This window comes from Cryptomeria japonica, chromosome 7, assembly GCF_030272615.1.
Source record: "Cryptomeria japonica chromosome 7, Sugi_1.0, whole genome shotgun sequence".
Classification (NCBI taxonomy): domain Eukaryota; kingdom Viridiplantae; phylum Streptophyta; class Pinopsida; order Cupressales; family Cupressaceae; genus Cryptomeria; species Cryptomeria japonica.
In genome coordinates, this window is record NC_081411.1 from 513185887 (window position 1) to 513257975 (window position 72089).

The following is a 72089-nucleotide window of genomic DNA, read 5'->3' on the forward strand; positions in this document are numbered from 1 at the left end:
TCCTGCACCATTAAGCAAATAGGATTTGGGCCACTAAAACAAGGTGTCTAGTAAGTTTATGAGGGATCCCAGTCCAACGACGGATCCTTGAAGCAAGCCACTTAAGACTTTAATTGAGCTTATTGGTGCAGAGAAGGCCTCCACATATGACAAATTCACTCAAAACTCCATCCTCATGACCAACAAATTTATATAGCAGCTCGAAAAACACTTCTTGAGATCCCACCGAGAGAGATGATATCCCCGACGTATCTCAATTTTGAAACACTCCCTTGGGATGATGAGACCCCCAAGAGGTGTTTCTCTACTCAAAATATTTTAAAAAATGGGTGTTGTTAATCACCTTTCTCTTACACCCAAGGTCCATGAAGGGGAAGGGAGAGGATAATCGATGTAATGGTGGGTCCACCCTACACAGCATGCAAGTGCACAAGACACGGAAAACACATGTTCATTTTAACCCCAAAATATGTGTTTTCTAATCTAATACATGAAAGAAATCTAATTTAGTGGAATAACCAAAAGTCTTTGACAATTGTCTTACAAAAAAGGGATTAGTAGTCTTGGTTCTATGTCTTGGACACACGAAAGATTGCAAAAACAAGGCAAAGTTAGCACTTACAACATAGACACTGAAGTGCAAGCATAGACGTCGACGTATGCATAGACGTCAACGTATGTGCAAACACCAATTTAAGACCTGCACAAGAAAGGATGAGTCTATAAATTCAAATTTTCATATTTAAAGGAAGTAGGAATTATACTTGAGCAAAGACGTTGAAATAGTCCCGTGGAGACGCTGATCCAATTTTCACAAACAAACAATTAGGTCTAAAAATTTAAAATTCAAACATAGGTAAAGGGAGGGAAAATAGACAGGTAGAGGTGCCAATCTATAGGCGCAGATGCCAACATTTGTGTAGGTGCCAAAGTGCTGCTCGTGAACAAGATTAGCTAAAAATCACACTAAAATACTAAGTTTGTAATAAAATCTAAAAAGACAACTACAAATTGATATTTTTAAACAACACAAATTGTTATTTTTATATTTTTTTAAAGCCTATATTTGATTTTTTTTTTGTATTTAAAAGGTTTTAAGCTAAAAACAACTAAAATATAGACTAAACAGCTTGTAGAGGAGACGTTGATCTAGTCCTACAGAGACATCAAAACAGAGTCGCAGGCACTATTCTACAGTCGGAGACGCCGATTCTCAGCTTCCTACACAAAATGTTAGGTGGGAAAAATATGTTTGAACAGAGACGCTGGTTGGGGAAATCAAAGATGCCGATCCAGAGGTGGAAACGCTGATGCGAAGGTAGAGGCACCGATCTGCAACCTGTGATAAATTTTCTACAAAAACACAAAAAACTTGAAGTAAAAGGGACTTGGGGTCCCACTAGACGTGCCAAAATGAAGATGAGAAAATGGTTAAAGGAAATGCATAAACAAAACATAGAATATCAACAAAGCAATCAAAATGACAAATAACCTTTATACCTTCCTCCTCCTCCGATTGAGCTCGAAGTGGAATGCGCCTTTGATGTCCACTTGATTTGCTCCTTGACATGGGATAGGTGTGGATTGCTCTCCACTCCACAACAAGAGATTGGATATGTTTCAAAGGCTAAGTGTGGATATGATGGATTGCATGAGATAATAATTGAGCATTATGATGATACGAGTGATGGATTCAAAGCTCAAACTAGTAGCATAAGATTATTCAAAGGATGGATGATTTGTGAGGAGAGGAGACTCCAATATAAATTGGAGAAGGCCAAAATGGAGGGCCAAGATTGATTCGAAATGGAGGGATAGGACTGAAAGAAGGTGGAAAAAGATTGAGAGGACAAGGTGTGAGATCCAAGAGATATGCCATAAAAGCATTTCTTGTCTCCACACCCCACAAGAACATGAGAATGAGTTACCCAAGTACATTGGGAAGAGAAACAAGAATATCAAAATCCTTGGGGGAATGGAGGAGGAATTACAAATTCCAAAATAAAAGGTTGTGTGGGAAGAATAAAGGGATAAAGAAATTAAAAATTCCTTGGAAAGAGAAGGCATAAGAATGTGCAAAGATTTGACATTCTTTGGAAGAGACAAAGCTGGTTCATTTAAGGTTTGGAAGGTGAGAGAAGACAATCATTTATGGCAAGGAGTTGACTCATCCCTAATCAAGGCGATTAGGAAAGTGCAAGTGATTAGGAGGAGTGACTAGGTGGCTTGAAGAGTGATTAGAATGCAAGTGTGAAAGTTATGAGGATGTGACATGATGAGAGATAATGAGTGAAGAAATATAAATTGAAGAAAATGACAAGTGTGGTTAGAGGGTGATTAATTAGGCTAGATGATAGGATTAGAAAAGGTGATTTGTAGGAATCATATGATTAGCTTAATAGAGGTTTAGAAGAAATAATGAAGGGATGAAATGACTTTAGAAGAATGAGGAATAATTAATTTTGATAAATTAATTATAAGGCTATAGTGATAAGATTAATTAAATTTGATTTAATTAATCCTAAGAGGACGATGATCAACCTAATTAAATTAATTAATTACGTGGAAAGACTTAAATTAATTAAATATTAATTTAATTAATTTTAAACATCTACAACACACACACACACACACATAGACACACACACACACACACAGACACACACAGACACATACACATACACAAAGGATTTACAAATAAGACTGTTAGGTCCACTCGATTAAGAGATTTCCTATTACTTACAGAATAAACAACAGTAATAATATATATCTGCAACTTCACATCTAAAATGCTAAAGCTGATTCTTATTTGCTCAAAACAATCTTGTCATAGGAATTATCTTGTTCCTCTGCTGGGCTCCTTACTCTGTTATTCAAAACATGTCTACAAGATTTTGTGCTCGATAATCACTATGTAGCATCCCTGTGCTTACACTTGCCCGCATGCATTGTTCATCAACAATTCCTTATTTATAAACAATTCTAACCGCTTAATCTCCTTGATCACATTTCCCATGATCAATTTTAGCCATCAAATCTTCAAACTTGACTAAGTTCAATGTATCCTTCGATCTGAAAATGTTTTACCTTGCCTAGGGACTTGCATTCCTTTCTTGGAACTTGCACAAGGTTATTGTGGTTCAATCTGCGCTGTAGATCTTCCTCCTGATTTTCCATTGCCGTAGATCCTTAACAAACTTCATGCATGACATACCAATCATTTATTCATCTCCAGCTCATCAACATCCTTCATTAAGTAATGCTTGTATTCATCCAATACGATTTGTCATAACTCGGTTGCAACTCGGTAAATACTGAACTTCACTCGGTAGACATTCTGCCTTCATTAACCGATATCGATAACCTTAGGGTTTACCGACTAAGTTCTTTGCTTGGTGACATAGTATAGTATTAACCTTTCAATCAACAACATATGTAGGATATCAAAACAATCTAAACATCATGATCTCATCATTGTCTAACTCGGTAATAGTTGTCCATTGAATAACTTATTTCCCCCCTTATTCATCACATTCTTTCTGTGTCTTTTACCGACATCTTAATTCTCTTCAAATCAATCTTCTCACATACACATATGTATATTTATGTATCTACATGTTTTGTATGCACATATGTATGTATGTATGTGTGTATGTATATAGGTATGTATATACACATACACACATATGCATATGTATTTGTATATACATGCATATACATACATACATACATACATACATACATAATATATATATACATACATGCATAATACACACACACACATATACATATATATATATATATATATATATACATACATATACATACATGTACACACACACACACATACATATATACTTATACATGTATATACATATATTTGTATATACATATACATATACATATACATACATGTATATGCATATATGTGTATATATGCATATACATGTATATACATACATATACATATATACACATAATACACACACATATGCATATATGCATATATACACATGCATATATACATGCATATACACACATGTACATAATTATACATATACACACGCATATATATACATCTATACATGTATATGTAAATGTGCATATACGTATATATACATGTACATGTATATGGATACACATATATACATGTATATGTATGTATATACATTTATATGTAAATGTACATATACATATATATACATGTATATTTGTGTGTGTATATATGTATATGCATATATACATGTATATGTACGTACATATACATGTATATACATACATATACATAAATACACATATACATATATACATATATACATGTATATATGTATATGTATGTATATAAAAATATATGTATGTATATGTATATGTACACATACACATACACATACACATACACATACACATACACATACACATAGAGACCCACACACATTGCGATATAATAACATGAATGCAGACAAACTTTATAAAATTGGACAACTGCCTTTAAACGTCATGAAAAACCCATTTGACAATATTACTTAAAACTGCAGAGTATTACTTATTTCCCATGGTTTTGGTGTGTTCATGAACACATTTTTTTATTAGTGTTCATAAATGCCATGGACACAAGCACGAGAATTAGCAAACGAAGGAGACTAGAGTTGAAGAGCCTTCGAGAAAAGGTTAGTGACTACAAAAGGAAAATAGAAAACCAAAAAAAAATATAGAGGCAAGCTTCAAAAGAGAGCCTTAATGAGGAGTAGTTCCTCACCTGGGTTAAATGGCACCAAAATCTCCAAGCAACCCCTCCTAGTGGCCACAAAACCCTGCAAGCAACCCCTCCCATTCGCTGCCAAAACCTGCAAGCAACTGTCAAACGAAAGTACCTCGCGTCAAAGATGAAATGTTTTTTTGGAGAAATGGCAAAGAAAACAACATACCAATGGTTACCTTTGTTGGCAAGAGACACCGCATGTGTGATTCAGATGTTGTCATTGATGGAAACTCATATTCGATATGGCATCAACACTTCATAATTCATTCATTCCGGAAGATTGATTGTGTATTGGTGAGGTTCGGTGAGATGAATAGGACATCTGACAGTGTGTTTAGTATTTTGGTTGGCAAATTATTTTGGTTATGTATTTTGCTTTGTGGATTTTAGAGAAGGTTTGTAAATGTGTAATATGCCTTATTCCAGGATTGTGGCCTCCGGTGATGAGTTTTGTGCAAGATGGAAGATCCGGTAGATTGGTTTTTGGTAGGACAGTGCATATAAGCGGTAACGTGTGAAAATTCAATGTGCAGATCTTGCAGAGCGATTTTGGTGGTTGTTTGTATGTTCAAGGTCGATGAGCCGACATGTGGGAAGCGTGTGGACATTTTGTTTTGGTCCGCATATGCATTGGAGTTGGCTTTACGTCGACATATTTGCACGTTTCATCTTTTGTGTTATGTATTGAAGCCGACATGATGATGATCTATATTTGTGATGCATATATTTAAGAAAGGTTTATTTGAACATTTTAGAGATCGATGGTGGTGTGTGAAGTGTGTATGTCCGATTGTCCGCAGTTTCATGTGCATAAGCAATAGATTTGTGCTTTAGATTATAGCAGAATATCAAAACAGAGCAAAGTTGTAGAGTAGTGTAAGGATATGTAATTTGTGCTTAACCAGAACTATTTTTGGCATTTGTAGATGCTGTTTTCCAGTTCAGACATTCAGATTATCTATTGTAATCCTTTTGTAAGGCAGTGAGCCTTCCAGAGTTGTAGCCCTTATTTGTAATTGAGAAGCAAGCTCTAGGCAGTGTGCCTGAATGCATGTGCATTCCTCTTATGTAATATTTTTATACTTTTAGCAGAGTATATTAATATTGTGGGTTTGAATCCCACTATGGATTTTCCCTTAACCAGATTTCCATGTAAAATCCCGGTGTTATGGTGTTAATGTTGTTTGTTTTGTATGTTTGCATCGTTCTTTCATTCAATTGATTTAAGTGGATAAAGAATCAGATTAAGAATATCAAAAATTGTAAAACACTGATTCACCCCCCCTTAGGGTTCCTTGATTCCAACAACCTTAAGTGACAACTAGAAGATGATGACACTAACAACATTGGCATGGTGAGTAGGTGTCACTAATATCGTGGTCTCCATGTGCGTGAGCATCTTGGTGCGTAGGAAACAATGGTTTCCAGTCCTCAGGGAACCCACTTCTGGTTGCTAAAGCGAAGAATAGTCTAGAACAAGTGTGAAAGAAAGGAGGGAAAGTTGGCGTGTTCAGCAATGAAATGAACCATTAAGTGGTTCTTGCTTTGGATATTGGGCAGTAAATAGGTCGGTGAAATGCGAGGGGACACATAGTAAATGCCCCTTTTAATGGTTCTTGCTTTGGATATTGGGCAGTAAATAGGTCGGTGAAATGCGAGGGGACACATAGTAAATGCCCCTTGCTGGATGGCATTCAGAAGACGATGTAGTATTAATGTAGCTCATCCTTTATAGGGGGTGACAAATTGCTTGCACGCCACGTAGACAATACAACCTGGAGACTTTCCTTAACACATCACTTCTCTCAATTGACGTGCACTATAACTCGTTGACTAAAAAAGCCCCTTTTTTGATACCTTGGGCCGATCAAACCATTACACATGGGAGAGTAGTTGAATGCCAACATGTGCATACGTGGCCGTCTACGTGATGACCCAAACATAAGATACCCATCTAATATTTTATAATTTAATCTTTTTAAGTTACTTGAAAGTGAATTTTATGACTCATCATCAACTTACTCGATTGATTGGACACACGGTCCCATATAAAAATTGTAGTCTTCTTCTTCATGATATAAAGCACCTCTCTGCGTAATAAAGGGAGTCACAGCCATAGATATTTCTCCATGGCGCAAATTATTGACGGGAAGGCCATTGCCCAATCCATTCACAGCGAGATCGCAAAAGATGTCTCAGACCTCATCACCAACCATGCCCAGGTACTTACTTTTGGTCTAATCGTATTGTTCTGTTCAAGCTTCGCCTTTATGAAATGACGGATCTTTAGAACACTCAACAATGGCGTTTATATGCACCGTGCATCCCTACCATTAAATATACAATCAATAGGAATTTTCATTATCATCGACTTTCTTTAAAAACCATACACACATGAAAAAGGGCCAATCTGGTGTCAACCCAATTCTTTGAGGATATTTATAACTCAGAGAGAAAAAAACAGCAAATATTTACATTTTGCTCCCTCCTCACCATTGAACACAAAATAGAAGTTGTACCCATCCTTTCCAGTCTTGAAGCGAATTTTAGCAGTGCAGACGGTGTGCTTTTCGCGCTGTTCGTGAACATAAGATCAATTGCACAAGAATTAAACTTTGTAACTGCGAAGATGTAGCTTGTTGTTCGAACTTTAAGTAATGCAATACCATCCAGGGAGAGTAGCATTTGGGTTTTGGCTCTGACCACCGTCCATCTAACGGCGACATCACAAACTTATGCTTTGCCTTCATTTTTCCTTCATGATAAGCTGGAAAGTTAATCCATTTTTATTTAGATATCTAAGCTATAGCCCAATTTTCCACAACACATTTAGTTAGGGAATTTGAATAACATGGGCAGGAGGGTTCAGAACTTTAGAGAGCTTTCTGCTATCCTTCCCAGAAGATCGATCAACAAATCAATTACCACATACATTGAAAAGTAAAAATGAAAAAACTTAATTGCATACAAAAGTTTAGGTGGGTGACATATGGTCAACCTCAACCAAGGCATGGTCGGTGTGGATGTGTCTAACTAAATGGCGGCCATTGATTACCAACATACAATTGTTAGATCATAATTCATAACCATTAATCATAGAGTTCAGAATAATAAATATGCTAAATATATAATGTATGTGAAAGAGAAGTAACAGGCCATATAATGTTATTGAACACAGGCCGCATGCCAATCTTAACACTCAACACTCGCCACACATATCGAAATAATTAAACTGCTTTTCGTATTTGGAACTTCATCTTCTGATGTTTTAGTCTAGTCTTTTGGTGAAATGCTCAAATTTATGCAAGTCACCACGCTACCAGATACAAAGATTTTCAAATCTGCTGTCCCAACTTTTTGAGGATTACTTATGCAGAATAGACTTGTATTAGCATCACACAGGTTTCCATGTAACTAAGAACAAGGAATTGGTTTTCTTTAATCCAAATATCTGGATTTTGGATGTTATTAAGGCTATTTTTTTTTATCTATATGCTTTTAGGTTCTCAAACTTTGAATTGTTGAGCTATCCAATGTTGATCATGGTGTTATTTATGCAGATGTCGTGCCCTTTGGAACTACTTTTGGATATTGTTTATGAATATGTTGAATTCTTGCACTAAAATTGATGGCCTTATGTTGTACATCAAGTTTCACTGGCTGTTTTTCAGTAGATTCTGAAGAAGACAATCAAAAGGGGTATGCGGTAGAAAACTCAAACAAAACTCAAAGGAGATTGAACTATAGTTCTTTGTATAACACAATTATGGCAATGCTGAATGTATGGAGGAATTTTGTCCACAGCCTTAAGATGTTTCGATTATAGTCTTTTAGTAGATGAACTAGGCCTTGGTTTACTATCACTCTGTCCATCTGCTTGGGTGTGTTACAATGCACTCTTCATCAGCTAGATGTCCATCATAATCCATATTGCTGTCCAGAAGTCTAGTATCTTTGTTAAATTAATAGAAATAGGCAATCTCAATTATACTAACACATGTCCAAAAAGTAATTTAATAGAGTGTTGGCCAGATGTGCTCTTCGTACAAGGTATTAGAACAACCATCTTGCTGAATCTCTACTACAACAAATAAATGCAAAAGGTACCTCTTACAATGCCCCCTTGGGGGTAATCTACAAAAAAATAATTATAAGAGAGGTTCAGAGAAGCTCAAAAGTATCAAAAAACCCAAAAGAATGTAACTACGAACACCTTAGCTTCTCTAATTTCAGAAGATGTGCTATTTTGTCCTATGTGGGGTTGCAAATGGAACTGTGTTGAGAACTTCTACTGTTTTCTAACATATTTGTCTCCTGTCAAACTAGTTGATTTTTTCAGCTAGAGTCAGATATGCCAAGGATGCTTATTTCCATTGTCACATCAGTCTCCCAGCTGTCCAAATCACTCAGATGAATTACCTCAGTTCTGCCCTTTTCAATTTCCTCTGCAACTTTCTTTATAATGCCTTTCCTTATGAAAACGAGTTGTGTCTTGGATTTAGATGGTTTTCAAGATTGTTGGTGATAGTTGATATCACTAACTTGTTTAGTCCTTTGTGAATCATACCTTCCCAACTGGGTGGCTTTTGGTCCCCAAAAGCTTAGGAACTCAATAGATGAAGATCTAGAAACATTTTCCTCATCTTTAGGATTGCTTGGCCTTGCTTAGCTTTTGCCCTTTAAAACCAATCTACCATGTTTTCTGTTTCTTTCTTATTTTCGCTTTTTCTTTCATTTACAAAACATTATCTTTATTCAATTCTACTTGAGAACGGGGTACACAGTCTTTAATGGAAATAAAAAAAAAAGGTCTTCTTTTTCATCTTGCATTGAAGGCTTTGAGAAACATAAATTTTCAGCATTTACATGGAAGGTGGTTCATCTAATTTGGAAACATTCTTACTTAAGTGTTTTAGTAGAGTGCTTTATGCTTCTTGCCTTTTCCTTTGAGTCTTTCTTTACTTAAGTATAATAAAACTTTGTCCCAACTTGAAACTTTTGCTCAACATGATGTTTATGATATCTGGCTTTGTACTTTGCTTGAGACTCCCTTAACCTCTCCTGCACTTGGAGTTGTATTTATCAATTCTTTTCTATGAATGTTTTGGTTTTGTGAGCTTCAAAATCAACACTTTTTTTGTTTCCCATGTTTCTATCCAATCACAACTTAAAAAAACTAGGTATTAAGTAGCCAAAACACATTTCATGAGGAGTTTTATATTAATGAGATTGAATAGATCTGTTATAAGAATGTTGGAATAAGTCAACTTCTCATCTCAAGTCTGTCTCCTACTATACCTCCTCAAGAGCTGTACTAGTGTTCTATTCACCGCCTCTGTTTTCCTGTTCATTTGTGGATGGAAAGCTGCTAATGCCTTCAATTAGTGTATATCCTTTCCCATACTGTAGTCCAAAAATTCCCAAGAATGAGGAATCCCTATCTGAAACAATGGAACGTGGCAAACTAAAGTGAATCTACATTTTAGTGAAAAATAACTCAGCTGCATGTAATGTCCCCTTTTGTAAAATGCCCTAGTTTACCCTAGATTACAATTCTTAGCTATTAAGGGTGGGTTAGAGAGGGAATACCTTTATCTCTTTAGTAGAAAAATACTGCAAACAAGTTAGGAAATTAGTCTACCAATTATAACATATAAGTGCCTAATAGTTACGAACATACTCCCTATGATGATGCATAAAGTAAAGAATGACTGATTATGATGAAAGATAAGGCAATTTACAATTACAAACAACTGTAAATGTAGAGATCAGAATCATAGGTTATAACTAAAGGAATCCCAATCATAGCAAACTAGGATGGGTCCACCTTCTCCTACTCACATGATCCCATCTATCACCATGGTGGAGAGGACAAGGATTTCCTCAATAGGGTGTCCTAAGTCTAACCCTCCCAAGCCCTAAGGCAGAGCACCTTCGCCCCCCTTTGGCCTCACCCTATTGCAATCCTTCATCTCCCATCCATGTCTGATTACAATAATCAGACAGAATACATAAACACACACACACACATATATATATAAAGCATCATATTATATCACATATCCCATATTAAATAGCCTTAAGCAATCAAAGAGTATGAATCGGAACTGAGCAGATTGGAGATAACATTTTAGCATACTATATTAAATAATCATAATAGTGATCTGCTATCAATAGTAGTATGCAAAAAGTATTATCAGATATATGCACAGAAACCTCATACCAGAGTATCGCCTTGTCTTAATGATAATTGCAGATCGATCTTTCTTGTTACACTCTCTTCTTCCAGGACTGTTTGATGTCTATTAATGCAATGATGGAAAGTTCTTACATTTTGCTTACCCTTTTAAGTGTTTTGGTTTTGCTGGAGTATTCTTCCCTTCTTTGATTCTTAACCCTTCAGGCCTGAGTGCAGATTCCTTCTCCGTGTTCTTTCTTCAAATGATTGGGGATATTTATTCACCTCCCTCCATGGTGGAAGGCCACCAATCAGTGGTCATGACTTTTTTAGTGGCAGTGACCCCTTTGAAAGGTCGCTGCCTTTCCTTTTATCAATGTTGCTTAGCCGTGTCAATCATCATTGATATTTTGTTTTGAGCATCCTATAATTAACTTAACTAATCTCTCTTCGGTCTGATTGTCCTCCCTTAAGGCAGCGATATCCTTAATTTGCAGTCATTATTGGCTGCTCATAATTAAATGTGAATATCAATAATTAATTCAAGACTCCTCCTATTAGTCTTTCATTAAGTATGGCACCAAGAACAAGGATGTTACTGCTCGTAACTTAATAACAGTTCTGATCTGATCTGATCTGATCGATGGTGATGTCACCTAGATGCTTTTGTTCCTTTCCTTTATATCTCTCCATGTGAGGGAGAGATCACACCTCCTCATCATGTATGCCCTTTGGCAAGAGACACACCCTTTCACCATTAGCACCCTTTGGAAGAGTGCAACCCTTCACTCTTTCTGCCTTTTAAAATGGACAGACTCCTTTCGCAATCAGATCTGCACTTCTGATTCCCAAATTATCCCCCCCTTAAAATGAGTTCTCATCTCCCTTTTATACCTCATATTTGGGAGAGTCGCAACTTATCATTTCATGCCTTTTGACCTTTCATTAACTTAATTAAATTTTAATTATACTTTAATATTTTAATTTTAATTTTATTTTTTATTCTTGTGATTTTTAATTTTATTATTATTATTATTATTTGCCATTAAATTCTATTTCAAAGTGGGGACATTAAATTTTATTAGTGAAAAATAACTCAGCTACACCATTGCCTGTTAAAGTTTTCTTGCAAGGTATGAGAATACGCAATTTACTAAACTGGTTTACAACAACAAACAAACAGTCATGCCCTCTCTTTGACATGGATGATCCTCCTACAAAATTCATGGATATACTCTCCCATGTTCTATAAGGAATAGGTAGTGGCATATATATTCAACTTCCTAGTTCTTGGCTTAATTGTACTACATAATGTACATTCCCTTATGAATTTTGAAACATCATTTGGCATATTTAGCCAATGAACATACATGTGCAAGTTTGCTGTTGTTTCTATGACCCCAAAGGATACCTTTGAAATATGAGCCTTTCTTATCTACTGAATTCTCTCCTCTTTAAGCATGCATAACTTGTAGAGCATCCCATCTTGAAGATTATAATCTTCTCTAACCTTAAAAACTGTAACTTTTGGCTTCATAGTTTACTAAAATGTATCTCCAAAATCTGCATCACTCTTACATGCCTGCACACATGCATCTTGCACAAACAGCTCAAGTTGAGTTAGAATATCTAAGTCTGATATTAATGGAGGCCTAGACAACATATCACTCAACTTGTTAGTCACATTTCTTTTAAACTTTATAATCAAATGAAAAGATTGCAAGAAATCCATCCATTTGATGGGCTGCCAGTGAATCTGACTAGGTTTGCAAATATTAGAAAGAAAAAAAGAAAGAAACAAATAAATTTTATTAATGTCAATGAATGACCAAAAAAGATCAAAGCCACTGAAATATACAGTAGGCACAATATCAAAGGACGGGGGTAAAAAGGGGCCCTAGACAGAAATCAAAAATAAAAAAAGTGAGAAAGCTAGAGAAAATATACACACAAGGGTTAATTTAAAAACATTAATCCTAAACAAGTACAATCATAATAGATAAGATGGGGGGGGGAGTATGTTACGTCCCCTTCATAGGTGTAATTGTTTGGTGAGGACCCTTAGCCTATTTTTGATTCTTGTAGGCTAAGTGGGCTTATGATAAGGGAATAATTAATTATTTTTGTAAAGTTGAGCATTTTATGTTAAAGTGACTTATTTAGGGCCAAAAACAAAATTAAAATTATAAAGTTGCTATATGGGAGAAATGAAGTATAATATCTTGAATGTTCGAAAGGCAGTATAAAAGGGAACTGCAAGGAGAAATTCATATCTTTGGCAATTTCAACTTCCATTGTGGAGTTTGGATATTTTGCTCAAGTCGAAACCTTAGGACAAAAACCCTAAGGAAAAATTAATTTCAGAGAAGAATTTCTTCCTAGCGAATACTGAGTGGATTCATTCAGAGTTCACTATTGTGCAAAAAGATTGGAGATTTAAAAATCGTAATTGAAGTGTTCAATTTTTGGGAGTTCATTGGTATTTCAGATTGAAGATTTCAATTTTGGGAAGTTTGGGTGATTTGGGTGATTTGTTTGCTTTGCCATAATTGAGCTGCCATATTTCTGGAATAACCAGGCCATGTGGGAAAATGATAGTTATTTTTAATAAAAACAAGGGTTGCGTAGGGGATTAAGGGGCATGAAATGATTGAAGGCCACTGTTTAGACAACTACCACCCATTTTTTAAAGAAAATGAAGGCCACAGCATGTGTGATGGTGGAGTTTTGAAGATGGGTCAATAGAAACATGTAAAAGGTATTGAATATCCAATTGCAACTATCGGAAGATGACGTATGGCAAATGAGGAGATTGTGTGCCGAGTCATGGTCTCCAAGTGTCGTTGTTGTAATCTGGGTTTCACACAGTGTCTTGCTGCAGTGCATATATATGTTGATTCTGATATTCAACAGGTCATGGGAGTGAACAACAACTATAAGGAGGTCGCCATCGTTGGAATAGAGGTCTGTAGCCTGTGTTAGTGTTGAGCAGGTATGTATTAGTTCATTGGTAGGAAAATCAGTTTGAGGTAGACAAACTATTTTAGTTGATAACAGTTGCCTGAATGGGATCAATATATGAATTGATCAATTGAGGTCAAAGCTCTGTTTGTTTACTAGCAAATGTAATTTATTATGCTATACGTGCAGAATTATGTTTGCTAAAAATTTACTAAATTCTATATTTGTTATTACTTCAGGTGTACACTATTTACATTTTGTTAAACACTTGAACCTTCATCAAGAAGAATTTTTTTTCAAGTGTGACATTCCGTCAAACATTTATCATAATTAAAAAAAATATTAATCCAGCCTAATATAGGGCAATACCCCCCAAAGCAATAAAAATATATAAAGACCACCCAAGCGGCAAATTGAAATATCCGCTGTCAATGTTTAAGGATGTGTTGGAGGGGCCAATGATATTTTCATTAATCATTGTAGGAGTGCCATCATAGAGTCTAAGTGTTCGTTGAGGAAAGTTCATGGTTAGGGGGGTTGCATTGGACAATTGTAGGAGGCACTCAATTCTCCATAGACCTCTTTTGATATTCAAAGATGAAGAATTATTGGTAGTAGGCAAAAACTGGTAGCATGAGCTTGCCCATGAGATCTGTGCTGTGGAAGAGGGGTGTGGGAGGGTTCTTGATGTTGAGAAGAGATAGAGCCACGACCATCAGAGTGAGAGTTAGGGCATTCAGAAGCCTTGGCCCTTAACTATCGTAGATCACAAAGATGAGTAATGCCCAACTAATCTGTCCCCAACCTTATGTGAGTTGATAGTATCTAAAGGACATTTAATGCCTCCATTATCTATGATTGGTTGACAAAAACAAGTAATTAGTTTGGTACGATTACCATAGAGAGATCTATGCTTGAACTTGGTGACCTCATGAAGAAAAAGGAGGAAACATCTTTGATGAGGGTAGGGAAGAAAGTGGATAGAGAACCATCGAAATCTTTGTGTAAAAAATAGTATCTCTCATGAATTACATAGTAGATTGGACATTGGAAATTAATATGCTCCTTAGACTCTACCTCCTAAAGAGAATAACGGTGGTACAATCTTTCACACTATAAAATATGGTGGATTGTCTCAACATGAAACTTATGCCAGTACATCTACAATTTGTGATGCCCCCACTTTTCGGTTGTCTTGTAGCATTACTAGAGTTGACTTTATGGGTTTGCGTCAGCTTGAATAGAGGAGGAAGTCAATGTTGTGAGTGTTCTCAGGTGGTTTATTGGAGATGTTTGACACTTTTTGGAGGGTTTTCAGATAATTTGTCCGTACTTAGTATTTTTAGTGTCAACTTGCGGTTGGTAGAGTTACTATTTTTGGTTAGTCGGTGATTTTTCAATTTAATATTTTTTTTAGAGACATAAGGAATGAGATTTATTTTTATATAATGTTAAAATATAAAGTTGAATTTAATATTTAACTAACATTATATATTTTAATAAAGTTACTTTATTGGCAACTTAGGGAGAAGGCGGCGGCTATTCTGGCTCCAAAAACGCACTAACGTACCATAGAAAGTTGAATAACATGCAGTTATGGGTGCATTATAGACCGTTGATTGTGAAAGCGACGGCTGTGATTTTTTGAAGGTGTCAATAACACCAACGTTTTTGGAGCCAGAATAGTTGCGCCCTTAGGGAGAATAAGGCGAATTAAAAAATTAAATTAAAAAGTTGCACAACCCTAATTAGGGCATTGAGCTTGAAGTTATAGAAAGGCATTTGGGGAGCTCATTTGTTATGTTGAAGATTATGATATTTTCTTTGAAACCTTGGGGTTTGAGGTTTGTTGTTTCATCCTTAGCCTAGTGGACATTAAAATTGTCTTCTTCATTTGGAGGATGGAAACCCTTTCCAAGAATATTGGCTTTGGCGGTGGAAGATGTACCCAAATCAATGCAGTGAGATCTACTCAAAATCTCAGCTTTGAGCTTACTGGTTTGGTTTGATCGAAGATTTCAGGTAAAGATTCTTATGAAGTTTTGATGTTGAATTTCAGTGATCATTTGGGTTAAAAATCAGAGTTGGGAGTTTGGGTTTTGAGATACCTGTATGTATGCTGGAGATTGTCTCTATCAAAAGGTTAATAAATATTATTTGCAAGATTAAAAAGGGCTTTTGAATTCAGGAGAGTGACATGGAGGTTCCCTTTTTTTGATCGGTACGTGGAGGTTCCCTTTTGGACTTTAGTGTTATTTGGAATTAATCGCAGGTTAAACCAGACTTGGAGGAGGCGCTGCAGGCCAAAAAAGGCGAATAAGACAAATTGTTGAGCTTCGAAATTAAATCGGGGCCATAAATGACTCGTGATGAATGGGGAGTTAAACGATTTTTTGCAGATTTTTTCATCTATGGCTAGAGGATTCCCCTTGGCCAATCGTTTAACTCCCCATTCATCACGAGTCATTTATGGCCCCGATTTAATTTGCAAAAAAACTCTTGGGTGATTTTTTTGAAAAAATCGGGGTGATTTATTGGAAAATCACAAAAAATGTGGATAAAAACTCAAATAAATCTGCGGTAATGATTTGTCAAGTATTCTTTTACTGAATACTATCATGCAATTGATTACATAACCTTGCACCTCGCCATTTGCGAATAAATTAGTGTAATTGTGCACCTATCTACAACAAGTTAAAAATAGGTGCCTTCAAAGGACGTGGCATCTCCGTGGGAAGAATTTTGAATCCTTTGGGTGAATGTGTGAGGAAAAATTCAGTATGGTGTTTTTGAATGATATGGTAGTTTCATGTGGAAGTCTCATGCTTCTTGAACCATATTCTTGAAGGTATGCTGTGAAGGCTGACAAAGTTCATCAATTTGTATGAGATGAGCTGGAAATTTGAAAGACTTTGTGTGCACATGTCAATGCTAGCTATTGAACAAAATATTTATTTTATGGAAGAGGTGAAGTAGAGGAGCACTTTAATTCTACAGAAAAGAGATTCAAGGAATGCAAATCCTCTATAATATGTATTAAACTCAAATTCAATTAGAGGTTGCACTTATCTTTTTTGTTTATGATATGTATTTAACTCAAACTTTAATTTATATATGATGGAAATCAGTAATATGCTCTACAAATTCAGTGTATATGTGTGTTTTTCAAGAATATTTTAAGAACTATATATATTCAAATGTTCGATAAATTTGCTTAGTTTTTGCCAATTTTTTCTTGATTTTTGGTTGAGTCCCAAGTTTTCAAAAAAGTTTGGGCCAAAAGAGTTATTGTTGAGTAAGAGTTTTTCATCTTTGCCTCTAACCACGAGATCAATGATGTTGAAGATAGGTGGGTCAACCAATGGTCCCATTATTAACCCATAAGAAATGCTCAACATAGAAAGCTAGTATGAGGTTAAGAGTGTTCATAGGGTGGTTCCAAGCATCATTGGTAGACTTTGCTTGGCAAAAACTTGACAAACCTAAAATTTGTGACTCAGCAAAAACTTGGCGAAAAGCTCGACAACTTAAAAAATTGCATAAGTTTCTTTTAAAATACATTTTTTTTGCAAAATTAAATGACAATGTATTTTCTATTAAATTTTATTAATTTGAATTCAAATTGAGTACGGAATTGCATCAACATGATACATAGATAGCTTACAACTAAAAGTGTACTTACTTTTTCGAATTCAAGTGTAACATGTTGGAAAGTGGAAGCATCTAGGTTAGTTTGCCTTGGCTCCATATGCCACAACATCATGGGGGTCAAGGGGTAGCACCACTTGCAAGGGTTTTGGGGTAGCGCTCCTAGCAAGGTCAAAGGGTAGTGCCCCCATCAGGGTCGAAGGGTAGTGCTCCTTGTGGGGTCTATAGGTAGTGCTCCTTGTGGGCTCTATAGGTAGTGCTCCTCATGTTCTATAGGTAGTGCTCCTCATGCATTCCCTATCACAATATAGGCTGGGGTCAAGAGGTAGAGCCCCTACACCAAGGACAAATGAAGACCTTCAAAACTAAATAGGCCTTCATGGTGTACACCATTTTCATAATTTTTTAAAGTGCAATGCCAAAGGTGGGAAAAATAAAAAAAATGCAAAAATAAGGCAAAAAAAAAGGATGGATTTGCATCCAATGAGTTTTCCTCATGGACTTGGCAAAGTTTTTTTTGCTCACCACAAAATTGACAAGTACTTGCCAAAAAGTCGGCAAGTTGCTACCAAAAAGAATGGTGAGTGCTTGGTGACTTGGTGAGTATTCACCCAGTATGCCATTAGTGGGTCCAAGTAACCTAGATGTATCAATTATAAATGCCCTCTTTGTTGAATTGATTGAGCATCGCTTTCCTTGCGAGAAAGGTGTTGAGGAGCACATAGAGTACCTAAAGGGAGGGACTTGATCCAAAGAAATGCCCAAAGGCTAGAGCATATGGACTTTGGAGAACCAACAATGTCGACATCCATGGGTATCAAAGAGGCAATCTCTTTTGAGGATCGAAGTGCCAAAAAATGATATTTCCCATAATGAGATTTAGAACCACCCGTGGATCTCAACTTGAGTATAAGTTAAGTCCATTTGAAGATACCATTGAGACAAAGAGGTTGGGTAGCAAATTTAGCTTAGACAACAACCCAAGGAACCATTCGTTTGTACCAAATCATACTTTGAAGCATACCTGTTTGAAAACTTTCAACTCAAGCCTAGTCACAATGACCCAAGTGAGGATCCCAAACCTCAAAACCATGTATTGTTTTAGGCCATTCACTTCATTGATCTGTTCATAGTGTGCTGACCTTTATTTCTGATTATGGTTGTTTGTATGTTTGGCGAGACTCACGTTTTCTGTATAAGGCCAAGGTTTATGTCTTGGAGATCTTGACATTGCGGTCAGATTATTTTGACAGAGAGAGATTTTTGTAGCAGGGTAAACAATGTCAAGAAGCTTCATAATAGTTGCCCCATCATTAGAAATGGTGATGGAGTCCCAATCATTGTGAATAAGTATGTCCATGTCGTGAGGCCCTCACACAACCAAGGCTTTGAAAGAGGTTATGTACAACACCAAATAAAGGCACGAGCGGAGACCTCAAGGTTACGATTTAATAGTTAATATTAATTTAGTGTTTTTAAAAATATATTGTTAGGAGATATTGACTATCATAGTCAAGTTATATTATTTTGTTTAATGTAGGGTCTATCATTTAAAAAAAGTTGTAATCAGAGTGCATGATCGGTGGTACCTGACACTCCTTGTAAAAAGTGCACATTAAGGGGGGGGGAGAATATGTTCTTTCCTCACAAGTAACAAAATGAGCCTCAAAAGAAAAATCTGCTAAGTAAGTAGCCAACACAGGAGGTTGGAGGTTGGAGGAAAATTAGCGTCCTCTCATCAGTCAACAATGATGGGGCCGCATGCTTGATATGGTGACAAATAAATATATAATGAGTTTTGTTCAGCTTTTTAGTGTGGTGTTTGAATGCTGGAAAAATGATCGTATTGGAGAGTGGATCCCTGTAAAGGTCCTTTGACTGCGGTGGTCCTTTGATTGCCGTACTTTGTTGGAAGATGATCATTCAATGGATACGTTCATTGGCAATGGTGATCATGTGCAACAAGATCTAGATAGCAAGATCCAAACAGTAGTATGCAACCTTATATGATTCACTTTTCAGTGTTTCTAGTTGTGTGAATAAGTGGAAATTTCACGTTGTGGGGGGGAATAATAACCAATGTTCCATTCCCATTTCGTGCCAAAATGGCTAAAGTCAAGGGCAGCTTCCAGTGGCAATGGTGGTTGTCTATGCTGTTTGAGATCGAGTGGCAGCGATTGGTAACGGTGACTACAATTAAGAACATTGTGTTCTTATGGAATCTAATGTGAAACCGTTTCTAGCATGGATTTTTCAGATTTGTGATATGTATGTTGATTTCTATACAACTTCCCTGATGTACAAGCATAGTAGCGAACAAAAGCACATAGTAGGTCAGTTCATGGATCTTGAAAGGGTTTGTGGGAGGATCCAAAAACCACACGAGGTGGACCATTGGTGGGTTCCTGTTCATGTCCAGGTTTGTCGTATGCCTGTGTGAAAACCATGTAAGGTTGATGGGAGGTGCCTTTCGTTTTGAATCAAGATTATGAATTTTGGACTTACTGTAGATAAAGGCTTTGAGTTCTTACCATGTTCGCACTAAGGGCGGGAATGTTGGAAATCTATTGTTAGTGCTCAAGACTGTTTTGGTTACGAGTTGTTTTAACAACTCTCTAATCTTGGAAGTAGTTAAAACTGCATAAGGATTTTGAATTCCTTTTTATATGTAAGTTTTATTGATTGAAAAGATGAAGGAGCACGATATCATTTGTGTTTAATTTTTTGCAGCTCCCATTTATATCTCTCTGTCCATATTTCTAATATAGTCTTGAAATCTCTCCTAATATTAGCCTAGCCCTTGGCCTTCAAATTCCTTTCATCCAACACCTTGGACATCAAGATGTCCAAGAGTATGATAGAGAGTTTCATAAAAAGTATGCCTAATCATGATTGTTCCTGTAATTATATTGATTAGAGAAATCCTTCAATTTGTGAATGGGGTGGATAATATGTTATGACCAAACAAAATGTAACCCACAAAGAACAACCTCATTAAACCACTACAAAACAAAATAAGTAAGTGATTACATACCATAGATGAGGAACTTAGCCAAAAGTCCCCCACAATTAGCCACTTTATTACTGCATATCTTCAAAATAGCTCTTCGAACACAACTTAAAGAAGAAAAGTGATATGAGAGGAGAAGAGTGGAGAAGACTCTAGTGGTAGGTTGATAAGGAATATCTTAAAGAGAATTAGTGTAAGAGACCCAAGTAGGTAGGGTGATATGAATAATGGGGGAGTTTCTTGGCGGAGTGTATGCTAGAAGATCTTAGGGGAGTGGTGGAAGGTAGGAAGGTGCTTGTTTTGCTTCGATGCAAGAACTTGTATTTCTTATGTTGAGATGAGGATGATAGTCTCCATGGATATTAAAAATAGAGGGGGGGGGGTCATTGGCAAGGATAAAGTGAAGTGATTGATGCATGGCTTTACATCTATGTTCCACGGGGACGCATACCCTGCATTTTTTGCCTCGTACCCATACCGGGGATGGGAAATTGCCGTTTCCTATGGGTCCCGTTTTTTCGGCAAATTCACTGGGGACGTTCTAGGGATTGCTGTTGGGAAGCAAGGGACAACAAGGGACGGCCAGATGTCCTTGGGACAGCTAGGGGACGCCTAGACGTCCCCTGACTGTCCCTGGGACAGCTGGCCGTCCCCTATGGCCCAGATTTTTTAAAGTAAAAAATAAAATAAAAAAACATATTTTTAATTTTTCAAAGAGGTTCGGCTGGCCCCACCAAGACCCCAAATAAACATTAAAATATAAAAAACCCTAATCTAATGCATAAAACAAGCAAAAGGAAAAAAAAGACACTCATTTTGACATTTGCAAAATAGGAAAAGAGCAGCAAGAAGAGAAGAAGCAGCTGGTTAAGGAGTGAACAGCAGGTGAAAGAGGAGCTTAGGCCATCAAATCTACTTCACTAGAGGTATGTTTTTCATTTTGCATTTGTTTTTGTAGTTTGTTTTAAATTTTTTCAAGTTTTTTTTTCCAAGTGTTTTTCAATTTTTTTTAACAAAAAGGGAGGGCATTGTGGGTTTATTTTGTTTATTTTTTAACTTGCAGCTCTATTTGACATTCTCATTCAAACAAAATCATGAGCAGCTATGAGAGTGGTAGTGACGAGTGATAGTGAAAATGAAGAAGTTGAAATTGAAGAAATTCGAAGAAATAGACATAGAACTAGAAGAGGGGCAGCCATTGGGGAGACTTCACGAACTATGAATGTAGCAGGGGCAGCAAGTTCAACCACACCCCAAAACCCATTTGAATGTCCTTCCCAAATTCTCAAAGAGTTTGCAAAATGCCCATTCAACCCCAAAAAAACTCTATTACAATATGCTACAAGAGTTGACAAAGATAAGAAAAAAAATTCAGGGGGCAGTAGAGTATGGGAGTGTCATTTGTGCCACAAACAATATAAGGGCAGCTATACTAGGGTCTATTCCCATCTTTTGTGGTTAGGTGGGCAAAGGGTGAGAGGTTGCAAAAAAATAACTCAAGCTCAAAAAATTGAGGCAACTAGATTGCATATGGAGGGGGAAGCATTAAGTAAAGGAACTTCAATAGAGAGTATCAGTTTGCAGCCTAGTGTGTCAAATGCAATGGATGATGCTTGTCATGGGGGAGAGGGTGCCATTTCTAGTAGAGGTAAGGCAAAGAAGACTAAGAGAAACTAATGTTGCTGATTTGTTTAACATACAAGCACGAGAGAAGGTTGAAGCCTCTATTGCCAAGTTTCCTTTTGCTCATGGTATACCATTCCATGTCTCACGTTCATCATATTATAAACAAATGCTCAAAGATGCCTTATGTGCTGGCCCCTCATTTGTTCCACCTAGAGAAACTAAGCTACACACCACCCTTCTTGATAAAGAGTACTCTAAGGTGACTATTTTGATGGATGATATGAGACAAACATGGATGAGGGATGGATGCTCCATAATTATGGATGGGTGTTCTGATATCAAACATCGATCGCTCATCAATCTTATTGTCACTAGCACTACAGGCTCTTATTTTCTTAGAGCTATAGATTGTTCAGGTAAAAGGAAGGATGCAACCTTCCAATTTCAGATTTTGAGAGAGGCCATAGAAGAGATTGGAGCCTCTAATGTTGTGCAGGTAGTGACTGATTCAGCCCGTGTGTGTAAGCTAGCCATATTGATGGTGGAGAGTGCTTATAAGCACATTTTTTGGACCTCGTGTTGTGTGCATGCATTGAACAATACCTTGAAGGACATTGGGAAAATTGATTGGGTGAAGGCAATGGTGCTAGAGGCTAGAGATGTGCAAATGTTCATTGCAACCATCACACTTCACTTGCATTGTTTAGGACATTTTCGAGGAAGGAATTCCTCAAGCACATGGAGACTAGATATGCCAGCTACTTTATTTTGTTAGAGAGGATGCTTGAGGTCCAGGAGGCTCTACAATCCATGGTGGTCAATGCAGAGTGGGTTAGTTGGCATGAGGCAAGCACACCGGAGGGCAGAAGTGTGAAACAAAAAATCCTTGATGATAATTGGTGGTCCACAATGAGGTAAGAAAATTGACATTGCTGATTTTATTATTTTAATTTAATTTTTAAAATGTTCATTTTTATTAATAATTTAATGATTCATTGATTATGGATTAATATAATTTTCTAACTTGTAACTTGTTTGCACTTTCAGATACATTTGCTCCTTCATTTAGCCTATTGTTCATGTGATTAGATATGCTGATACTGATTCTCCTAACCTTGGAGAGAATTATGAGACCTTTGATAGCATGCTTGGGCAGATCAAGCAAGCTATTTATAGCAAGGACCCCACTTTGGGATTTTATGAGGAGCATCTTAGGCCCATTGTGACACAGCGGTGGAACATTATGAAGAACCCACTTCACATGGCAGCCTATGCTCTCAATCCCAAATGGTATGCATCGAGACCTGGGAGAGTGCCTCCATCTAGTGATGAAGAGATGAAAGATGGCATTTTTAAGGCAATTTCAAAAATGTATAATGAAGATGAATCTACCAAACTCCGCACACAGTGGCTTAATTTTGTCAATCTTCGTGGTCCAACGTTTGGCAGACTTGAGGCGAGGTCGGATAGAGCTACATTAGCTCAAACCGACCCTATTGGATGGTGGACATGACATGGTAGAGATGCACTAGATCTGAGAGTACTTGCCGTTCGTCTTCTTTCACAGGTTGCCAGTTCCTCTGCTGCAGAGAGGAATTGGTCCACATATAGCTTCATCCAATCAGTCAAGAGGAACCACCTTACCTCTAGACAATCGGAGAAGTTAGTGGCTGTTCACAGTGCATTGCGGCTACAGGATCACCAGACTCCTGAGTATTGTCAGACTCTAGCCTTATGTTGGGATGTCAATCCCGAAGATGCTATGCTGGTTGAGGAGGACGAGACACCTCCAGGATTGCTTGGGGTTCCATTGGTTGAGGAGGCAGCCCCTCATATTGATAATGACTTAGACAGAGGCTCTAGCTCTGATCTTGATTTAGACTCTTAGACTTAGACCTACCATGTGCTGATTATGGACAGCCATATATTTTCTTAGTTTATCTTGACATTATGATAGACAGCTGATTATGGACTTCTATGTTTTAACTTTTCTATTTATAGTTTATGTCATCTTATAGTTATGGATGTTTAATATTTAATATTTATCATTTTATGTCTATTATGGATGTTTATGACATATGTTTGTTGGCAATGATTGATAAAAGCATTTGAATTTCGGTAAAATGTTTGTCAATTCTCTTGTGAAATCTCAATTCAAGTCTAATGCAATGTATTAATGTCTATGATGAATGCTTTACCATTGTTATGATATGCATATTTGAAATTTCTCTATGTTTGTAAACCCTCCCCCCCAACTATTTTTTTAATAGTTGTCCCCTACCGCCCCCCCGGAAATGACCCAAAAGTACCCCTGTACCGGAAACACGTCCTAGCATCCCCGAAACTACGTGGAACATAGCTTTACATTCATCATCAAACCAACAATTCACATGGAAATAACCATGAAGGTAGGGTGGAGAAGAATGATGGATTGTGTGGGGAAAAAGGTCAAGGGCAATGTCCTAATGAACATTAGAGAGAAACACATACAAGACGACAATGATAGTGGGTAGAAGGGAGTAGAAGTTGGACATAATGGTTCTTTAACAATTAGATAATGGAGTAAAAGTATTAGAGGTTGATGATTTGTGTGCATAATATTAGACTTCAGTTCGCTTCGTGGAGGTGTAATGTCCCTGAAATTTGTAAGAAATTAGTCAACATCTCATGTAGGATCCTGAAGGAAACGAAAATATTAAATGTTTTGCCTAATAAGACAAATCACTCAGCCACACTAGGAGACAAAAGACACTAGCAGACAAAAAACACTAGAAGACAAAATATGCTAGAAAACAAAATATATTAGAAGACAAAGAAATAAAGGAAACGTATTGTGTGTCATGCCCCCAGCAGTCAGTAATAGGCAATAAAGAAAAGATTAAAGACTGTGATTTCTTAGACTAAGAAATAATTAAAATATAATTAGATTTTAAGCCAGCAATTAAGAGGAAGAGTTGTGACTCTTTCAAAAGGTAGGAATATTGAAGAGGCATGACTTCTGCCTTATATTGGAGGGTATAAAAGGAAGAAGAATTCAAATGAAGGGGGAAAAATCATATTCAGAAATTCAGGGAGTCATATCTAATAAATAGAAATCAGAATAAATATAAATATAAGGAAATATTTTGAGCAAGTCTGATTCTGAGTATATTACCAAGGAAATGCAGCCATCTATTGTCTTTGCAATCAATTGGGAATATAGGACAATTCTGACCGAATGGGAAGAAGCCGATGGATAAATGAAGGAGATCTGATCTGAGTAAGAATTATTTCAGGCCATACAGCCGATTAGGCAATCTACAAGTAATTTGGTATGAGATATAGTATATTGTGCATTGATTATTATATGGATGTCTTTTGACATTAATCATAATAAGATTAATATGGCATTATATTCCTTTGTATATATTTATCCCACAATCAATTAGATGTAAAGTTGGAGGAAATAAGCTAGGGAGATGCAGTTTACCGGTTCCCTCGAACTAAGTAGACCACCCCAAGGGATGGAACTTGTCATAGTGGAATGTTCCTGCTGCTTGTGGGCTGAGGGGCGAGTTGTCATTGTTGGATGCTACGTGCTGTGGGGCTTAGTTGGGCTGAGCAGTTTACTGGCGCCCTTTTTAGTTTTCCTACCGAACTAGATTATGATTGGTTACATGGTAGTTTCATGTGGAAGTCTAGTTTTGCTGCAATCTCTCCAACTGTTGGTGCTTAGGTCAAAGGGGAGGTTAATATGTCCACAAGTTGACCAAGGTAAGTATCTCTTTGCCTTGTGTCTTTTATTTATGCAGGCCTAGTTCTCATTGCATACTTTGTTATTGTATTACTTGTCTTGCATGTTGTCTTTACTTTATTGCCATCCATATTGCCCTACTTTTAGCCCTTATATACACCCACAAGCTGATCAAGCTAATTATCTCTTTGCCTTACCTTCTTTATTTATGCAGGTTTACTATTCATTCCATGCTTTTTAATTTTATATATACATGGCTGTAGAGACAACATTCAAGATAACAAGTAATATAAAATAACAAAGCATGCAATGAGAGTTAGACCTATATACATAAAGGTGATAAGGCAAATAGATATCTACCTTGATCAACTTCTAGGTGTATTAACCTCCCCCTTGACCTAAGCACTTTTGCAGATATGGTTGTAGGTGAAGTCAAGATGGATAAGAGAAACCTTAGGGGACAATTGGATACTCTTAGGCTTAGTGTATATTGCTAGTGTTATATATATATACAACTGGATACTCTTAGGCTTAGCGTTTATTGCTAGTGTTATATATATATATATATATATATATACATATAGACACACACACACACATACGGTTTCTTCTATCCATCTTGACTTTATCTACAACCACCTCTCCACAAGTGTTTAGGTCAAGCAGAGGTTAGTATGCCTATTAGTTAATTAAGGTAAGTATCATTTTTCCTTACCATGTTTATTTATGCAGGTCTAATTTTCATTGCATGCTTTGTTATTTTATATTGTGCTATCTTGCCATCCATATTCCCTACTTATAGACCTTGGATCAAGTGACCATCCTTGGTAGTTCTACTTATATATTCCTTTAAGCTTGTCCACTAAGAGAGGCTATATATGGTTTCTTCTATCCATCTTGACTTTACCTACAACCACCTCTTCACAAGTGTTTAGGTCAAGCAGAGGTTAGTTTGCATACTAGTTAATTAAGGTAAGTATCGTTTTGCCTTACCATGTTTATTTATGCAGGTCTAATTTTCATTGCATGCTTTGTTATTTTATATTGTGCTATCTTGCCATCCATATTCCCTACTTATTGACCTTGGATCAAGTGACCATCCTTTGTAGTCCTACTTATATATTCCTTTTAGCTTGTCCACTAAGAGAGGCTTTCTCCCTTTTCCCTATTTAAATATAGATATATTAGAGGTGTTGTCATAATGTATACAATTCCTGCTTTACCCCACCTGCCATGAAAATAAATGAGTCAATTTATAGCTAGCCACATCGGAGCGAAGCCATAGGAGTCAGTCAGTCTTTTAGTGGTCTTGAATTTATTGAGGAATTTGAGGAAACTACCATGATGAAACCAATGTCCTTTCACTTTGATAGGAGGCATCATTAAGATTGTGAGCAGTATTCATCCCTTGGCAACAGAAAATGGTACTCATGAAATTCAAACCCCACTGTTGGGAGATTGAATTGTGCAAGTTCATGGCCACATCAAAAATCAGGAGCATGCGTTCAACAACTGATGAAAAATGACAATTTGCAACATTGCAATTCAATCAATTGAAAAGTTCTTGATCTATGATCCAATGATGTGATAACCCCTACCAAAATATTTACTTCCAAAACTTGAAATTTCGCAATTTAAAAAAATAGGCTTTTCGTCATACAGTTTGCATGCAATGTTGTTTTGGCTTAATTTTGTAAACATTCACCACAGATTTATTTTTACTATCTCCAGATGCTACTAAAAAAATTTCTTTTATTAATTTTTGAATATGCATCAGAATTCATTTGAGGAATATACGTTAAACAGTAGGTACAATTTAAATATAATTTAATTGCTGACCTCTGTTAATGAGCTGCTGATAGAACAATCAGCAACTAAACCACCAAATTACATTTCCTCATGACTTGTATGGCACCCTTGGACTTATTGCACATCCCTTGAAATGGTAGGACAGACCCCTTGAGTTGTACGACGGCCTCCAAAATGCTGCAATTCCTTTTGTGGAAGGTTTGGAAATCTTTAACAAATCCTTAAGGCTGCGTTGGATGTGTAAAGGATAATAAATCCTTCCAAAATATTCATCACTCCTCCTTACATACTGTGGGAGATGTATGGCCCCTTGGTTGTTAAGGAAATGGTACAGCTGGGTATAGCACAGGAATATATAATACGAATTTTTGTTGTTTTCTCATCTGCTCACATTTCACTGCAATTTTTGATATGCTTCCATTTGCACACAAATCACTAAAATTTCTAATCTGTCTCCCACTTGCACACAAAATACTTACACACAAATTTGCAATTTTGCTTGCAAATCTTCTGCGAATTCATTACCTTCAAATCTCTGTATATTTTGTATAGATAAATCAATTTGCTCCAATCTCTTACTCTGCAAATATTCAGGCCAAATGTGAACTCTGTCTGAATCCACCTCCACAATTGGCTTGGGAAGATCTTCCACTTCCAAAACCAATCTTCGTTGTAGGGAATCTGGCCTATGGCTATAGAACTCTGCTCAACTCCACAACTGGGGTTTCAATGAAATACCAATTGCTAAGAATGAATCAAATGAGTCTTCTCGACCTCCTTTTATAACCCCTTGCGGAACTTTCTGAAAATTCTATTATAAAATCACTTTTTAAAAATTAATCCTTTTTGGCTCATTAAAGTGACTCTATACTCCAATTAAATAATTGACATAAGTTGTCTTTTAATTTTTGTTTTTTTCGTCAACTTAACATTTAATAATTTAATTATTAAATTATTTTCTTCACATTTAACCAAAGTCATGAAAAATATTAGAATGGACAGAAAATGAATTCTAACCATGCCAAAATGTTCTTAAGTACTCAAGAAATCCAACCTTGTGAAAATTGGTGCTTTACAAAAATACCAAACCTGTCCAAGAAGTGTGGAATGCTCCTATAGTGTCCAGATGCATTTGAAAAGCACTATGAAACTTGCTTTGACCTCCAAAACTCACTGCTATTGTCGGAATTCTCACTGGTGTCTCCAAGAAAGTTGGATTCCCCGAAGGTACTAGAAAGGCCATAAAAAGGGGACAATACTTGTAGCCTTTGGTGCAGGTACTAATTCTGGGGCATGTTGAGCAAAACAGATCCCACATTACCATACCAACCATGCTGACAGCTGAAGCTCCACACAAGGACAAGCTATGGGCTGGAATGCTCCCATTTACTGTCCCACCCATAAAACTCAAAGTGTTCAAATGGATGTAGATAGAGCTGTTACAGGCCTTAAGTAGTAACCAGTAGCTATTTTGTAGGTGTTGCAGGAATCATATAAAACAATTTGACCCCAAGATTTTGAATATGTTAGTCAGGACTTCACATAATATATTGGTTTTTCTTCTGCATGTAGAATTGGTTTTTACATTTATGCATGGTGTTGCTTCTTTGGTTTTATTGCATTGACTTATATACCCAGTTGATTCTTAATTGATCTTCCTTTCTTGGCTTGGCTGCTGTGGCTTCAAGGTTCCTTTTAATGTACACTGGCTTGGAATCTCATATTTTTGTTGTTTATGAGCTGTCCTGTTGGTTGTAATTTGTTTTCCTATGTAGCATACAAAGCTCTTGACAATTTTTTTTAAGAAAGGAATTTTTGTGTGAAAATGGAATCAAACAAGATCATTGTCATGCCCCTGCCATAAGGAAGACATCGATGCCCTAGAAAACCGTCTTAACCCAAAGACTTCATGATTCTCTATACTAAGAATGAGCGACCAGACAGCAAGGACGGCAATAAGTAGAAGTGATCAGTAAAAGGGCAGCGATTTATATTAATGTCATCATAAGACTGCGATTAGAGATGTTAAACACCTATAACAAAGGCAATATTTATAAATCACAAAATGCAGTGCTGAAGTCAAAGAAATAAAGCCAACTTCATTAGTGAGTTGTGTTTCAAAGAATTAGATATAATGATATTATGAAGGCCAACTGAGTATAAGGGGTAGCACTATAATGTGTGTTATTTGAAGTATAAATTGCCGACTCCTTGTGATAAGTCACCTTCGTTGGGGGTGAAAAGGCATGAGAGAGATATATAAGAAGAATAGAATGAGAGTTTGGGAAGGACATAGGGAAACATCGGCAGCAGAAAATAAAAGGAAATATTATTTTAAGGGAGCAGACAAGAGACTTGAAATCAGAAAAGTAATAAGAGGAGGACTTATACATAGGACCTGCATTTATGAAGAATATTGACCAGGGTCAGAAATCAGTATATATCATCTGCAATCATCAAGAAGAGGTCAGTTTGATATAGGCATCATACAGATTGGAAAATATATCGAACAATCTATTGAAGGAAGCATCAATCCAGATCAGAATTGGCTATATTTAGCAGCAAGTACGAACTGAAATCAGGCACATAACATATCAGATCCAGAATTATTATACAGAGCAGATAATAGCATTGTTAACTATCTTCGTGGCTCTAAATCAAGATTTAAAATTGGCAATTTGCATTCCCTAAATATACTTCATACCTTATTTGGGAATTCTAGGGCAAAAATAGAGAAAGATCCCAATAGGGGACATTATAATTGGTATCAGAGCACTGTTCCTGCCAGCCTGAGGGACAGAGAATAGTTGATTTAACTTAGCCAAAGGGCTCAAAGGGCCTTGGAAAGAGAAAGAAAAAAAACTTGCACCTTCATGGAACAAATGGGTGACGAATTGAGGACCTTCATGGAACAAAATGAGAGAATGACCCAACTTCTCCTCCAAGCCATCTAAAATATGAATATCCATAATTCTAGATCCAACCAGACCCATGGGAGAGATACCAACTCTAACCATTTCGAAAATAACATCTCAACAAGGGTATCAACCTCTAGGCCAACAAAGCCTTCCTTCTTGCCTAGGGAAGAACGCATAGTAGAGGAAGAAGCAAATAACCCAACCATTGATAATGTGGATGAAATTGTGGAAGCATACTCAAGATTAGATCCCGAAGTCAGGAGGAATATCTCCTTTAGGGATTATTGTGATTGCTAAAACAACTTGACAAAGATTTAAAAGAAAGGATAAGTAAGATAACACTTCCCAACTTTGATGGATCTAGAAAATTTACGGCTCATGGGAGTAGAAAGGTGGGGTTAGGCCCTCTTTTTGTCTCTAAGCGGCTTATGAGCAGCAAGGTAGGGTTAGGCCCCCTTTGTGGCTCATGGGAGTAGAAAGGTGGGGTTAAGCCCTTTTTTTGGCTCTAAGTGGCTTATGAGTAGCAAGGTTGGGTTAGGCTCTCTTTTTTGCTCTAAGTGGCTTATGAGTAGCAAGGTGGGGTTATGCCCCCTTCTCGGCTTGTGGGAGTAGTAAGGCAGGGTTAGGCCCTTTACTAGCCCCTAACAAACCCTTCGATGCACTTGTCTTTTGCAGATCCAAATACTTCTTTCTTTCTTCTTTGATCCTGCCAGCCTGAACGGTAAAAAAAAAATCAATGGATGCATTCTAGTCAATGAGAAGGAATCTAACAATACGTGTATGCTTCGTGTTTGGTTCATGCTTGATGTGTTTCCAACATGTCTACTCCATGAGTTTCTATGATTACTGTAAACATATTCCTATCATAATGAGATTTCTATTTTTGTTTGGTCTTGAATTCGAGAATAACTACATTGAACCAAAAAGGATATAAACTTGTTTAGAACATTGCATTTAAGGTCATAGACGTGTGTCATGCTTCTAATCCTCATCTTAACATAAACTCTTATTCACATTGTTGAGAATTATTGGGACACCCCACTTGGGAGTAAAGACAAAAACATATCTTGGTTGTGTAGTAGAAGCTAATTATGTTCCTTGGAGGATCTAAGGATGACAAATCTCCAAGGGTTAGTTTAGGGACCCTCACATTGAAAGGATTTGGATAAAATTGATCCTGCCAGCCTGCAGGGTGAAAAAATAAAAATAAATCAATGGATGCATTCTAGTCAAAGATAAGGGATCTAACAATACATGTATTTGCGTGTATGCTCCGTGTTTGCATATATTCATGTGTATGCTCTGTGTTTGGTTCATGCTTGATATGTTTCCAGCATGTCTACTCCATGAATATCTATGATTACTGCTTTTGGTTGATCTAGAATATGGGAATAACAAGAGTGAACCAAAAAGATATGAATTCATTTAGGAAAGAACATTGCATTAAGGTCATAGATGCGTGTCATGCTTTTAATCCTTTTCTCAATATACGGGAAGTATGCCTTTGCTTTGTCACGAAGAGATATCCATAGGACCAGCCAAAACAGTTCTTAAGATTACAATTGATGAGAGAAAACTTGTCTTAACATTACAAACCTTGCAAATTTACAATCGTTTGTCGAGATAACTCACATTTGCATTAAAGACAGAGATATATGCCTTGGGATAATATGATATATCAGAGTTGTGCCGTGGAAGCTAAATTTATCACAAGGAGGATTTAAGGATTAATTTAGGGATCATCACATTGAAAAGACTTGGTTAAAACTATCATTGCTTGTTGGCAAGCAACCTTGGGAATGGCGGACTGTCATGCCCCCACTAGAAGGAAGATATTGATGCTCTAGAAAATCAGCTTAACCCTAAGATTTCACGATTTTCTATACTAAGAATGAGCGACAAGACAGCAAGGACAGCAATAAGCAGAAGTGATCACTAAAAGGACAGCGATCTATATTAATGTCAGCATAAGACTGCGATTAGAGATATTAAACAGCTATGACAAAGGTGGTATTTATAAATCACAAATGTAGTGCTGAAGTCCAAGAAATAAAGCCGACTTCATTAGTGAGTTGTGTTTCAAAGAATTAAATATAATGATATTATAAAGGCCGACTCAGTATAAGGGTTAGCGCTATAATGTGTGTTTAATTATAGTATAAATTGCCGACTCCTTGTGATAAGTCACCTTCTTTGGGGGTGAAAGGCATGATAGAGATATATAAGAAGAATAGAATGAGAGTTTGGGAAGGATAGAGGGAAACATTCACAGCAGAAAATGAAAGGAAATATTATTTTAAGGGAGCAGACAGAGACCCGAAATCAGAAAAGTAACAAGAGAAGGAGGACTTACACATAGTACCTGCATTATGAAGGATATCGACCAGGATCAGAAATTAGTATATATCATCTGCAATCACCAAAAAGAGGTCAGTTTGATATAGGCATCATACAGATTGCAAAATATATCTAGCAATATTTAGAAGGAAGCATCAATCCAGATCAGAAAAGACTATTGAGCAGCAAGTATCAACTGAAATCAGGCACACAACAGATCAGATCCAGATTTATTATAAAGAGCAGATAATAGCATTGTTAAGTATCTTTGTGGCTCTAAATCAAGATTTATGGCAATTTGCATTCCCTAAATATGCTTCATACCTTACTTGGGAATTCTTGGGCTAAAATAGAGAAAGATCCCAATAGGGAACATTACAATCATAGTTTGAATGGCTTTTTTACTCTCTTACCAAGGCTTGAAAGTTTTATTCCTCTCTATTTGATTTTGATCTCAAGCTGGACTAGATTATTCCTCCATCTGATTTTGATCTTACGTTGGATAAGTTTATATGCTAGAACCTTGCAATAAATTCTGAATTTTCTACATGTATATCGAATTACTCAAAATGTCTCCCAAGTTGTGGCCTTGTGATAATTGTTTATGCTTACAAATAAGATGGCCCAGTTTTGATTTTGATGGGTTAGTTCATCCTATTATAATTTGATTTACTTGTAAGTTTATCCATTTAAAAAAATCATGCAATACATGAATAAAATTTTACTTTTGTTAGTTTGTCAGCGAATCTTTAAGAGACTCAATTTTCATTTTTTTTGTGTTGCCATGAAGTATTTTTGTTCTTTGTAAAATAAATTATTTAGTTCAATGCATGCTTGTGAAATTGATAAAAAATAGGTGAGAAACTAACTATAGTATTTGTCCCTTGTTAGCTTCAATCACCGTTGTAGTTTGGTCTATATTTGTTGAATTTTTCCCTTGTATACCTATTGTGTTCGATAACTTGTAGATAAGCTAAATATAACAGCTCAGGATTGAGTTTCTGTCTATCTTGCACAGATTAACTTCAAATTGATTGGGTATATATTTTATATAGACTTTAATTGAGTTGGAAGATGGCATTGAAATGTATGGTAGACTTATGTACGGAGATTGCTGTTCATACATCTTTTAGAGCATGCAATTAACATTTGGTATATGTCTCAAATTCTGAAGGTTCCTGGATTAGCAGTTGTCATTGTGGGTGAAAGGAAAGATTCCCAGGTTTATGTGCGCATGAAGAGAAAGGCATGTGCAGAGGTTGGTATAAAATCCATTGATATTGACTTACCAGGAGATGCATCAGAAAAGATGGTGCTCGAGACAGTTCTTAATCTAAACGCTAATCCTCAAGTACATGGTATCATAAAAATTCCCCTTTTAGAGGCAGATTTGAAATTTTCTTTTGCATTCAAGAATATATGAGAGTTTTTCAATCTTGACAAGTAGAAAAGTAAATAGAGAAAAGATGAAAATACTGGGAGTATGAAATTCTATTTGTATGGTCGCATTGCTTTTATTTTTTGAGCATGTAATTGTCTTAATTTGAGCAGTGAGAAGATGTGACAAATTGACTGAATTGTCTGAAGGCCTATAATGAGTTCTTTGCATTCTAAAGCATCCTATAGTCACAGGATACTCCCAAAGTTTCAAAAACTTGGTAGATTTTTATATGAGACTATGATTGTTGTTATTTTTGATCAAACTCCCAACTGTGATGGACAAGCCAATCAATTCTTTGTAAAATTTTCAAATCTGTTTAAGGTTTTTTTGATTACATTAACCCATAATTTCAAACTTGTTTTATGTTTAGATATTTTTTAATTTTGTGGTGTTTTCCACGATATTTTTATCTAATGATAATTTTATATTTAATACTCAAGTCATCAGCATGTTCACCATTACCATTCATGGCCACTTTTCTTGAGCTTTAATTCATTCTAGTAATTACAAGGCAAGGGAATCCATAAAAACACATAATCACCTTTAAGCCTTTGTTAGTATGAGGAAGGGTAATGTTTTTGAAAATTAACTATTTTTGTTGAGAAACAAGGTGAAGAAAGCTTGCAATACTAACTTTCTTATGTGTTTACAAATCTGAAAAGATTACCAAATTTGAAACTAATTCTGAAATGAACACGTGATTGCACCATTCAACATAAATATAAAATCAACCATACCAAAACAGGCACCAGATTTATGTGGAGAAACCCTTTCGGGAAAAACTCCACCAAAGAACGAGGGCAAGTATATTATTATTCTTCAAAAGAGAGAACACCACAATAATACACTTCATTACATTTCTCCAAATGATCCTGGAACTATTTGGAAACAATGACCAATTGATGAACAAACAACTATGCCTTGGCTCCAATTTATAGCCAAATGGGAGAGGAAAAATCACTACTGTTTTCCCAAAACAAGGGGCCAAAACCACTTGCAAAAACCCATGTCTTGAAGAATGAATAGCCAATAAACCTAATAAAATAATAAATAACTCTTTTAAGTGATTCCTCATGGGCACCAAACCCAAAGTCCCTTAGCCTTTACACATTCCGAGTGCTCTGTAGCTTGCGCTGACTGTTCAGATCCCCAAATGGACACCTTCTCTCCTCCTAAACTTCATCTCCTTATGCATGACCCTTCATGTCTCATTATGGACGTGGGAAGGAGTGTATTTTATCCATGTTGATTTATTTTAATCACCTCTTCATGTTCACTTCTTGAAAATGCAATTACAAATAGCCGTAAAGTAAAAATAATTAACATTTTTCTCACATGTCCTAGGGAACACTTTCCAAAGAACATGGAGACATATGAATGGCTTAGGATTGCAATGTTAATGTTACCTTATCCTAACAATTTTGGGCTTTTCACCTTGAGCATTTTGTTTTAATTCACAAAGCCCTTGCTGGAAAATGTGTTACTATGTTGAGAGGCATAACTACAAGAGCAGAAAGGAAGTTATAATGGAGTGAGTAGTAAAATTCCAATTAACATAAATTTGACAGCCATTTGCATGCCAAACCAAATAAACCTAATGATCTAGCATAGCTGTCTTAGATACATCTACCTAAAGACACCCCAAGATATTAATCTTTAGGCACCTATCACGCCTATCCCACAAATCCCATATAGGCACCTCACGATTGATATCTCTGCATCTTTTAGATAGATATATTTAAAATATATATTCTAGTAAGTCTTCATTATCTTGCAATTATTATCAATGGGAGTAATGTAGGCTTTTGTAGTGTATTGTTATTGTTTTTGTCTAAATTGACTAGGGAAAGGCTCTTAGGAGCTGCAAAAAAAGAGCTTTGAATCGCTCAGATTCTAGTAACCAACCAGTTCATTGGATCCTTTCATAAACAACCAATATTTCTTTCAAATCCTCAAAGGTACAACTAAACCATCCGTGGAATAGTCTCAAATCCCAAAAACCACAGGCCCTACCCCTGCAATTCAGAGTGAAAACCGAAAACTGTAGCAATTCTACTATTCTATTGCTATTATCGTTCTTCTATAACTATCTGTTCATGAGCCAAAAAAGCCAAAAAAGCTCACAAACTGCTCCTCGCAAATTGTCTATCGATATGAGAGGGAGGAAAAATATTGTTGGTAATCTTTGGGAAAAGGGAACATTAAAAAATATTTTAACAAGCCATGTGGAAAAAACTGTAAACAAAAAGCAATGTTTATGCTTAAGTAAATAAGAGCGTTGTTTTAAAGAGAGAAAGCTTTACTTGTTTTGAATGGTGGGCTATGCCCATGCCACTTCTTCATACCCTCATGAACTTTGATGTTAACTTCCACACAGTCTATACACGCTGCTCTCAAGCTCTCACATGTCCACAACACACAAAGCCCTGTTGCTTCAATTAAACTGCAAAATCTTTTTCTTTTTTATTATTATTGATTGCAAAGCACCTTGCTAAGGATTCGACACATTAATCAGCAAGACAAATTCACGTACTTGCAGCCTGCAAATAAATGTCCAGGCACACTAAATGCTGCAGATACAATGCTGAACGGGGCAATGGTGCATAAGGATGAAATTGTAACTCATAGATCCATAAAACAAAACTACAAATAAGTGTAAATCACCCTGAAACCCTTGAATCTGAGTCAGCAGCTGCAAATCAGGAGTAATTGCTTATTGGAAAAATTGCCACATCTTAAAATCTCAGCCACGAAGCAAAAAACTCTAATCAGAAACTAGTGCACTGAAACATACCTGTGAAGTTCAAATCATGCCTATCTCATACAAAAGACCTGCACAAAATGCAAACCTCGCCCTCATACTCATACCTGAACCTATTGACATGTTAAGAAAAACACTTAATGCAGTACTTGAATATTGAAGGAAAGGATAAGACACTCAGACAAATGAACTAAATAAGGAGTATGTTACCCTATACTGTTCATTTACAATCACAGTATAACTTACCTTTTTAAATAGACTCACAAAATCATTGACATTTGAGGTAGAGTCTATGTTGGATAAATCCACACACCTAAATATATGCATTAAAGCAACTATTGAATCAACCTACTCTAATAGGCATTAAAGCATTATAAAGCATGATTATAATGAAACATCCATTAGAAAGAATATTTTTGATGTTGCAACACTAACGTACAAAAGAAGAAGTAAAATTTAGATTCTCGTAAGGCATGGCATCACTTTAATAGAATGGGATATACGGTTGGAAATAATATTGAATTAATCCCAAATTTGAGGTCACTGATATGAATGTATTTTATTAAATAAGGCTTGCCAAATCAAAATTTTTAGAACGTGTTGCTACTTAATCCAATCGATGCATTATTTAACAGGTATATTGGTGCAACTTCCATTACCATCTCACATCAATGAAGAGAGAATACTGACTGCCATAAGCATGGAAAAGGATGTAGATGGATTTCATCCTCTCAACATTGGAAAACTTGCAATGAAGGGGAGGGAGCCTATGTTTGTTCCTTGTACACCAAAGGTGAGGTTCCAACTAAATATCATTGTTAGCATATAGTCAGTTAATATATTAAACTTATTTACTTAATTAGGTAAAACAAAAGTTGGGAGTTCTTGGCAGATGGAAAGAGATACCGTGAGTGCCTGAGTGAATTCTGTCTATTTAGTATATTTACGTATACTTCCTGGATTCAAAAGGTTTCAATGAGAAATGGAAGACTTCTTTCTTCCATGAGTTGGAATTGGTTATATGATCATTCACTATTAAGAAATAAAATTTTCATTTAAAAACTGAGAAACATAAGGATATTTAGTAATCTATTTTTAGGATTAAATAATAGCTGATTATATTGTTTTCAGGGATGCATAGAATTATTACAGAGGAGTGGGATCTCCGTATCAGGGAAAAGAGCAGTTGTGGTTGGAAGGAGTAACATAGTAGGGTTGCCTGTTGCATTGCTTCTGATCAAACTAGATGCAACTGTATCTATTGTGCATACTCGAACTCCAGATCCAAAGAACATCATACGTGAGGCAGATATTATCATAGCCGCTGCGGGACAGGCAAACATGGTATTTCCAAAACAATCTGATATACTCAATTATTTATTCTGTTTTTCCCGCAAATATATCAAGGGTAGTAAATATCATTGCTTCCTCTTATTAATTCTAGTTTGATATAGAATTTTTTTGTTCTCGCTTGCTTCTAAAACTAACTGATAAATGTCTTTTTTTACTTGCTGAAAATAACACATTTTATGTTATATGTTGATATAGAATATTTTTGTTCTCTCATCGCCTATTATGGAACCTTCTCTTTGTATGGGGAGGATGGCACATTCTTCTTTAGAACTCACTTCCAGAGGGTAAACATCCTACTAAAATACACCTGTTTTGGCTGAAATAGGGGTGACTAGATCTATTGTATTGCTAGAGGAATTTCCTGGGAAAACGGTTGTAGGCAACACCATTGAATGTTGTTTAATATTCTCTTGGCAGAGGGAAGTGATACCAATTACCTGGATAGTGCTCCAAGTTTCCTTGCCATGTTGCCTAATCTTAACCTCAATAATGCCATTCAAATGTAGGGGTCACACTGATAAGATTATGCTTTGATAAGAAGAAAACACTAGAATAACTGTGCCCTCTTGTTATTCAAGCCTTTTTGTCAAAGCTAATTGTTTTCCTCATTGTTTTCACCAAAGAATCCTGTTAAAGGTTACTTCTTTTTTATCATAACATGCGATAAGGAGGAAAAAAGGAATTCTGTGGAAACAACTTAAGCTTATATACCAACAGTGGTTACACAAATTCTCAGTAAAACAATACTGACAGGCATCTCAGGCTAGTTCCACAGAGATATCATCCATTCAAGTGCTTAATTGTACTTATCAAACTGGTACAACTGTTTGTCCAGTTTAGATAATACAGTGAAACGTACAGATATCACCATCATACATGTTATGGCTCAAGATGTTTTTGACATAAGACATCTATATAAGTACAGATCTTATATTCTAGGAATTTCCACAAGGATTACAGAATTGTTAATTAGCAGAATTTCAATAGATAGTGTACAGATATTAGCGTCATCACATTATAGCTAAAAATGTTTTTGCCATAAGACATCCATATAACTTATAAGTACTAATATTCTATTCTGGGTAACTTACACACTTGTTAGAGACAGCTTTGAGAATCATCCTTGTTTTGGAGGTCCATAGCAGACTTACCTAGCATTGAAATTTGAAAAATTGCAAGCTTGAAATAGTGACGTATCTCCCCCTCCATCAACCATAAAATCATCACCCTCTGACATTTAAATTGGTTAAAGCCTTGACGTTGGAGCTGCATTTGAATCTTTTTTGGACATGAGTTTCTCTCCTAATGATGCTACGGTGCCTGCTGAGCCCTATAATCTTCAGTAGACACTTTTACATTTCATTTAATCTTCTGTTTATGATAAGAAATTTATTCTCCCTTAGGCATTGTCCTCTATTATTTACCATTGTAGTGTCATGGTCTTTAACTTACGTTTTAAAATATTGTCATGCTTGGATGCCTTTTCCCATGTCCTTACCAGACTGCCTGTACATTGATGAAGTTCAAGTCACTAGCTAATAAGCCATTGAAACCTTGTGTAATTTTTTTATAACCTAGGTTTCTTTTAAAGCCTAGTACATTTCTATGGTAGCTGAAGTACGTTCGAGTCCCATTGACCTACCTTTGGTCTTCTGCGAATATTAATATAATTTCTTTCTTTCTCATGGTCCATTGACCTGCTTTTCTATAGATAGTGTATATTAACTTCTTCAGCAGAAAGGCCCATTTTAAGAAAAATAAATAGAAGTACTTTGGAGCTAAGGCAGATATAACCACTATAGGAAAAAAAATACCTCCAGCAGAGTAAACTATGGGTAAGGCAGGAGGCCACTGATTACAACCAGAATATAAAGGAATGCTCATTTTCACTGAGCCCAGATTCTCCAGATCAATGCCTTTTGAAGTAAAAAAGTTAAACTCTGTCCTCTAGAAATAGTAATGAATTGAGTCCTTAATGAATTTACACCACGAATTACCCACTAGCAATGGCAACCACAATCACATATAAAGAGAGAAGAATATCAAGACCTAGGAATCCCAATTGAAAAATGCAAAGAACAAGCACCAAATCTTGAGGTTTGTTCTGTTGAATATTTTCTTGCCAATAAGTATTCTAACTATTTTTGCCGATATAAGGCAAGGCACTCTACAAACATTGTCTGGGAAGATCTGGTAAAATGCAAGTCTTGGATCAAAACCATTGGGAACTCTGAAATTGAGGAAAAAATATTCCCACTTCAGTTTTCCCACAGCTTTTGCATAGTTAGTTAAAAAGTGGTAATGGGATACAGAAAACCGTATTCTTTGCCATCTGTATTTTTGGATATGCATTAGCAAATAAATCCTTATTATCGACTCTTTTGCCTTTCCTTCAACCATCCCCGGCTATCGATGTCTTACGTTCTCAAGTAGAAAGATGATGTTTCACAGTTTCTGATTTTGATGATATCCTCTACTGGTTTTCCCAAATAACTTCTTTCAAGTTGGCCATCACTTTCTCACTCCGTTTATTACCATGCAGTTTATCGTTTGTATTATTTGGTTATCCTGCATGCTTTTCATAGACCAAGCCAGGGAAAATTGGCATCATGATGAGGCCGTTATACACAAGAACTTTTAATATTTTTTGCTTTCATGTTTCTCACATTCTTTATTCTAAGACACTGGTTTCTACCATGACATTTATACTTGTTTTTTATGCTTGAAGGATAATGCATGATTATAACATTTGGCTCATTTTAATTCTACTTATTTTGGGTCGCATTAATTATATTATTCTGAATTTATCAATTGTTACCGCATTTACTTTACAGATCAAAGCAGACTGGATCAAGCCAGGGGCTGCTGTTATTGACGTGGGGACAAATGCAGTTGATGACCCAAGCAGAAAATCAGGTTACAGATTAGTTGGTGATGTTGCTTTTGAGGAGGCAAAAAGTGTTGCAGGATGGATCTCTCCAGTACCAGGAGGTGTTGGACCAATGACTATTGCAATGCTTCTTAGAAATACAGTAGATAGTGCAAAGCGGGCTTGTGTAGAAATGTGGTGTTGAAGGATCACTGCACACTTATGATATATAGGCTAATACCATTTCTCTTCATAATTTTAATGAAGTTCCGATAAAGAGCTTTATTCAAACATGGCACGAGCACTTTTCCGTAGAAGAGATTTAATCAAGCATTGCAAAACCAAATTTCATTAATGATCTTTGACTTATTGTTTAGCTGCTTACAATTACCATCTAATATCCTACAGAGAGTACCGGACTAAACTGGAAATTAGTGACACTTTGTATTAATATTTATTCAACTAATAAGCATGCAAATTAATTTATGGTACATCTTTATATCGAGTCGTGGTCTAGTGGGCGACCTTCGTTTGAACTGTCTGGGATCAGTATCTATGGCTGTGTGTAATGTCCTCAATCGGGATAGTATGCTATATATATATATATATATATTTTTTTTTTTTTTTTGGGGGGTGTTTTTCAACTTTATAAAACTGAAAGTAAAAGCAAAATAATGTAAACCTTATGCTTACTGGAATCAGCAATACATTTATTGGAATTTAATAAGAGAGGTAAAGCGTCAAGTTTCTGTCATTAGTGTGGTTAGTTTAGAGTAAATAAAAGTAGAGAGGAAGAGGAAGAGGAAGAGGAAGAGGAAGAGGAAGAGGGAGAAATAAATAAAGAGGAAGAGATAGAGGGAGAGATAAATAAAGAGATAGAGATAGAGGGAGAGATAAATAGAGAGATAGAGATAAGGAGATTGACAGATAGAGAGGAAGAGGTAGAGGGATAAATGTACAAAAAGATAAAGATATAGAAAGTATATGGGGATTAGAAGAGAGATAAAAAGATAGAGATAAATATAGAGGGTGAGGGAGAGGGAGAAATAGAGATATATGTGGTGCTATGATAGAGGGATAGAGAGATAGATATGCTGTGTGCTTATATTTTAATAGTAATGTGTGGAGGAAGCCCATTTGGTAAACTCATTTTTATACGAAGTACAATTTTTTTATAAGTAGAATTTATATTTTATATTAAGTATATCAAAGGTGGTTAAATATGATGAGTTGTGTAATATGTTTGAGAAGTTATATTTATGTTTAACTTTTAAAACAAATTCAATTGTATATTAAACGTTTTATGGATATTAAGATCATTATCTAGTTTTATTATAAGAAAAAAAGTTGTCTTGTATAAATCTAGATTAAACAAATAAATAAAAATAATTATTTAATTATTGAGCTAGGATAAATTTGAAAATGAAGTATGTATTATAATTAAATAAAAGGATAGTTGTACTTAGTTGTAGAATTGATGATGTAGGTGTTGATTGGAATATTTTGTCATTGTTGAAAGATTAATTATTTTAGTTTGATGAATGCTTCAAACTCTAAATTGATAAAGGGAATGATGTAGATGGATCTTGAACTCTTGAGTTTGATCTCAATTATCATGAATTTCTTCTAATGCACAAAATTGATCTATGTTGTGTGGAAAAAGTGTCTCACCATTGTCTTATAGATATATGCATATGTTAAGATGGTGTTTAGAGACATTGATTCAGTAAGTGAACAAGTTCTTCTAGCTCAAACCCTTTACTGAATTAAATTAATGGCAATGAGAAATATTAAAGACAACTTTTGCAACCATGTAGATGTCCTATGTGATGATTCTACATTTTTTATTCTTTTAATAGTCTTTAGAATTAATTTTTCTCTAATTATTATCCTTTTGAACATGATTATTATAGGTTCATATAAAATTAAAAGCACATTAAGTTTCATTATATAACACGACATCACAACATAGTGTATGAAAAATGTACTGGACTACTTCATAAAGATTAATATAAAGGATTGAAGAAGTTTAAACTTGAATATGAATTTGGAGTTTTAAGATTTAGATTTTAAATAAAGATAGATAAAATTAGAGATAAGAGGGAGAGAAACAGAGAGAAAAATGGAGAGGTAAAGGAAGATATTAAAATAGAGAGTGATAGACAGCTAGAGAGATAAAAATAGAGATAAAGAGAAAAAGGCAAAGAGGTAAAGAGATAGATAAGTATATAGGTAGAGGGAGATAGAGAGGAAGAGATAGAGAGAAAAAGGTAAAGAGGTAAAGAGATAGATAAGTATATAGGGAGAGGGAGATAGAGAGGAAGAGAAAAATAGATATAGAGGGAGAGGGAGAAATAGAGATATATGTGGCACTATGATAGAGTGGTAGAGAGTTAGAGTGAGAGATAATAGAGATAGATAAAAGGAGAAGATGAGAGAAATAGGTAGAGGGAGGGAGAAAAGAGAGGGACAAAGCTCAATATACAGAGGAAGAGGAAGGGGGAAATATTTAAATAGAGGACACTATAGAAAGATAGAGAGCGATATATATTTAGTATTACATATTAATATATATAGATATATTAACAATATATATTTGATATTTATATATATTTAACATTTGATATTTATATATATTAATATTCACATACATTTGATATTGAATATTAAAGTTAAGTAAATATTATGTTTATGGCTTATTTATTTATTTGTTCCTTAATTTAATATAGAATTTACATTATATATATTAATATATTAGACTAATATTAATTAGATAAGATAGAGAGCGATATATATTTAGTATTACATATTAATATATATAGATATATCAACAATACATATTTGATATTTATATATATTTAACATTTAATATTTATATATATTAATATTCACATATATTTGATATTGAATATTAAAGTTAAGTAAATATTATGTTTATGACTTATTTATTTATTTGTTCCTTAATTTAATATAGAATTTACATTATATATTTTTAATATATTAGACTAATATTAATTAGATAAGATAGAGAGCGATATATATTTAGTATTACATATTAATATATATAGATATATCAACAATACATATTTGATATTTATATATATTTAACATTTAATATTTATATATATTAATATTCACATACATTTGCTATTGAATATTAAAGTTAAGTAAATATTATGTTTATGACTTATATATTTATTTGTTCCTTAATTTAATATAGAATTTACATTATATATATTAATATATTAGACTAATATTAATTAGATAAAAATAAAGATTTTTAATTCTAAAAATAATTCACAAATCTAAGTATATAAAAACAAATAAAATATTATACAGCTTTAATATCATTTATTTTGCAGAGCACAAAGGAAATAATTGAAAACATAATTATATATATATAAAACATCCAAAAATGGACTCGGCTTAATATCCTATCAACCATTACATTAATCCTCTCCAACTGAGAGGAAAATAAAATAAAAATCCCCATATATGCTTACATAATTTGCAAAGGGAGTAATGTCAAACTTTGCTAATCTATCTCAGAGCAGATTCAATGTCTCCACCGCCTTCATTTTCTTTCCAACTGCCTTTGCATCGCGAATGCTTCAACGATGAATCCTTTCTTTGGATTTGGGTTGAGTTTCGCAATAGTAGTCAACACCTCTTGCCTCAGTTCTTCCTTTATCAATTTGTGCGCAAAACAAGCATCTCTGTAAACAAGATCTGTACCCTGTGCCACATTTGTAAAAAATACCTCCAAAATCACTCCATTGTGGCTGTGATTACTGGAGGATGATAGTGCCCCAATCACATTTTTGATCGTTTGCAAATTTGCATCCTCTTCAATGATGAATATCCTCCTTATCTATTGGTTTAGGTCTTCTTTCGGGCATTTGCAGGTAACTCCGAAATGTTTTCACCCCGCCATGATCAGAAACTCCTTCAAAGGCTTGATCTGATTTGAGACTATAACTGACTCGGATCATTCAACAAGGTCAGGCGGTTTCCAAAAAATATATTTGAATTTTATTGCGGCCTACAATGACTGCCATAAAGCAACACAGTGAGATGTTCACCTAGATTTGGATCGAGAAGGTAGAACTGATAGTCCTCTTTGTTCTGAAACGACTATCGGTCACACGTTGGTTCTTGAAAATTCGGGGCCAAAGCTTTGGCAATCAAATCTCCCTTTGATCCCTTTGTCAAATCCTTTTCCCATACCCATCGTGGCTGTGATTTTTCCAGCTCAACCGATTCTGGACCTGGGATGTCCTATTTGATTGAAAATTTCATTTTTAATGATATCATTTAGATCTTCCCATTCGATTCGATTGCAAAATCTGAAATATATTCCTTCCTATCGATGGAAACTTAGAGATTTGCCTTAAAAAAAAAATCCGTTGCCAAGTTTGCTTCGCAATATACGTGAGAGATTTTGTAATCTCGAAATTGCTCTAAGCTTCTACAAAGCTTATGTACCCATGATTTTAGTTTCCAGTTGCTTATTTGTCCTTTGCTAACTGCATTAACACTAATTTACAAATCACCTTCAAATTCTAGATTCTTGATTCCTTTTTCCTCACATAACCATAACCCTTTGGCCAGGGCTTCCATCTCCACCTTGTTGTTCGTTGCGGTTCCAATTTTACAAGCTAAGATCCAAGCACATTCTCCCTTATCATTACGTATAATGCATTCGATACTTGCTTCCCCAGGCTTGTCTTTAATTTAACTTATACTTCCCTTCTAATTTAGGTATCCATCGAGCAACTTGTCTTGTAGTTCCCTTCTCTAATAAGTTTCTTGGAGTTAGTCTTAATTTGTCCCATTTCTTTTGCATATCTTAATCCCATTTAGAAAAGTACTTAATCCTTTTTCTTGGAATTCTGGAATTGACAACCTCAATAATGCTTGCTTCAATTTTAGATATAACTATTACTTCGTTTAGTGATTGGTGAGTGAAAATTATCTCATTCCTCTCTTTCCAGATATATGATAGCATCAATGATGGGGCAATGCACCAAATGTCCCCCTAAGTAGAATGTAGACATTTCAATGGTCAACTAGATAGAAAATTGTACAATTCTCTTAACTAGGAGAAGACCAACCTATATAATCAAATAGCTAGTTCCAACAATGGTAGGCGAAAGGACAACATAACAACAAATGGTTGGTAGATTCTTCATTCCCACAACATAGTGGACAAATACTTGGGCTTTCTATACCAATGGTTTTAAGTATGTCTCCTTTTAATATTCTACCATGGAGGGTGATCCATAGAAAAGCCCTACATGTGGCAATACACTTTCGTGCCAACATAATTTTGTTGGCCAATTTTTTTGTTGTCTCTCTTTCTCTTTTTGAACCTCGTAACCCAACTTGACTAAGTAATTTCCCAATTTTGCATTTTTTGGCATAAATAAGTTTTCCACCGACAACTAGTCACCATTTGAAGAATCCACATTGTCACATGCATACTCACCATCTATCCACGTTATTTACGCCATCCAATCCATCTAGTCAAAACAGTCAATAATTACTTCCTCTTGGTTCTAGGAATCATAACAAAATTTGGCTTTCTTGTCGTTTCCCACTTTCCAAGACAAGTGTTCTGTTATAACATTTCTACACTACCATATACACTTCCACATGACCGATCCGCCCCCAGTATTTGCTATGGTAAGGATCCCACTTGAATCATGTGAATCTAGATACTTCCTCTACATCACACAACACCAGAGCTTCTGGGGTTCTTTGTATAATTTCCAAATTAATTTTGCTCCCAATGCATTATTCTAGAGCTCCATATTTTTAAGTCTTGCCCCTCCATCCTTTGTAGCACAAGCAACATCCCATTTAATTGATGGGATTCTTTTCTCCTCTTTCGCCTGTTCCCACAAGAATTTTTTCATCCTTTGTAGAACAAGCAACATCCCATTTAATTGATGGAATTCTTTTCTCCTCTTTTGCCCATTCCCACAAGAATTTTTTCAAGTAGCTTTCGAGATTTTTAATGTATTTTTTTAGGAATTTGAAACATGACATTTCATATATTGGGACTATTGCTAAAACTAATTTAATCATCAATATTCTGCTAGCTTGGGAAAGCCATTTATGTTTCCATGCATTTGCCTTGCCTCTATATTCGGTTACAACCTCCTCCCAATAAGATGCTTTTCCCGCTCTTGTAAAAAGAGGGATACCTAGATGTTTTGTAGGAAGATTGGAGATAGAAAAACTACAAGAGTCATTACAATTTTCTTCCGAATTGATCTTTTGGTGTTGATGAAGAATATTTTAGATTTCCCTTTATTCAATATCTATCCTGATGCTCGAACATAATCCTTTAATGCCTTATTAATTATTGAAGCTTCCTTTACTGAGGCCTCTCCAAATAATACTATGTCATTTGCGAACTGTGCATGAGTAATTCTATCTATTCCATCCACAATTTTGATTTCTCTCCACAGATTCAAGTTTCTTAGATAACTTATATGTCTTCCTAGTGCTTCTGCCATTATGACAAAAAGGAAGGGAGAAAGAGGGTCACCTTGTCCAAGGTCATTTGTTTCATTAAAGAACCCATTCATTATGTTGGCAATTGACACTCTATTGGTTGGTTCACTATGTTGTCATTGATGGCAACACGATTTTGTGTTCTGGCTTCATGTTTTGATTCTATGGTGTACCGACAAACACTTCACAGATTCTACACCGACACCGACAGGACAGAATGATTTCTTTGGTCATCGGCAATGCAGGTCGACATGGTTTAATAAAGGTTATCGATATTGGAGGCCGACATATCTTGGATCCGACATTGACAATTGATTTTAGTGTTTATGCATTTATGTTATCTGGCCGACATATCTTGGATCTGACATCGACAATTGATTTTAGTGTTTATGCATTTATGTTATCTGGCCGACATGTGATTTGATATTGTATATATCTTTGTAAGCCGACATAATGCATAAAATTTGTATAGGGTATATAGGTTAGTTAAGATTAGATCATTTGTATATAGATAGGCGATGGACATGGTGATGGATATGTGAATGTAATATGATGCATAATATATCAGAGAGATCATGTATGTGAGGAAATTATTGTAAGGGTTATTCCGGTAAAGGGTTTAGGGTTTCAGACCGGAACAGACAAAGCTTAAACCGGAACTGTATTCTGGCATAGAAGATGCTATCTTAGTAGTTCACACTTCTCCAGATTGTAGTATGGAATTTTATGTAGTCAGTAAGGCTCCTATTGTGTCTGAGCAGTGTGCTCTAGGCTGTAAGCCTTCCTGCAAGTGCATGCCCCTCATATTTTGTAATATCTTTTCATTTGATATTGTGGGTCACAAATCCCACTGTGGTTTTTCCTCTTTGAGGTTTTCCACGTATAAATCTGTGTGTTATGATTCTCATTTATGTGATTGGCTTATTGGTTGCTTTACTTCTTTCAATTATGTATGTACCGGTATATCGGTTGGTGTATGCATGTTTTAATAAGGCTATAAATTACTATTCTGGTATAATACTGATTCACCCCCCCTCTCAGTGTTATTGGTTTCCAACAATTGGTATCAGAGACTTGTGCCTCGGAGGAAGTTTAACAACTTGAGGAAGATCCTGAAACCGGAATCAATGGATATGGCTTTGGAGAAGCAACTTAAGATGGCACTTGAAGATTATGATGCTGAAAGATTGAAGAACTTAAAGCTACAAGATGAATTGAATTCTGCTAAGGAATTCATTCTTGTCCTACAAGAGAGGCTATCATCTGTTCAAGCTAGGAGGAAGGAACTTTTGCAAAATCAGGATGATGAAGAAAAAGATGCACTTAAGGAACAATGTCAGAAATTGAGTCAGGAGAACTTGGTTATGAAAAATGAAATGCAAGTTATAACTATGCGGATGTCTAAGGAGATTGAGGACATAAAGAAAAAGGAAGAAAATCTTGCTGTATCCCTGAAGAACAAATTTGAAGAATGTGGTAGGTTGGTTCATGAAAATGATATGTTGAGAACTGATTTGGTACAATCCCAAAGTAATGAGCAAGAGCTTGAGAGACAAATGATAATACTAAGAGAAGATTTAACTACTGCAAGTGAGTACAAATAAAAATTCAAGATCAACTCAGCATAGCTTGATGAGCTATTGAAGAGACATAGGCAGATTGGAGATTCCAGTGGACTTGGATGTGAGCAAGGACAAAGTTTCGGTATTGCTAATGATGATCAAAACCATAAGGCACCGATAAGACAATTTAATGCTTATAAATTCAATGGTAGATGTTTTGTTTGCAATAGATTTGGTCACATGGCTAGGCAATGTAGAAACAGAGCAAATCAGAACGCTGATTATGCTCTCGGTAAATGTTCTAAATGCAATGAGTTTGGTCATAAGACAAAAGATTATAGAATGAATGTAAAATGCTATGCTTGTGGAAAATTTGGACATATGGCTAATCAATGCAGGTCAAGCAATTTCACCAGTTTTAGCAAAGCAATTCAAAGGAACAATGTTACATGTTATGCATGTAATGAGGTTGGACATTTTTCTAAGTTCTGTAGAAGCAGAAATCCACCGGTTAGTAATGGAGGATCAAATGAGAAAGGGAAAGAGAAGGTTAGTGAAATCTAACAAGATCATACTTAGAGATGGGTTAGGAAGATTGAAGAACAAACATAAGATGGGAATGTCTCGGTTACTTATCCAGTAGAAGAGGCTGCTCTTGCACTGGCAGGAAGCTCATCCGGTATTTGAGGTAGATGCCTTAGGGGTAGGCAAAATTCATGAAGATGTTGCATATGCCCTGGGAAGAGGTTCTGGAAGATGTTCTAGATATTGGAGAGGATTATTGGGCATGGATTTGTTCTGAGCGAGATCCGGTATCTTTCACCGACAGTCATTTATGTCAATAGAAGATTAGAGTTTTTTTGGAAGGTTAAAAAGTCGAATACACTTCATTGTTCAGAGCGATTGTAGAGCGATTTAGAGCAACTAAGTGCGATCAAAGGCTATTCAGAGCAATCAGATTTCTTCTTGAGCGATTGCACCGACGTCTGGAAGAATTTGTTGAAGGTTTTCACCGAGAGCGATCAAAAGGTATTTTTCTTTAAACAAGAAAGTGGGATCATCTTCTATTCCTATTTTTGTTGCAAACCCAACTGTCGTAGAGATCAAGGACTGCCTCGGACCAATTTTCAAGTGGTATCCACATGTGGCTACCATAGAAGATTCGGTTGGAGCATTTTCTCGCGTTTCAGAGGGAGTTGTGTATGTAGAGGATGTTAGGGCATATATTCACTGTCATATAGAGGGCTTAGGAACTTCAGAGATTAAAAGCATGTATATGACTGAGCTAATGGGAGAATCTGGAAAGATCAAACCGACATACAAACACATTGAAGAACTAGGGTTTACAGACATTCTAGATATTTTGGAGTTTGAGGATGAGATAATCATATATGTACTGAGCAAAGTACATGGGGAATTTATATGGTTGAATAGACCTTACAAAATCACCAAGGAAGCTATTCAGGCAATCATTGGTTTGCCATCGATAGGGCAACATCCAGACAAGAAAGTTTCAAATGATTTCATGAGGAAGATCACCGATGCTACATCCGACAAAAGATCCATGAAAGTGAGCACTATCACCGACACAAACATCAAATTTGGTAGCATGATTATCGGGTATAAGGTAACTCAATCAAATTGACTGAATTCTGTTTCCAGTTCATGCATTTTGGGTTCATACAAGATGATGAGAGATAATGTAAAATTAGATCTATGCGATTGGATGCTTGATGAGTTGTTGATAAATCTAGGAAAGATCAAGGGTGAGAAGAAGGGTACTTTCCAGTATGTGAACTTGTTAGTTTGCCTAATGTTATATTTTCTGAATGATACACCTCGTTCTGGTAAGAGGCAATGGGATTTTGACATCCCAGTAGGGAGACAATTGAAATAGTCAGTTGCTGCATTAGGAAGCTAGAGAGATGATAAGGTATGGGGGTATTTTAAGGCATTTCAAAAATATATGAGGTCTAGGGTAAGGGTACCTAATCATATTATAGAAAAATATTCTATCGACATATGCTTCATGGTAAAGAAGGATGAGACTCTCATGGAAGCAATTAAGCCCCGAAAGATTTGGATTGAAGAAATGGGCTATGAGGTGGATGCACAAATTTTTGATGCCTATGCAAAAATGTTGATTGATGCACCAATAGATGAGGTAAAGAAGCCCTGTGGTACTGCACAACAAAATACTCAAGAGGTTGAAACATACTTCAACCAGAAGAAAAGAGAGAAACGGGAAGGAAAAGAAAGCAAATTTGTGCAGAAGGTCTTAAAGGACATCAAGGCACTAATTGATGCTGTCCCGAAGAAAGGCAGAAAGAGGAAGGATCCAGAAGTTCATATTGAACCTGTTACTGCAGAATCTAAATCAGAGGATGATACACCGTTAGCATTTAAGAGGGTTGTTAGGAAGAAACCAGAGGAAACAAAGGTGTAAGAAAAGAAGCAACCGGTTAGGAAGGTAACAATCAAGCTACTGACACATAAGCAAGCACCTAAAGCTACACCTGTAGCTGCATCCAGTACTACCAAGGGGAAGAAGAAGAATGACACTGATTCTGGTAATGTGACTATCATACCACCTAAAACTTGTGCAGAAATTGTAGATGAAATCACTAAAGATGGCATGTTGAAGAATGTTAAATTTTATTATGAAAACTTAGAGGATGATGAACAGAGAGAGGTAGAGGAAGCAGTCCTATTATACTTGAGTATTTATAAGGAAGCCTTAATAGAGATAGAAAATCAAATACCGACTGATTTATATAACATGTTATATGGTAGAATATTATCTGCTATGGAAGAAGATAAACACATTAAAATTTAAGAGCTATTATCTATCTGTGTTACTATAGCTCCATATGAAATGGAAAAGACACTTGAGGCGGCAGCCATAAAATTTTTCAATAGCAAACATAGGATAACCGATCTGATGCTAGGTAGAGTAAATGAAATAATAAAGGAGACTCAAATAGCATGGGTTAAATTTTAGGGAGAAAACAGAGGATTCTTTACTTCACCAGAAACCAAGATAGATACTATAGATACCCCGGTTGAAGGAAAAGGAAAGGGGATTATGGGTACTTCACCCTCAGTTTTGAAGAATATTAAGATAGTGGAAATTGAGCTCCCGACGAATACAAATGTACAAACAAATACTGAGCTATCAGTTAATACAGAGAATGAACAAGCTAACATTGTACAAGATACTAATATTGAGGACAATTGTCCTCCGGATACAAATGTATAGGTTGAGGTTACTGTTTCTATAGAGGAACCGACAGTTACATAGACTGCACCAAGTGGCGAAGCCACCGATGCAAGTGAGGAGGTTATAAAGGATAAAACATTAGAGGAGAAAACAGGGGAATCCGGTAGGGTACTGGTTGTTGGCCCATCATTATTGTCAATTGACACTTCTCAGGTAGATAAGAAAAAACATCACAAAGATGAGTCCCACGGAACTGATGATGATGGCTACTCAAAAACTGATGAAGGAGGGATCCATAGATAAATGGATTATAAATCAATCAATCACTGTTCTACACAGATTGGTCCCGAAGTGTAAGATTGAAAATGAAGCGAGCCCATCCGATAAGCTTAAGGTAATCACTGAGCATATACCAAAGGACTTTCAATCCTTACAACAAATATCAAACCGACAAGCACTAGAAAGGTTTACTCAGGCTAAGAGGGCCGCTTTTGATCAGGGAATTGAAACAGAGAAGAAAAAGATTGAGGAGAAGCTAATCCTAATAGAAAATTCTTTGAAACAATATACAAATATATATACGGTGTGTTGTAACACTAAAATACTTACAACAAATGTAGATAAAAAGATAAAGGAGATTCAGGAGAAAATTGCAAGTATTGCTAACTCTTTTGATGGATTGATTTCATTGACTACATCAATTGATGGTCAAATTTTGATTTTGGAGAACCAAATTTTTGCTCTTGAGAAGGAAAGAGACAAAATAATTAGAAGAACCAGAAGTCTGAGAGGTTTGGTGAGTCCCCGATTGGATTCAATCTGTGTACACAAGAAAGAATGCATGGATATGGTGGAAAAGCCCACATCGATAGAGGTAAATGAGAAAGAATCTTTCGCACATTTATTGAGTGGACTTGTATCTATTTCTGGCACATTCAAAACTGGCTGGGATACTTATGTGGAGTTACTAGAGAAGGCTTATCCAGAAATTTTGAAGTTGGTCAAGCTCTGGTAAGACATTTTTGGGGATATTCATTGTACAATTCTTATTCTTTGACATTTCTTTTAGAATTTTTAATGGCATTGATGTCAAAGGGGGAGTAGTATAGATGTGAAAAAGAACAAAAAGAGTTGTATAAATTAGGGGGAGTCATTGAGGTTTTGGAGATATGGAGTATTTTGCATATTCAGCTCAAGGGGAGCAGGGCATGATTAAACCGATAGATGATACCTTGACCATTTTTCACATGAGTGTTGCCATCAATGCTAAAGGGGGATATTGTTGGCAATTGACACTCTATTGGTTGGTTTCACTATGTTGTCATTGATGGAAACATGATTTTGTGTTCCGGCTTCATGTTTTGATTCTATGGTGTATCGACAAACACTTCACAGATTCTACACCGACACCGATAGGACAAAAGGATTTCTTTGGTCATTGAAAATACAAGCCAACATGGTTTAATAAAGGTTATCGATATTGGAGGCCGACATATCTTGGATCCGACATCGACAATTGATTTAAATATTTATGCATTTATGTTATCTGGCCGACATGTAATTTGATATTGTATATATCTTTGTTAGCTGACATAAGGCATAAAATTTGTATAGGGTATATAGGTCAGTTAAGATTAGATCATTTGGATATAGACAGGCGATGGACATGGTGATGGATACATGAATACAATATGATGCAAAATATATCAGAGAGATCATGTATGTGAGGAAATTATTGTAAGGGTTATTCCGGTAAAGGGTTTAGGGTTTCAGACCAGAACAAACATAGCTTAAACCAAAACTGTATTCTGGCATAAAAGATGCTATCTTAGTAGTTCACACTTCTCCGGATTATTGGTTGGAATTTTATGTTGTCAGTGAAGCTCCTATTGTGTTTGAGCAGTGTGCTCTAGATTGTAAGACTTCGTGCAAGTGCAAGCCCCTCATATTTTGTAATATCTCTTCATATGGCTAGTGGATTGATATTGTGGGTCACAAATCCCACCGTGGTTTTTCCTCTTTGAGGTTTTCCATTTATAAATCTGTGTGTTATGGTTCTCATTTATGTGATTGGCTTGTTGATTGCTTTACTTCTTTCAATTCTGTATGTACCGGTATATCGGTTGGTGTATGCATGTTTAATAAGGCTATAAATTACTATTCCGATATAACACTTATTCACCCCCCCTCTCAGTGTTATTGGTTTCCAACACATTAAGCCATTGACTACCATTGAATATTTGGGTGTAGATATGCACACTTTAATAATTTTAATCCAATCTTTCTTGAAGCCGAAATCTTTTCATTACCTTGAATAAGATGTTTGGTAGGGAAAAATAGGGTTTCACCAATTAAGATAATAAAACCTCAAATTGCACCAAATCAACCAAACACAAAAAAGGGCTTGTAAATTCAATAGATCTAGCCATAATTCAGTTAGGAAAAGGGTTGAGATATTGATTATATTTACTTGTTTGTTTGCTTCCCCCTATTAGAGTCACAATTGGATTTGAATTATAAACTTATAGGGTAAGGCAATAAAGACTTGGAGTAAAACAATAATAACAGAGAGTTTCAGATGTCATACAAAGCCACATATAGAGATTTGAGAAGAAGTGAGTCATAACTTTGTAATCAAGGGATGATTACAAAATGTGCTTTTTAGCCAAAAGTGTGATGAGATTGAATCTCTCCTTGCAAAGGGGAGGTTGCATCCTTATTGCAATATAATAACTAATATATATCTAACTTCTATTTCCTATACTATTTTCAAGGGTGTTACAATCACTTTATTCTCTTTTTTCAGAATAATTGTTCATCCAACTCTTTCTTCAGAATGGATTCTCTTCCTTAACAACAAAACAAAATTTACAAGATACTAACTTAGGAAATAATAACTGATATAACTTTTAGCCAAACGAAAGAATGACTTAAATATGTACTAGTTAATCAATACTAACCAAGAAACCTTTGTAAGCCCAAAGTCTTATATGGCCTCTCTAACTAATTGTTTAAAAAGAACTTATAATATGTAGGTAACCCAAAGTCTTTCCAATATATTATAATCTTCTCTACTCTAAATAGATAACTCGACGTAGCCTAAAGTCTTCGCCTTATTATCAAACACCAATGAATGATTCACAATAAATTACTATAGCACAAAGTCTACAATATTCCACCTTTATACATTTTAGTCCAACAACTTCTGACTATGCAAAATTCAATATTTAAAGATAATATGCTAAGAATGACATTATAACACTCTCACCATATAGTAAAGTGCTTTCGAGACAATGATTGAAAAAGAACTCTACTTCTTTATTGATAGAATTTTTAGATTTTCACTAAAAGTGCAAATTCTTTGATAGCTCTACAATCCGACATAGTTTCAATGCCTTAGCCAAAAGATGATTTTTTACAATGAGAATTTTTCCTTTATATAGAGAGGAGCTTTGAGTAAAAAATAAGAAATCTACAATTCATTTGACTTATTCATTAGTAGAGTCCTATTTGACTTAGACTTGTGCTGTTGTTACATGTAATTACAATTTTATAAATACATGTAAAATGCCATAAACAAAATTATGTAATGCATAACTGACAACATGAAAATAAACTAAGTGTATGGAGATACACACTCAACATCATCATCCTTCTTTAGAACACCTTCATATCATTGCAAGGTAGCTTGTGCTTCAGAGTCATTTGGACTCAATGTGTGGAATCTGGCATCTGGAATGGAGTTGCAACATTGAATTGAAGAATCCCCACAGGGAATTTTTTTGACATAGTAGATCAAAAATTGTAAATCAGTGTTTCAAATCTGATTTGCAACAAGACTGGGTAAAAACATGCAAATCAGGTTTCAAAACCTGATTTGCACAAAAGGTTGACAATACATGTAAATCGAGTTTCAAAACCTGATTTACAATTAGGTTGAATAAATGAGCATTTTGGGTTTTAAAACCCAAAATGCAAGTGACAATGGATAAACATGTCATTTAGATTTTGAAATTCATTTGACATGTAAGTTTTAGTGAAGGTTGCATATCAAGTTTTAAAATCTCATGATGTGCATATGACACCATTTGCAAAGTGATAAAAGTCAGGATTTAAAACCTAACCTGCAACTGGGCATCATAGAGTTTAACGTGTTCATCGAGTTTTAAAACTTGATTTACATGTCTGAAAGGAAATGTAGAGGGTGTGCACATCGGGTTTTAAACCCAATGTGCATGTGAGATAACAAAGGAATATGAAAATCGCGTTTTAAAACCCAATTTGCACTTTGTGCAACATGGTGACCTGTAGTTTAAGTTTTAAAACCCAATTTGCATATGAAGGAATTTGTCTAACTCTTAAAAATTAATGTCTTGCTAAAAATGATAAGACAAGGAGATCCAATTGAAAAGAATTTTTGAGGGATTGAACTAAATGCGAGGGCACTTGAAAAAGGCATCAATATACAGTCTTAAAGGATGTGGGCTACAAAATGGACAAATTTCATAGGGGTTATCCCACGATTTGAGCAAACCAAAATCGAGGATAACAACTGGCTCTAATTAGAGAACTTCCTTCAATCATTCTCCAAAACCATTGAAGGAAGGAGAACACAAAAATTTAAGTGCCATTATCCATCCATTGGGCTACAGAGTCAAACAACAAAAAGTACCAAAGACAAAAAGGATGATGCAACTAACTCAAACAAAACATGACTCAACTTTGTGCAACTGCACTTATTGGAAAGGGAAACTAACCTATCCTAGACTAACTACCAATGGAAACTTCTTCATAAGAAACCATTAATTGGTACTCCAAAGTAGTTGCCCTTCTTCAATAAGGTAGAATGTGTCACACGATCATATGCAACCACATAAAGGTGAAGCACAAACATTTGTACAAAGACTTGATGCACTACTCCTTGAAAGAGATGAACTAATTCACTTGCCTCCTCAAATTGATCATATGTATTGTTGTTCAAGAGTGGATCAATGAATCTAGATTGCTCCCGCTCAATTGCAAATGCATCTTTGGCTCCATTCTCAAATGTATCTTCTTGTTTGGGTGCAAGCATGATATTTGATGATTTACTGGCTTCCAACCAGGCTAGATGTCTTATTGGACATCCCTTTGAAAGGAAAAATCAGAATTCTTCTTGCCAGTTCCACATTTATTAGCTGCTTCTTCAACCACAACCTCAAGTGATTAGAATGAGTTACCTTAAAGGGTTCAAATAAAAACATGGTTGCATTGTTACTTGATTATGTTGTTCACAAGATTCAGATTTGGGAGATATAAAATTATCATCAAGACTTGAACAAAAATCCTCTATTATTTTTGTAGATAGATCTTCATCAAGTTTCTTGCTAGCTTCTTCATGCATAATATTTTCAAGTTCATGACCTTGAAATGTAGATGCAATCTTTCCATCTTGTTTAACTTGAATAGTACCCTAGTACCCTCATACATATCCATATTTTCACATCTCATGATATGATTGTCCTCATTGACCATCACCTTGGAAAAGTAGCCTTCAACCTCTTGTTGTTTATTCTCCATGGTATCTTGCATAATCTCTTCTTTTTGTTCAACAACTTCTTCATAATGCACTGGCTAGATATAAGTCGCCAACTATGTTTGCTTCCATCTTTTGGAAGAGATTAGAAAGATCATTTTGTTTAGATTCAGAGTTTTCCACTGCTGCATTTATTGATGGTCCCTCAAGTGCAAGCCTTTCTGGTGGTGAAGGAAACTTGTTCTAATTCCTTACAACATAATTAGAAACATTATTTTCATAGGTCCTTCTCGAGATATCCTTATAAGGGATAAATGAAGAAATTTGTGATAATTGCTTCTTAAGAGCTAGCACTCCATTGGCTAGCCTCTATACCAAAGGACCAATTATAGCTGAAAATGAAGAAGTAGAGGATTCCAAAGAAGAACTCACCTTTTCTTGTTAGGATCCTTCTTTATTTTTCTAGAAATGATCAAGTTATCTTCAACCTCAATTGTTAAGGTATGTGTAGCTACAAGTTTCTTGGAACAACTCTTCTCAACAAGAAACTTACTTTAGACAACTAAGCATTGATGAAGCAACATTTCAAAATTTCAGTGGTGGGCTGAGCCATAGTTTAAATTTTGTTAGATAGATTATTGAATTTAGCCAAAAACTTCTACATGGGTTCCTGTGGCTCTTTTTCATTTGGGTAAGCTACGCTAGAAATGCATGAGAATATTTCATGAGCTTGAACCTCTCTTCAAACTTTGTTTTGAGTGTCTGCCAATTGGTGATGGTTTGAGGTGCTAGGTGATAGAACCAATCTGCAACAACACCTTGGAGTGTTTCAATAAATATTCTTACGGAAACATCTTCGTGTTCCACATCAAGAACACATATGCAATCTAAAAAGTAGCTAAATGTTGGTCCAATTGTTGCTTGTCATCTCCATAAAACTTCATAATATTCTTTCGTGAGCCTTGTGGAAGTGGATGAAGAGGCAAAGTCAAATTCAAGTGACCAAAAGCATGTCCCCAAGGACCTTGAGTAGCCATTTTACTATGAAATGTATGTCAACAATAAAAGAAAATACTGACAATAAGGGGTTGGTATGCTTTAACCAAAAGTGTGAGGTTCTTGGTTGCTTGCTCGTGTCCCCAACAAAGTCACCAAAAATAGTTGGTTGAAAATTTTATAATTAGGAGATAATTACAAAATGTGCTTTTCAACCACAATGTGATGAGATTGAATTTCTCCTCACAAATGAGAAGTTGCCTTCTTATTGTAATCTAATAACTAGTATCTATCTAACTTCTATTTCCTAAACTATTTTCAAGGGTGTTATAATCACTTTATTTTCTTTTTTCAAAATAAGTGTTCATCCAACTTTCTTTCTTCAGAATAGATTCTCTTCCTTAAAAATGAAATATAAATTACAAGATACTGACTTAGGCAATAATAACTGGTACAACTTTATCCAAATGAAAAATGAATTAAATATGTACTAGTTAATCTATACTAACCAAGAAACCTCTATAAGCCCAAAGTCTTATATGGTCTCTCTAACTGATTCTAGAAAAAAAAACTTGTGATATGTACGTAGCCCAAACTATTTCCTATATATTACAATCTTCTCTACTCTAAATAGATAACTTGATGTAGCACAAAGTCTTCACCTTATTATCAAACACCAATGAATAATTCACAATAAAATACTACAGCACAATGTCTACAATATTCCACCTTTATACCTTTTAGTCCAACAACTTTTGACTATGCAAAATTCAATCTTTAAACATAATATGCTAAGAATGACATAAGAATATTCTCATCATACGATAAAGTGCTTCCAAGTCAAAGATTGGAAAACAACTCTACTTCTTTATTGATAGAATTTTCAAATTTTTACTAAAAGTACAAACTCTTTGATAGCTCTACAATCTATTAGAGTTTCAATGCCTTAGCCAAAAGATGATTATTTACAATGAGGCTTTCTACTTTATATAGAGAAGAGTTTTGAGTAAAAATAAAGAAATCTACAACTAATTTGACTTATTGAACAATAGAGTCCTATTTGACTTTGACTTGTCATGTTGTTACATGTAATTACAATTTTATAAATTACATGTAAAATGTCATAAACAAAATTACGTAATGCATAATTGACAACATGAAAATAAACTAAGTGCCGAGATACATGCCTTCAACATCATCATCCTTCTTCAAAAAACCTTTGTATCATTGCAAGGTAGCCTGTGCTTTGGAGTCTTCTAGTCCTGGTGTGGAATTTGGCATCTAGAATGGAGTTGTAGTATTGAATTGAAGAATCCCTAGAGTTAAAAAAATTCGGATGTAGTAGATCAAAAATTGCAAATCGGGGTTTAAAACCATATTTGCAACAAGATTGGGTCAAAACATGCAAATCGGGTTTCAAAACCTAATTTGCACAAAAGGTTGACAATACATGAAAATTGGGTTCCAAAATTTGATTTACACTTAGGTTGGATCAATGTGCATTTCAAGGTTTTAAAACCTGAAATGCATGTCAATAGGAAAATATGTGCATTTTGGGTTCTCAAATGCGAAATGAAAGTGACAATGCATAAATATGTCATTCGAGTTTTGAAACTTGTTTGACTTGTAAGTTGTAGTGAAGGTTGCACATCAGGTTTTAAAATCAGATGTGCATATGATATAGTGTGCAAAGTGATGTAAATTGGGTTTTAAAAATTGACTTGCAACTAGGCGTCATATAGATTAACATATTCATTGGGATTGAAAACCCGATTTACACGTATGAAATAAAATGTAGAGGGTATGCACGTCGGGTTTTAAAACTCGATGTGCATGTGAGATAGCAAAGGAATATGCAAATTAAGTTTTAAAACTCGATTTTCACTTTGTGCAACATGGTGACCTACAATTTGGGTTTTAAAACCCTATTTGCATAAGAAGGAATTTCTCTAAGTCCTAGAAAATAATGACTTGCTAAAACAAAAAGACAAGAAGGAGATCTGATTGATTACTTTTTGAGGGATCAAACTATGTGCGAGGGCACTTGAAAAAGGCCTTGATATGCATTCTTAGAGGGTGTGGGCTACAACATGGGAAAATTTCATAGGGGTTATCCCACGATCTAAGCGAGTAGAAATCAAGGATAACAAACCTATAGCTGGAAATCCGGCTGAATTTTCAAGACCAGGGGTGGTAGGTTGCCCTGGTCCCATAAATTTTGGAAAAGAAAGTGATATGTTTTCTAGATCAAGGAGACACAAAGTATCCATTATTGGAAGATTAGGCAAAATTCTCAGGACCAAGGTGGTAGGTCGCCCTAGTCCTTCGCTTTTAGCTCATGTAAAGGATGAACCTGTTTGTTATTATCTATTGTATTGGAATCTTCGATCACAACTCTTGAATCAATTTCTTGCACAGAGAGAGAAAAAGGGTTGTGGATAGGGGTTTGCCTTGGGTCAAACCCTACCTTAAGAATTAACCTTGAAATTGAAATGATAATTGAAATAAAAATAGAATTGAATTGTAACATCATGCTTTCCTTTTGATGGAAAGGATAGTTTTAAAATTGAATGCTTGTAATTGAAGTTGATACCCCGATGAAGCTTGCTTGAATCCTCACACAAGGATTTAAGATGCCACGTAGAATGTCTTCATGGAAAGTTGATCATGGATGCCATCTTAAATGCTTGAACTTTACTTGACCTCTCCTTCAATGCTTGACAAATGCTTGATTGCTTTCTCACTTGAATTGAATTTTCTTAGGCTTCATAGAATTCATAGAATTAGACTTCAAATGAGAGGGGTAGGCCTTCTTTTATACTTAACCATCCAGAAATTATTTGAATTTTTGGAGTAGGCCAACATGGGACTTAAATTACTGCCCACTTGATGTGATAATCGATGGGACCAAATTTGGATCCTAATTAGGAGGACCAGGGTAGTGGGGCATCGTATTCTTGTTAATTAGGACTTAGATTTGGATAGAGGACAAAAGGGGAGTTGAAAATGCAGGTTTTAGGAAGGTGTGAGTAGAATCAAAGTAGACATCATGTTAAATATCACGGCAACTGAGAGGGGGAGGGTGAATCAATTGACAACTTAAATCAATTTCTTCCATTCTTTTACACATCCGGAGTAACCTACATAATTAATTAAAATAGATATAGCATGAAAACATAAAAATATAATAGATCACACAATGAACACCGGATATGACATGGAAAACCCAACAAAGAAAAAAACACGAAGAATGTTAGTTCTCAATATAAAACATTGGTTAAGGTGATTTAAAAAAGGGTGGCTCACTGTAGGACCAGAAAAGGCTCACTGCCAAAGGAAGAAATAAAGAAAGAAAGGTAATCCACCATTGCAACACAATCTGAAAAACCCGAACTTCTTTTTGGTGCCTCAACACTAACACACTGCACACAATATCAATAAATAAATCTTTCCTTTTCAAACTTGTTTATCTTCCACATCATTGTCACACTTTTATTCATTTTAGCTCATCTAGATCATCCTCATATATTTATTGTCTCCTGGAATCATAATCTTCTAAGTCGGTGAAGACAAAGATCTAAAATAGGTTAACACTAAACATTTTGGTGGTCGGAAGGAATGAGAAGTAGAACATACCACAACACACATCAACAATTAGATCAAAATGTTACATCCATTATAAATTTTAGGCCCAAATCATGATTCACACTCTACATCAATGCCGCTACACATCCTTGAATTTTGAACTCAATCCAAACCCAAAAATCATTACCCAATACAAAAAAAAAAAGAATGAGACCAAGCTACACATGAATACAATCGATCAACACCATATCCGATAAACATAAATATTCCAATCACCATCAAATCAACTAATCTGCATTGAATATCAACTCAAACACACCATCCAGAGCACCAAAGATTCTGGGAACACATCGTCTGGATCATGAACATCGAAACCATATGTTGACATCAATGCCAATATCAATATCACATTTGCAACACATCGGGCACTAAGAGATAGAATACCAAGGTGAGGTCTAAGTGAGGAAAAAATTATAGGTAGATATAATTTACGATGCTACATTTAGCCACCACTTTATTGGGAGTATGAGACTACACCTATAGTCACGGTAAAGTACAAAGTCACATTGAAAAACTTTCATCAAGATTCCAAAGAGACAAGACACACCGAGCCCCCAAGGAATTTACGATCTTACTACTCTAATATCAAGATAAAAGCGATAACACATGAAGGAGAAAGAGCATGACTATATTGGCCTAGTAATATTTTGTGCCTACTATAAGTCCTGAAAAATAAAATTTTGAAATACAAATTTACAAAGCAAAAGGTTCAGTTTGCAAAGTAACTTGAATATTGAAAACATGTCATTGGTGTGTGCATTAAGTGTAACATTGAGTGGAGTGTATGACCCATGTTAAAGTGATTTCATACAACTTATTGGGAGTAATAGATTTAAGGTAGCATGCATCCAAAAGACAAGCACATTACCACAATGAGATGCTCCCAAGAAAGAATAAATCAAAGGATAATAGTGACAAAACATAGAGGAAAAAGCACATAAGGGATCCACTAACAGTAGGGTCGGTAATGAACTTGTGATAAATAATGTATATCAAGAATAATTGTATTTAATTGATCTCATCCCCTTAAGAGAGTATAACTAGGAATACAATGGAAGGAGAGCACAAGATGTAACAAACAAATGTCTTTTTGAGTCAAAATGGAAGAGACCAAAAAGGACATCTCAATGCTTTGCATCATCCCCATCTAGACAACACAAGATCACATTTACGAACAATAGCACATGTATGACATAACATAGATATGACATATGAAAGAATTTAGATACAAATAGAGGAATGTCACAACAGATTCAACCTCTTTATTAGCTTGCACTAATAGAGTAACAAGGGTCATCCAAAGAGAACCTAACATAACACTGTAATGGATAGAAATTTAGGGTTTCACAAGTTATACTATGTAAACTAGGAAATGACCTAAGTTTCACATGCATCACTTTAAAAGGAGGATAAATACAATAGATCCAACCTCAATTTTATGAGAAAGAGGGTTGAATGCTAATTGAAGTCTTACTTCCCTTTTGTTTGAGTTGAAAATGAAATTGTGTAAAGTTGAATCTAGGGCTAGTGTTTGGGAAATTAAAGTAAATTGGCAAAAATATAATGTTGCAAATATCTAAAAGAGTCACAAATAGGGATCTAGGAAAAAGTAGATATTTAGAATTTGCACTCGACAATTTGACCTGATTTTCGGGACTAGGTAGAAGAGATTCGCCTTGGTCCTTTGAATTTTGCTCCATCAAAAGTTGAACCTATTCATCATTGTCAAATATATTGGAGGCACATTATGAACAAAAAAACATATCAATTAGCATGGGGGAGGCACATTATGAACAAGTAAACACAAAAGAGAATCCATGACATGAATGAAGCTAGTCTAGCAAATAATCCGCCTCCCAATATTGCTTAACATCATTTTGGAATGGTGGAATAAATGCAAAATAAGCCACATTGAGCATTGTAGATGGAGCTATTGCACGTTCCATACAAGGACCATACTCTAATGATGAATCACTTTGTTTGTCACTAGGAGCTAGGGTCAATGCTTTAAAAAAATGTGAAAATAACTCATGATTAATCTCAACAAGCTCACACATATCATAAAAATCGTTAGGATCATTAGTGTTGGCATGAACAACATTATTATCATCATCGTCCATATCATCATCTAAATGAATAATAACAAGATCTTTAATACTGTTATCCTCAATTTCAACTTGCTCAAATCGTGGGATAACCTCTATGAAATTCACTCATTTTGCAGCCCACATCCTTTAAGCATGCATGTTGAGGCACTTGTCAAACCCTCTCGTGTGTGGTTACGTTCCTCAAGAAATCATCTTGTTTAGATCCCTTGACTTATCCTTTGAAAAATTATCGAAAGTTAGTTTTTCCAAAGTTAGTCAATCTGTTTTTGTGTAATTTCAGGGTTTTTTTTTTGAAATTGCAAATTTAATGTATTTTGGGTTTTAATACAACTCACCTATCATACCTTAATGCTTTTCAGGTTTTAAAACCCAAAATACATGCTACCACTCAACCCACATTTACTTCAGGTTAAAATCCAAAGTACATATTTTAAGTCTATCCCATGTGCAATTCAGGTTTTAAAACCTGAATAATAGGTCATTCATGTTGCACAAAGTGCAAATAAGATTTTAAAACTTGATTTGCATATTTCTCTCTTGTCCCACATGCACATCAAGTTTTAATACCTGTTGGTGTAAATAAATATTCATTATAGATATTATTACACTTACTTAAGTTAACTTAGGATAATGCATCTCTTCGTAGTTTGGATTTGAGACACTTAGGGAAGTGTGCACTTAGGGATAGAGCTTGTAGGAGAAATTCCACCTTTTGTGGTCTTATTTTGCTGTTACACTCCACATTCGGTGGGTCATCCACCTCTTGTGGAGTATTATATTATTTCTCCTACCTACCCTTAGTATTTCTTACCTACCCTTGTTTCTCATTGAGCCACATGTCATATTTGTGTGCTCATACATCCATATGACCTTGCCTATATAAGCAGGCCTCTATTCATTGTATTGGTTAATCCGGTTGATCATTTTGCATATTGATGAGAATACAATTTGTTCTTGTCATTCTATTGTCTCTTTTATGCTTTTCATTGTGCCCTTGATCTTGGCAAAATCCTACATGGTATCCGAGCTATTGGGGCTTCATTGATCGGTTTTTGGAGACATCGTGGAAGGCTTCTATTTTCGGATTTGGGGATCTTCATTTTTTGGGGGCGTCATACAACGATTTAGACATCACCGTTGAATTCGGGAGGCCGTTTCTATAAATTTCGACTATAAAGTCGACCTATTTTGACCCCCCCGTACACAGTACTTGCGTGTCGCAGGTTTTGTAGCGCCGCCGTGCAGGTCCTCCCGCCACCGCATGCACCGAGATCTACCACCGCCGGCACCTAGGATCCTTGCGCCGTCGCCGCTGTGCTCTCTGCCGTCGGTAGCTTCCCCGCCGGCCGCTCTGCATCCACCATCGGCCGCTGCGCCTCTCGCTCCGTGACCCGCAGACACCTACCACCGGCCCTCCGGCACCGACGCCGACCGACCGCCGCACTTCCCGCTCCGGCGACGCGCAAACTCCCACAGCCGGCCCTCCAGCGCCGCCGCCGACCAAAGACTTCCGGCAGTGCCTCCTTCCGCCGACAGCCATTAAAACCGGCGATCCACGTCCGCCACGTGGCAGGAGGTCACTGGCCCGTGGCCACCTCGTCTGACACATCAGCTCTGTACGACAGCCCAGTCAACTGCCATGTCACTGTGCCACACAGCCCATTCATATAGTGCCACATCATCCGTACGGTCTGCACAGTCACCTGCACAGTCAGCAGTCCGTATAGTATGGACGCCCAGTTAGTAGGGAGGCGAAGTTTTCGTGACAGTCATACGGCCGTCAAATTTAACATAGTGACTTGTTGACGTCAGTGCCACATCAACACTTTTTGAAATTTTTTTGACCCCTCTCCATTGGGCTTTTCAGTTTTGCAGTCCAACTTTGGAAGGCCATATCTTGCTCATTTTTGCTCCTTTTTTGGTGCAATTTTTTTTGAAATGGGCTAAAATTTCGTGATCTTCACAGTGGTGTGGTTATTTTTTGATTTTGGTGCACAGGTTTTTCGGAATTTTTGGATTCTCTCAGCTGTACCTGTCCAATCCTCAATTCTGCAACTTCAAAGGCCTCGTTTGAGCTCATACGACCTCCTTTTCAGGTGCCATTTTTTTTGAAAGTGCTTATTTTTTCGTCTACTTTCAGAATCTATGATTAGATTTTAGAGATTTTGAGTGAAAATTGTACTTTCAGATATTGGTCTTCTTTGGCCTATTAGGTACTTGTAAATTGCTTGGATCTTAGTTAGATCTCTTGCATTATTAGTTTGAGACTCTTTTGGCCTTATTGAGGCAGTTGTAAAATTGTAAATCAGAAGTCCACTTTGCCATTTTTTGCAAGTGGCCCATTGTATACGCACTACTTATAAAGTGCCAAATCATCACATTTGGGGGGGGTTCTTTGATTGAGTGAATTTGGGGGGGGTGTCTTGTGTGATTGTGCCTCTCTTTGTGCTCTTTCCATTCTTGTTGCAATGAGTCCTAATAAGTTTCCACCATTAACTCCACATAATTATGCATCATGGAAAATTAAAGTATGGAGTAAACTAATGGAAAAGGGTCTCACACACTACATAGATGGAACAATAACAACACCACCTGATCCTAAGGCTGATCCAATTGCTCAATTAGAATGGCTCACAAAGAATTGCATGGCTCTTGGAACCTTACGCAAGTATGTATCAGATGACCTCATTTTCCACATTGAGAAGTGTAAAACAATTAAAGAGGCTTGGGATATGTTTCAGAAATTGTATGGACAAGTTGATGAAATTAGAGGCTATCAGATTGACAATGAGCTCACCAACTTAGATCCCAAGAGTTTTGATACAATCCAAGATTATGTCACCAAAGCAAATGAGCTAAGAGCAAAGCTAAAGGATTATGGAATTGACAAAAAGGATGCTCAATTGATATTCAACTTGTTGGACAAGCTTGCACCAGAATATGCAGCATTTGTATCTAGCTTCCAAACTCATCGTTTGACAATGGGGAGTTCTTATGTTATGCCTTCATTTGATGCTTTCACAGAAATGTTGATATTGGAACAATCTAAGTTGTTGAACATGGGGTTTCTCAAGTCTTCAAAGTCCAAGGCTTTGGTAGCAAATCAAGGAAATCAAGGAAGTCAAGGCAAAGATTACAACAAGAAGAAGAAGCAATCCAAGTCTAAGCCACACCAGGAAAAAGGACAATCATCCTCTCCATCACAAGGCGATTTTTCATCCTCTTCCAAGAAGGGGACACCACCTAAGAAGGATAAACCAACTTGTGCATATTGCAAGAAGTATGGTCATGATGAGCATCGATGCCATGCAAAGCAAGTTGATGAGTTAACCAATCTTCTCAAGAAAAACAACATCAACTTACCATTCGCCTACACAAAGAAGGATTCAACTCCTTCCTCTTCCTCACAGTCTAAGGGAAAAGGGCAAGCATTTGTGGCTACAACAGGTTCTTCACAGCAATGGATACTTGACTTGGGTTCCTCATATCACATGGGTTCTACAAAGGAGCAGTTTTCTTCATTGGAGCCATCCAAGGTACCTCACATTTACATAGGTGATGACACACAGGTAGAGGTTGTAGGGAAAGGTTCAGTTGACATGGATGATGGAACATTTGAGAATGTTCTCTATGTTCCTAACTTGTCTACCAACCTTCTCTCCATCTACCAAATCACTCACTATGGGAATGGGAAAAAGGTTGAGTTTACACCAGATTTAGTTGTGGTAAAGGAACTTGATAATGATTCCTTGGTAGCAGTGGGACAAGTCAATGACAACTCAAGGCTTTATTCATTCTCCCACTTTGTGCCAAGTTCACCTTCTAGGGCCTTGCTTACTCACTCAAATTCAGAAAGTAAGCTATGGCATGAGCGGTTTGGTCACCTCAACTATCGCTATCTTCAGCAGCTAAGCACTAAAGACATGGTCACATGTCTACCTCGAATCAGTTTTTTAGAGGGTGTATGTTCAGGTTGTTCCATGGGCAAGCATCCCGAAGAGAAGTTTGATAAAGGGAAAACTTGGAGAGCTTTGGAAGTTCTTCAACTTGTTCACAGCGATGTAGCAGGTCCATTTCCAGCACCTTCATTCAGTAAGGCCCGCTATGTTCTTACCTTCATTGATGACTACTCCCGCTTCACTTGGGTCTACTTTCTCATTCATAAGAGTGAAGTATTTGACAGATTTCAGGACTTCAAGACTCGTGTGGAGAAGCAATCAGGGAAAGTGGTCAAGATTCTTCGCACAGATAATGGAAGGGAATATGTGAACAAGAGACTTGAGGATTTTTGTACATTTGAGGGGATTGATCTTCAGCATTCAGTTGCATATACTCCACAACAGAACGAGGTTGCAGAACGCAAGAATAGAACTCTCAAAGAAATGGCTAGTTGTATGATACATGCATGTTCTCTTGATCCCGCCTTTTGGGCAGAGGCTATCAGTTGTACCACACACATCTAGAATCGAGTTCCTCACAAATCTTTGTAAGGTATTACTCCTTTTGAAGCTTGGGCTGGTAGGAAACCGATTGTGAGACATTTCAGAGTCTTTGGGTGTCCAGCATGGGCTCGCATACCTCCACAGAAATGCAAGGCATTGGAACCTTAGAGTCGACCTTACATCTTTGTTGGATATCCTGAGGGTATTAAGGCATACAGATTGATGGATCTAGAGACACATGAGGTATTCATTGAGAGGAGTGTTCACTTTGAGGAAAGCTCTCCTAGCTTAGCCTCTCTACCTCCTCCACCTTCCTCCATTGTGGATAGTGATGTTAGTGATTCAGATGATGAGACTCCCTCAACTCCGAATCGTAGGGTTACACCTCCACAGGGTCCACTTGCAGTTGAGGAGCCTCATTCTCCACCTCCACCTAGGCCTCGTTGGGCTCGACAGACACTTGATTCCACGGGTTCTCTTGTTGGGGATCCTTCCGATACATGGAGAACTAGATCACAACATCAGGATCTTCCACATGCATTCATTGCTACCGCTTCTGATCCACAGACATTTAGGGAAGCATCAGGGGTTCCTGAGTGGGACTAAGCTATGGAGGAAGAGTATAGTTCCTTGATGAGGAACAACACATGGGATTTAGTCCATCTCCCTAAGGGGAGAAAGATGGTTCAATGTAAGTGGATCTATCAGACCAAGTTTGCAGCGGATGGTAGTGTGGATAAGTATAAGGCTCGGCTTGTTGCAAAAGGTTTTTCTCAGGTTGCAGGTGTTGACTATACTGAGACCTTTGCCCCCATAGCCAAGATGAACTCCGTTCGTTTGACACTTGCTATTGCTGCAGCTCATGGTTGGGCTGTACATCAGATGGATGTGAAGAGTTCTTTTCTTCATGGTGATCTTGATGAGGAGATTTATATGGAGCAGCCACAGGGTTTCATCCAGGATACTTCCTTGGTTTGCAGACTAAGGAAATCTCTCTATGGCCTTAAGTAGGCCCCCAGGGCTTGGTATGCCAAGATGGATTCCTTTCTTCTCTCTGCAGGGTTCACCAGGTGTCATTCTGATCCGAATGTCTACATTTTGTGACAGGATGACTCTCACTTGATACTTGTGCTCTATGTTGATGACTTGATCATTACAGGGAGTACTTCATCCATCATTAGCAGGGTCAAATCTGCTTTGCATGACAGATTTGCTATGACTGACTTGGGTCTTTTGCACTACTTTCTCGGGATAGAGATTTCACAGTCACCTTCCGGGATCACACTATCGCAGCCCAAGTATGCTCTTGATCTACTTGCACACTTTCATATGGCTGATTGTAAGCCTGCCCCGACTCCCTTTCTTTCAGGAGTCAAGCTTGAGGCTCATTGTTCTTCTCCGCCAGCTGATGCCACTTTGTATCGTCAACTTGTGGGTAGTCTCATCTACTTGACTCATACACGCCTTGATATTTCATTTGCAGTTGGCATGGTTTCCCACTTCATGCAGGATCCACATGAGCTTCATTGGAAAGCTGCCAAACGCATCCTTCATTACATCCAGGGTACACATCACTATGGGATTCACTATGCAGCAGGCACAGGACTTCGCTTGGTTGGTTACACAGACTCCGATTGGGCTGGCGATCTAGTTGATCGTAAGTCTACTTTTGGTTATAGTTTTCACCTTGGTTCGGGCCCCATTTGTTGGCAGAGCAAGAAGCAAAATTCTATTGCTCTCTATTCGACTGAGACTGAGTATCGAGGCACTGTTAACGCAGCGACTGAGACCATTTGGCTCCAGCAGATTCTCACAGAGTTTGGATTCACCACTCCACGACCGACAGTTCTACATTGTGACAATCAGAGTGCCATTGCGATCTCGAAGAACCCGGTCCAGCACCAGCGGACCAAACACATTGAGATTCATATGCACTATATCCGAGAGCTCATCCAGGAGCAGGTCATTGATTTGCAGTATTGTCCTACAATAGAGCAAGTTGCTGACATATTCACCAAACCTTTCACCGAGAGTAAGTTCCAGTAGTTGCGAGCTCTCTTGGGGGTGCGGGGTGTGTCATTAGGGGGGGTCAACTGACTTCTCCTTCCTCTCTTATGGGGGGGACTTTTTCCTCTTTGAGGTTTTGTCCTTCTTCTTTGAGAGTCTTTTGTACATTCAGCTCTCTTTTGGGGGGGAGTTTTTTTCCCACTGGGTTTTCTCCCTTTCTCCGTTTGTGAGAGATTGCATTGCATAGTTTTGCTTGCATTTGCATATTGTACATGGGTACCTATCATGGCCTAGTAGCTAGGACCCATCTTGCATTGTTGACTTGAGTCTTCATTTCCCTAAGTTGCACTTAAGGGGGGGTGTTGGTGTAAATAAATATTCATTATGGATATTATTACACTTACTTAAGTTAACTTAGGATAATGCATCTCTTCGTAGTTTGGATTTGAGACACTTAGGGAAGTGTGCACTTAGGGATAGAGCTTGTAGGAGAAATTCCACCTTTTGTGGTCTTATTTTGCTGTTACACTCCACATTCGGTGGGTCATCCACCTCTTGTGGAATATTATATTATTTCTCCTACCTACCCTTAGTATTTCTTACCTACCCTTGTTTCTCATTGAGCCACATGTCATATTTGTGTGTTCATACATCCATATGGCCTTGCCT

The 72089-nt window shown here is 36.3% G+C and overlaps 1 protein-coding gene and 1 long non-coding RNA gene across 2 annotated transcripts; both read left to right on the top strand.

The window, feature by feature from the left end:
* The first annotated feature begins 6825 nt into the window (after window positions 1-6825).
* On the top strand, window positions 6826-41894 carry LOC131054537 (bifunctional protein FolD 2). Its single transcript, XM_057989066.2, has 5 exons — window positions 6826-6981; window positions 34154-34337; window positions 37817-37974; window positions 38313-38525; window positions 41369-41894. The coding sequence occupies exons 1-5, from the start codon at window positions 6889-6891 to the stop codon at window positions 41606-41608; spliced, it is 888 nt and encodes a 295-aa protein (XP_057845049.1). The 5' UTR covers window positions 6826-6888; the 3' UTR covers window positions 41609-41894.
* Window positions 16404-26301, top strand: LOC131054535 (uncharacterized). The gene is made up of 3 exons (XR_009358577.1): window positions 16404-21482; window positions 21620-23096; window positions 23230-26301. It is a non-coding gene; the product is annotated as an uncharacterized LOC131054535 (long non-coding RNA).
* Window positions 41895-72089: the final 30195 nt, after the last annotated feature.

Bases quoted from the DNA above. Each gene is read 5' to 3' on its own strand.
- LOC131054537 (XM_057989066.2), top strand. From the start codon at position 6,889: ATGGCGCAAATTATTGACGGGAAGGCCATTGCCCAATCCATTCACAGC. The intron at 34,338-37,816 runs GTATCATAAAAA...ATTATTTAACAG, and splicing joins CGCTAATCCTCAAGTACATG to GTATATTGGTGCAACTTCCA. The intron at 38,526-41,368 runs GTATTTCCAAAA...TTTACTTTACAG, and splicing joins CTGCGGGACAGGCAAACATG to ATCAAAGCAGACTGGATCAA.